A 71,702-nucleotide genomic window follows, 5' to 3' on the forward strand; every position below is an offset into this window, starting at 1 on the left:
GGGCCTGCTGCCAGGTACCCCTGACTGCTGGGGGTGTGGGTGCAGGGGGACATGAGTGGGACATGAGTGGGGGCCTGCTAGCAGGTGCCTGTCACTGCTGGGGGGTGAGGGTACAGGGGGACATGAGTGGGTCATGAGTGGGGACCTGCTGGCAGGTGCCCCTGACTGCTGGGGGGGTAGGGGTGTTGGGGGACATGAGTGGGGGCCTGCTGGCAGGTGCCGCTGACTGCTGGTGGGTGGGGGTGCTGGGGGACATGAGTGGGGGCCTGCTGGCAGGTGCCCCTGACTGCTGGGGGATGGGGGTGAAGGGGGACATGAGTAGGGGCCTGCTGGCAGGTGCCTGTCACTGCTGGGGGGTGGGGGTACAGGGGGACATGAGTGGGACATGTGTGGGGGCCTGCTGGCAGGTGCCCCTGACTGCTGGGGGTGGGGGTGCAGGGGGACATGAGTGGGAGCCATCTGGCAGGTGCCTGTCACTGCTGGGGGGTGAGGGTGCAGGGGGACATGGGTGGGACATGAGTGGGGGCCTGCTGGCAGGTGCCCCTGACTGCTGGGGGGTAGGGGTTCTGGGGTACATGAGTGGGACATGAGTGGGGGCCTGCTGGCAGGTGCCCCTGACTGCTGGGGGGTGGGGGTACAGGGGAACATGAGTGGGGGCCTGCTGGCAGGTGCCTGTCACTGCTGGGGGGTGGGGGTGCAGGGGTACATGAGTGGGAAATGAGTGGGGGTCTGCTGGCAGGAGCCCCTGACTGCTGGGGTTTGGGGGTGCAGGGAAACATGAGTGGGGGGCTGCTGGATGGTGCCTGTCACTGCTGGGGGGTGGGGGTGCAGGGGTACATGAGTGGGAAATGAGTGGGGGTCTGCTGGCAGGTGCCCCTGACTGCTGGGGGTGGGGGTGCAGGGGGACATGAGTGGGGGCCTGCTGGCAGGTGCTTGTCACTGCTGGGCGGTGGGGGTGCAGGGGGACATGAGTGGGACATGAGTGAGGGCCTGCTGGCAGGTGCCCCTGACTGCTGGGGGGTGGGGGTGCAGGGGAACATGAGTGGGGGCCTGCTGGCAGGTGCCTGTCACTGCTGGGGGTGGGGGTGCAGGGGAACATGAGTGGGGGCCTGCTGGCACTGCTGGGCGGTGGGGGTGCAGGGGTACATGAGTGGGAAATGAGTGGGGGTCTGCTGCTAGGTGCCCCTGACTGCTGGGGGGTGGGGGTGCAGGGGGACATGAGTGGGGGCCTGCTGGCAGGTGCCCCTGACTGCTGGGGGGTGCTGGGGGACATGAGTGGGGGCCTACTGGCAGGTGCCCCTGACGGCTGGGGTTTGGGGGTGCAGGGGAACATGAGTGGGGGGCTGCTGGAAGGTACCTGTCACTGCTGGGGGATGGGGGTGCAGGGGTACATGAGTGGGAAATGAGTGGGAGTCTTCTGGCAGGTGCCCCTGACTGCTGGGGGGTGGGTGGGGTGCAGGGGAACATGAGTGGGGGCCTGCTGGCAGGTGCCTGTCACTGCTGGGGGGTGGGGGTGCAGGGGTACATGAGTGGGAAATGAGTGGGGGTCTGCTGGCAGGTGCCCCTGACTGTTAGGGTATGGGGGTGCAAGGGAACATGAGTGGGGGCCTGCTGGCAGGTGCCTGTGACTGCTGGGGGGTGGGGGTACAGGGGTACATGAGTGGAAAATGAGTGGGGGTCTGCTGGCAGGTGCCCCTGACTGCTGGGGGGTCGGGGTGCAGGGGGACATGAGTGGGGGCCTGCTGGCAGGTACCCCTGACTGCTGGGGGGTGGGGGTGCTGGGGGACATGAGTGGGGGGCTGCTGGAAGGTGCCTGTCACTGCCGGGGGTGGGGGTGCAGGGGTACATGAGTGGGAAATGAGTGGGAGTCTTCTGGCAGGTGTCCCTGCCTGCTGGGGTTTGGGGGTGCAGGGGAACATGAGTGGGGGCCTGCTGGCAGGTGCCTGTCACTGCTGGGGGGTGGGGGTGCAGGGGTACATGAGTGGGAAATGAGTGGGGGTCTGCTGGCAGGTACCCCTGACTGCTGGGGGGTGGGGGTGCAGGGGGACATGAGTGGGGGCCTGCTGGCAGGTGCTTGTCACTGCTGGGTGGTGGGGGTGCAGGGGTACATGAGTGGGGCATGAGTGTGGGCCTGCTGGCAGGTGCCCCTGACTGCTGGGGGGTGGGGGTGCAGGGGAACATGAGTGGGTGCCTGCTGGCAGGTGCCTGTCACTGCTGGGGGTGGGGGTGCAGGGGTACATGAGTGGGAAATGAGTGGGGGTCTGCTGGCAGGTGCCCCTGACTGCTGAGGGGTGTGGGTGCAGGGGGACATGAGTGGGGGCCTGCTGTCAGGTGCCCCTGACTATAGGGGGTGGGGGTGCTGGGGAACATGAGTGGGGGGCTGCTGGATGGTGCCTGTCACTGCTGGGGGGTGGGGGTGCAGGGGTACATGAGTGGGAAATGAGTGGGGGTCTGCTGGCAGGTGCCCCTGACTGCTGGGGGTGGGGGTGCAGGGGGACATGAGTGGGGGCCTGCCGGCAGGTGCCCCTGACTGCTGGGGTTTGGGGGTGCAGGGGAACATGAGTGGGGGGCTGCTGGTAGGTGCCTGTCACTGCTGGGGGGTGGGGGTGCAGGTGTAAATGAGTGGGAAGTGAGTGGAAGTCTTCTGGCAGGTGCCCCGACTGCTGGGGGGTGAGTGGGGTACAGGGGAACATGAGTGGGGCCTGCTGGCAGGTGCCTGTCACTGCTGGGGGGTGGGGGTGCAGGGGTACATGAGTGGGAAATGAGTGTGGGTCTGCTGGCAGGTGCCCCTGACTGCTGGGGTGTGGGGGTGGAAGGGAACATGAGTGGGGGCCTGCTGGCAGGTGCCTGTCACTGCTGGGGGGTTGGGGTGCAGGGGGACATGAGTGGGACATGAGTGGGGGCCTTCTGCCACGTACCCCTGACTGCTGGGGGTGGGGGTGCAGGGGGACATGAGTGGGACATGAGTGGGGGCCTGCTAGCAGGTGCCTGTCACTGCTGGGGGTGGGGGTGCAGGGGGACATGAGTGGGTCATGAGTGGGGACCTGCTGGCAGGTGCCCCTGACTGCTGGGGGGTAGGGGTGCTGGGGGACATGAGTGGGGGCCTGCTGGCAGGTGCCCCTGACTGCTGGTGGGTGGGGGTGCTGGGGGACATGAGTGGGGGCCTGCTGGCAGGTGTCCCTGACTGCTGGGGGATGGGGGTGAAGGGGGACATGAGTGGGGGCCTGCTGGCAGGTGCCTGTCACTGCTGGGGGGTGGGGGTACAGGGGGACATGAGTGGGACATGTGTGGGGGCCTGCTGGCAGGTGCCCCTGACTGCTGGGGGTGGGGGTGCAGGGGGACATGAATGGGAGCCTTCTGGCAGGTACCTGTCGCTGCTGGGGGGTGGGGGTGCAGGGGGACATGGGTGGGACATGAGTGGGGGCCTGCTGGCAGGTGCCTGTCACTGCTGGGGGGTTGGGGTGCAGGGGGACATGAGTGGGACATGAGTGGGGGCCTTCTGCCACGTACCCCTGACTGCTGGGGGTGGGGGTGCAGGGGGACATGAGTGGGACATGAGTGGGGGCCTGCTAGCAGGTGCCTGTCACTGCTGGGGGTGGGGGTGCAGGGGGACATGAGTGGGTCATGAGTGGGGACCTGCTGGCAGGTGCCCCTGACTGCTGGGGGGTAGGGGTGCTGGGGGACATGAGTGGGGGCCTGCTGGCAGGTGCCCCTGACTGCTGGTGGGTGGGGGTGCTGGGGGACATGAGTGGGGGCCTGCTGGCAGGTGTCCCTGACTGCTGGGGGATGGGGGTGAAGGGGGACATGAGTGGGGGCCTGCTGGCAGGTGCCTGTCACTGCTGGGGGGTGGGGGTACAGGGGGACATGAGTGGGACATGTGTGGGGGCCTGCTGGCAGGTGCCCCTGACTGCTGGGGGTGGGGGTGAAGGGGGACATGAATGGGAGCCTTCTGGCAGGTACCTGTCGCTGCTGGGGGGTGGGGGTGCAGGGGGACATGGGTGGGACATGAGTGGGGGCCTGCTGGCAGGTGCCCCTGACTGCTGGGGTGTAGGGGTGCAGGGGGACATGAGTGGGACATGAGTGGGGGCCTGCTGGCAGGTGCCCCTGACAACTGGGGGGTGGGGATGCAGGGGGGCATGAGTGGGAGCCTGCTGGCAGGTGTCTGTCACTGCTGGGGGGTGGGGGTGCAGGGGGACATGAGTGGGGGCCTGCTGGCAGGTGCCCCTGACTGCTGGGGGGTCGGGGTGCAGGGGGACATGAGTGGGGGCCTGCTGGCAGGTGCCCCTGACTGCTGGGGTGTAGGGGTGCAGGGGGACATGAGTGGGACATGAGTGGGGGCCTGCTGGCAGGTGCCCCTGACAACTGGGGGGTGGGGATGCAGGGGGGCATGAGTGGGAGCCTGCTGGCAGGTGTCTGTCACTGCTGGGGGGTGGGGGTGCAGGGGGACATGAGTGGGGGCCTGCTGGCAGGTGCCCGTGACTGCTGGGGTGTGGGGGTACAGGGGAACATGAGTGGGGGCCTGCTGGCAGGTGCCTGTCACTGCTGGGGGTGGGGGTGCAGGGGTACATGAGTGGGAAATGAGTGGGGGTCTGCTGGCAGGAGCCCCTGACTGCTGGGGGGTGGGGGTGCAGGCGGACATGAGTTGGGGCCGGCTGGCAGGTGCCCGTGACTGCTGGGGTTTGGGGGTGCAGGGGAACATGAGTGGGGGGCTGCTGGATGGTGCCTGTCACTGTTGGGGGGTGGGGGTGCAGGGGTACATGAGTGGGAAATGAGTGGGGGTCTGCTGGCAGGTGCCCCTGACTGCTGGGGGTGGGGGTGCAGAGGACTTGAGTGGGGGCCTGCTGGCAGGTGCTTGTCACTGCTGAGTGGTGGGGATGCAGGGGGACATGAGTGGGACATGAGTGAGGGCCTGCTGGCAGGTGCCCATGACTGCTGGGGGGTGGGGGTGCAGGGAACATGATTGGGGGCCTGCTGGCAGGTGCCTGTCACTGCTGGGGGTGGGGGTACAGGGGAACATGAGTGGGGGCCTGCTGGCACTGCTGGGCGGTGGGGGTGCAGGGGTACATGAGTGGGAAATGAGTGGGGGTCTGCTGCTAGGTGCCCCTGACTGCTGGGGGGTGGTGGTGCAGGGGGACATGAGTGGGGGCCTGCTGGCAGGTGCCCCTGACTGCTGGGGGGTGGGGGTGCTGGGGGACATGAGTGGGGGCCTGCTGGCAGGTGCCCCTGACGGCTGGGGTTTGGGAGTGCAGGGGAACATGAGTGGGGGGCTGCTGGAAGGTACCTGTCACTGCTGGGGGATGGGGGTGCAGGGGTACATGAGTGGGAAATGAGTGGGAGTCTTCTGGCAGGTGCCCCTGACTGCTGGGGGTGGGTGGGGTGCAGGGGAACATGAGTGGGGGCCTGCTGGCAGGTGCCTTTCACTGCTGGGGGTGGGGGTGCAGGGGTACATGAGTGGGAAATGAGTGGGGGTCTGCTGGCAGGTGCCCCTGACTGCTGGGGTGTAGGGGTGCAAGGGAACATGAGTGGGGGCCTGCTGGCAGGTGCCTGTCACTGCTGGGGGGTGGGGGTACAGGGGTAAATGAGTGGGAAATGAGTGGGGGTCTGCTGGCAGGTGCCCCTGACTGCTGGGGGGTGGGGGTGCAGGGGGACATGAGTGGGGGCCTGCTGGCAGGTGCCCCTGACTGCTGGTGGGTGGGAGTGCTGGGGGACATGAGTGGGGGCCTGCCGGCAGGTGCCCCTGACTGCTGGGGTTTGGGGGTGCAGGGGAACATGAGTGGGAAATGAGTGGGGGTCTGCTGGCAGGTGCCCCTGACTGCTGGGGTTTGGGGGTGCAGGGGAACATGAGTGGGAAATGAGTGGGGGTCTGCTGGCAGGTACCCCTGACTGCTGGGGGGTGGGGGTGCAGGGGGACATGAGTGGGGGCCTGCTGGCAGGTGCTTGTCACTGCTGGGCGGTGGGGGTGCAGGGGTACATGAGTGGGACATGAGTGTGGGCCTGCTGGCAGGTGCCCCTGACTGCTGGGGGGTGGGGGTGCAGGGGAACATGAGTGGGGGCCTGCTGGCAGGTGCCTGTCACTGCTGAGGGTGGGGGTGCAGGGGTACATGAGTGGGAAATGAGTGGGGGTCTGCTGGCAGGTGCCCCTGACTGCTGAGGGGTGTGGGTGCAGGGGGACATGAGTGGGGGCCTACTGTCAGGTGCCCCTGACTATAGGGGGTGGGGGTGCTGGGGAACACGAGTGGGGGGCTGCTGGATGGTGCCTGTCACTGCTGGGGGGTGGGGGTGCAGGGGTACATGAGTGGGAAATGAGTGGGGGTCTGCTGGCAGGTGCCCCTGACTGCTGGGGGTGGGGGTGCAGGGGGACATGAGTGGGGGCCTGCTGGCAGGTGCTTGTCACTGCTGGGCGGTGGGGGTGCAGGGGGACATGAGTGGGACATGAGTGGGGGCCTTCTGGCAGGTGCCCCTGACTGCTGGGGGGTGGGGGTGCAGGGGAACATGAGTGGGGGCCTGCTGGCAGGTGCCTGTCACGGCTGGGGGGTGGGGGTGCAGGGGTACATGAGTGGGACATGAGTGGGGGTCTGCTGGCAGGTGCCCCTGACTGCTGGGGGGTGGGGGTGCAGGGGGACATGAGTGGGGGCCTGCTGGCAGGTGCTTGTCACTGCTGGGCGGTGGGGGTGCAGGGGGACATGAGTGGGACATGAGTGGGGGCCTTCTGGCAGGTGCCCCTGACTGCTGGGGGGTGGGGGTGCAGGGGAACATGAGTGGGGGCCTGCTGGCAGGTGCCTGTCACGGCTGGGGGGTGGGGGTGCAGGGGTACATGAGTGGGACATGAGTGGGGGTCTGCTGGCAGGTGCCCCTGACTGCTGGAGTGTGGGGGTGCAAGGGAACATGAGTGGGGGCCTGCTGGCAGGTGGCTGTCACTGCTGGGGGGTGGGAGTACAGGGGTACATGAGTGGGAAATGAGTGGGGGTCTGCTGGCAGGTGCCCCTGACTGCTGGGGGGTGGGGGTGCAGGGGGACATGAGTGGGGGCCTGCTGGCAGGTGCCCCTGACTGCTGGGGGTGCTGGAGGACATGAGTGGGGGCCTGCCGGCAGGTGCCCCTGCCTGCTGGGGTTTGGGGGTGCAGGGGAACATGAGTGGGGGTCTGCTGGCAGGTACCCCTGACTGCTGGGGGGGTGGGGGTGGAGGGGGACATGAGTGGGGGCCTGCTGGCAGGTGCATGTCACTGCTGGGCGGTGGGGGTGCAGGGGTACATGAGTGGGACATGAGTGTGGGCCTGCTGGCAGGTGCCCCTGACTTCTGGGGGGTGGGGGTGCAGGGGAACATGAGTGGGGGCCTGCTGGCAGGTGCCTGTCACTGCTGGGGGTGGGGGTGCAGGGGTATATGAGTGGGAAATGAGTGGGGGTCTGCTGGCAGGTGCGCCTGACTGCTGAGGGGTGTGGGTGCAGGGGGACATGAGTGGGGGCCTGCTGGCAGGTGCCTGTCACTGCTGGGGGTGGGGGTGCAGGGGAACATGAGTGGGGGCCTGCTGGAACTGCTGGGCGGTGGGGGTGCAGGGGTACATAAGTGGGAAATGAGTGGGGGTCTGCTGCTAGGTGCCCCTGACTGCTGGGGGGTGGGGGTGCAGGGGGACATGAGTGGGGGCCTGCTGGCAGGTGCCCCTGACTGCTGGGGGGTGGGGGTGCTGGGGGACATGAGTGGGGGCCTGCTGGCAGGTGCCACCGACGGCTGGGGTTTGGGGGTGCAGGGGAACATGAGTGGGCGGCTGCTGGAAGGTACCTGTCACTGCTGGGGGATGGGGGTGCAGAGGTACATGAGTGGGAAATGAGTGGGAGTCTTTTGGCAGGTGCCCCTGACTGCTGGGGGGTGGGTGGGGTGCAGGGGAACATGAGTGGGGGCCTGCTGGCAGGTGCCTGTCACTGCTGGGGGGTGGGGGTGCAGGGGTACATGAGTGGGAAATGAGTGGGGGTCTGCTGGCAGGTGCCCCTGACTGCTGGGGTGTGGGGGTGCAAGGGAACATGAGTGGGGGCCTGCTGGCAGGTGCCTGTCACTGCTGGGGGGTGGGGTTGCAGGGGTACATGAGTGGGAAATGAGTGGGGGTCTGCTGGCAGGTGCCCCTGACTGCTGGGGGGTGGGGGTGCAGGGGGACATGAGTGGGGGCCTGCTGGCAGGTGCTTGTCACTGCTGGGTGGTGGAGGTGCAGGGGGACATAAGTGGGGGCCTGCTTGCAGGTGCCTGTCACTGCTGGGGGTGGGGGTGCAGGGGTACATGAGTGGGAAATGAGAGGGGGTCTGCCTGCAGGTGCCCCTGACTGCTGAGGGGTGCGAGTGGAGGGGGACATGAGTGGGGGCCTGCTGTCAGGTGCCCCTGAATATAGGGGGTGGGGGTGCTGGGGGACATGAGTGGGGGCCTGCTGGCAGGTGCCCCTGACTGCTGGGGGTGGGAGTGCATGGGGACATGAGTGGGGGCCTGCTTACAGGTGCCTGTCACTGCTGGGGGGTGGGGGTGCAGGGGGACATGAGTGGGACATGTGTGGGGGCCTGCTGGCAGGTGCCCCTGACTGCTGGGGGTGGGGGTGCAGGGGGACATGAGTGGGGGCCTGCTGGCAGGTGCCTGTCACTGCTGGGGGGTGGGGGTGCAGGGGGACATGAGTGGGACATGAATGGGGGCCTGCTGGCAGGTGCCCCTGACTGCTGGGGGTAGGGGGTGCAGGGGGACATGAGTGGGGGCATGCTGGCAGGTGCCCCTGACTGCTGGGGGGTGGGTGGGGTGCAGGGGAACATGAGTGGGGGCCTGCTGGCAGGTGCCCCTGACTGCTGGGGTGTAGGGGTGCAGGGGGACATGAGTGGGGGCCTGCTGGCAGGTGCCCGTCACTGCTAGGGGGTGGGTGTGTTGGGGGACATAAGTGGGGGCCTGCTGGCAGGTGCCCCTGACTGCTGGGGGATGGGGGTGCTGGGGGACATGAATGGGGGCCTGCTGGCAGGTGCCCCTGACTGCTGGGGGGTGGGGGTGCTGGGGGACATGAGTGGGGGCCTGCAGGCAGGTGCCTGTCACTGCTGGGGGGTGGGGGTGCAGGGGGACATGAGTGGGACATAAGTGGGGGCCTGCTGGCAGGTGCCCCTGACTGCTGGGGGTTGGGGGTGCAGGGTGACATGAGTGGGGGCCTGCTGGCAGGTGCCTGTCACTGCTGGGCGGTGGGGGTGCAGGGGGACATGAGTGGGACATCAGTGAGGGCCTGCTGGCAGGTGCCCCTTACTGTTGGGGGGTGGGGGTGCAGGGGAACATGAGTGGGGGCCTGCTGGCAGGTGCCTGTCACTGCTGGGGAGTGGGGGTGCAGGGGTACATGAGTGGGAAATGAGTGGGGGTCTGCTGGCAGGTGCCCCTGACTGCTGAAGGGTGCGGGTGCAGGGGGACATGAGTGGGGGCCTGCTGGCAGGAGCCCCTGACTATAGGGAGTGGGGGTGCTGGGGGACACAAGTGGGACATGATTGGGAGCCTGCTGGCAGGTGCCTGTCACTGCTGGGGGGTGGGGGTGCAGGGGGACATGAGTGGGGGCCTGCTGGCAGGTGCCCCTGACTGCTGGGGGGTAGGGGTGCAGGGGGACATGAGTGGGGGCATGCTGGCAGGTGCCCCTGACTGCTGAGGGTTAGGGGTTCAGGGGGACACAGGTGGGACATGAGTGGGGGCCTGCTGGCAGGTGCCTGTCACTGCTGGGGGGTGGGGGTGCAGGGGGACATGAGTGGGGGCCTGCTGGCAGGTGCCCCTGACTGCTGGGGAGTGGGGTGCAGGGGGACATGAGTGGGGGCCTACTGGCAGGTGCCCCTGACTGCTGGGGGGTGGGGGTGCTGGGGGACATGAGTGGGGGCCTGCTGGCAGGTGCCCCTGACTGCTGGGGGGTGGGGGTGCTGGGGGACACAAGTGGGACATGATTGGGAGCCTGCTGGCAGGTGCCTGTCACTGCTGGGGGGTGGGGGTGCAGGGGGACATGAGTGGGGGCCTGCTGGCAGGTGCTCCTGACTGCTGGGGAGTGGGGTGCAGGGGGAAATGAGTGGGGGCCTACTGGCAGGTGCCCCTGACTGCTGGGGGGTGGGGGTGCTGGGGGACATGAGTGGGGGCCTGCTGGCAGGTGCCCCTGACTGCTGGGGGGGTGGGGGTGCTGTGGGACATGAGTGGGGGCCTGCTGGCAGGTGCCCCCGACTGCTGGGGTGTGTGGGTGCAGTGGAACATGAGTGGGGGCCTGCTGGCAGGTGCCTGTTACTGCTGGGGGGTGGGGGTGCAGGGATACATGAGTGGGAAATGAGCGGGGGTCTGCTGGCAGGAGCCCCTGACTGCTGGGGGGTGGGGGTGCAGGGGGACATGAGTGGGGGTCTGCTGGCAGGTGCCCCTGACTGCTGGGGTGTGGGGGTGCTGGGGGACATGAGTGGGGGCCTGCTGGCAGGTGCCCCTGACTGCTGGGGTTTTTGGGGTGCAGGGGAACATGAGTGGGGGGCTGCTGGAAGGTGACGGTCACTGCTGGGGGGTGGGGGTGCAGGTGTACATGAGTGGGAAATGAGTGGGGTCTGCTGGCAGGTGCCCCTGACTGCTGGGGGTGGGGGTGCAGGGGGACATGAGTGGGGGCCTGCTGGCAGGTGCTTGTCACTGCTGGGCAGTGGGGGTGCAGGCTGACATGAGTGGGGACCTGCTGGCAGGTGCCCCTGACTGCTGGGGGGTGGGGGTGCAGGGGAACATGAGCGGGGGCCTGCTGGCAGGTGCCTGTCACTGCTGGGGGTGGGGGTGCAGGGGAACATGAGTGGGGGCCTGCTGGCACTGCTGGGCGGTGGGGGTGTAGGGGTACATGAGTGGGAAATGAGTGGGGGTCTGCTGGTAGGTGCCCCTGACTGCTGGGGGGTGGGGGTGCAGGGGGACATGAGTGGGGGCCTGCTGGCAGGTGCCCCTGACTGCTGTGGGGTGGGGGTGCTGGGGGACATGAGTGGGGGCCTGCTGGCAGGTGCCCCTGACTGCTGGGGTTTGGGGGCGCAGGGGAACATGAGTGGGGGGCTGCTGGAAGGTGCCTGTCACTGCTGGGGGATGGGGGTGCAGGGGTACATGAGTGGGAAATGAGTGGGAGTCTTCTGGCAGGTGCCCCTGACTGCAGGGGGTGGATGGGGTGCAGGGGAACATGAGTGGGGGCCTGCTGGCAGGTGCCTGTCACTGCTGGGGGGTGGGGGTGCAGGGGTACATGAGTGGGAAATGAGTGGGGGTCTGCTGGCAGGTACCCCTGACTGCTGGGGTGTGGGGGTGCAAGGGAACATGAGTGGGGGCCTGCTGGCAGGTGCCTGTCACTGCTGGGGGGTGGGGTTGCAGGGGTACATGAGTGGGAAATGAGTGGGGGTCTGCTGGCAGGTGCCCCTGACTGCTGGGGGGTGGGGGTGCAGGGGGACATGAGTGGGGGACTGCTGGCAGGTGCTTGTCACTGCTGGGTGGTGGGGGTGCAGGGGGACATAAGTGGGGGCCTGCTTGCAGGTGCCTGTCACTGCTGGGGGTGGGGGTGCAGGGGTACATGAGTGGGAAATGAGTGGGGGTCTGCTGGCAGGTGCCCCTGACTGCTGAGGGGTGAAGGTGGAGGGGGACATGAGTGGGGGCCTGCTGTCAGGTGCCCCTGACTATAGGGGGTGGGGGTGCTGGGGGACATGAGTGGGGGCCTGCTGGCAGGTGCCCCTGACTGCTGGGGGTGGGAGTGCATGGGGACATGAGTGGGGGCCTGCTTACAGGTGCCTGTCACTGCTGGGGGTGGGGGTGCAGGGGTACATGAGTGGGAAATGAGTGGGGGTCTGCTGGCAGGTGCCCCTGACTGCTGGGGTGTGGGGGTGCAAGGGAACATGAGTGGGAGCCTGCTGGCAGGTGCCTGTCACTGCTGGGGGGTGGGGGTACAGGGGTACATGAGTGGGAAATGAGTGGGGGTCTGCTGGCAGGTGCCCCTGACTGCTGGGGGGTGGGGGTGCAGGGGGACATGAGTGGGGGCCTGCTGGCAGGTGCCCCTGACTGCTGGGGGGTGGGGGTGCTGGGGGACATGAGTGGGGGCCTGCCGGCAGGTGCCCCTGCCTGCTGGGGTTTGGGGGTGAAGGGGAACATGAGTGGGGGTCTGCTGGCAGGTACCCCTGACTGCTGGGGGTGGGGGTGGAGGGGGACATGAGTGGGGGCCTGCTGGCAGGTGCATGTCACTGTTGGGCGGTGGGGGTGCAGGGGTACATGAGTGGGACATGAGTGTGGGCCTGCTGGCAGGTGCCCCTGACTGCTGGGGGGTGGGGGTGCAGGGGAACATGAGTGGGGGCCTGTTGGCAGGTGCCTGTCACTGCTGGGGGTGGGGGTGCAGGGGTACATGAGTGGGAAATGAGTGGGGGTCTGCTGGCAGGTGCCCCTGACTGCTGAGGGGTGTGGGTGCAGGGGGACCTGAGTGGGGGCCTGCTGTCAGGTGCCCCTGACTATAGGGGGTGGGGGTGCTGGGGAACATGAGTGGGGGGCTGCTGGATGGTGCCTGTCACTGCTGGGGGGTGGGGGTGCAGGGGTACATGAGTGGGAAATGAGTGGGGGTCTGCTGGCAGGTGCCCCTGACTGCTGGGGGTGGGGGTGCAGGGGGACCTGAGTGGGGGCCTGCTGTCAGGTGCCCCTGACTATAGGGGGTGGGGGTGCTGGGGAACATGAGTGGGGGGCTGCTGGATGGTGCCTGTCACTGCTGGGGGGTGGGGGTGCAGGGGTACATGAGTGGGAAATGAGTGGGGGTCTGCTGGCAGGTGCCCCTGACTGCTGGGGGTGGGGGTGCAGGGGGACATGAGTGGGGGCCTGCTGGCAGGTGCTTGTCACTGCTGGGCGGTGGGGTTGCAGGGGGACATGAGTGGGGGCCTGCTGGCAGGTACCCCTGACTGCTGGGGGGTGGGGGTGCAGGGGAACATGAGTGGGGGCCTGCTGGCAGGTGCCTGTCACTGCTGGGGGTGGGGGTGCAGGGGAACATGAGTGGGGGCCTGCTGGCACTGCTGGGCGGGGGGGGTGCAGGGGTACATAAGTGGGAAATGAGTGGGGGTCTGCTGCTAGGTGCCCCTGACTGCTGAGGGGTGGGGGTGCAGGGGGACATGAGTGGGTGCCTGCTGGCAGGTGCCCCTGACTGCTGGGGGGTGGGGGTGCTGGGGGACATGAGTGGGGGCCTGCTGGCAGGTGCCACTGACGGCTGGGGTTTGGGGGTGCAGGGGAACATGAGTGGGGGGCTGCTGGAAGGTACCTGTCACTGCTGGGGGATGGGGGTGCAGAGGTACATGAGTGGGAAATGAGTGGGAGTCTTTTGGCAGGTGCCCCTGACTGCTGGGGGGTGGATGGGGTGCAGGGGAACATGAGTGGGGGCCTGCTGGCAGGTGCCTGTCACTGCTGGGGGGGTGGGGGTGCAGGGGTACATGAGTGGGAAATGAGTGGGGGTCTGCTGGCAGGTGCCCCTGACTGCTGGGGTGTGGGGGTGCAAGGGAACATGAGTGGGGGCCTGCTGGCAGGTGCCTGTCACTGCTGGGGGGTGGGGTTGCAGGGGTACATGAGTGGGAAATGAGTAGGGGTCTGCTGGCAGGTGCCCCTGACTGCTGGGGGGTGGGGGTGCAGGGGGACATGAGTGGGGGCCTGCTGGCAGGTGCTTGTCACTGCTGGGTGTTGGAGGTGCAGGGGGACATAAGTGGGGGCCTGCTTGCAGGTGCCTGTCACTGCTGGGGGTGGGGGTGCAGGGGTACATGAGTGGGAAATGAGTGGGGGTCTGCCTGCAGGTGCCCCTGACTGCTGAGGGGTGCGGGTGGAGGGGGACATGAGTGGGGGCCTGCTGTCAGGTGCCCCTGACTATAGGGGGTGGGGGTGCTGGGGGACATGAGTGGGGGCCTGCTGGCAGGTGCCCCTGACTGCTTGGGGTGGGAGTGCATGGGGACATGAGTGGGGGCCTGCTTACAGGTGCCTGTCACTGCTGGGGGGTGGGGGTGCAGGGGGACATGAGTGGGACATGAGTGGGGGCCTGCTGACAGGTGCCCCTGACTGCTGGGGGTGAGGTGCTGGGGGGACATGAGTGGGGCCTGCTGGCAGGTGCCCCTGACTGCTGGGGGGTGGGGGTGCAGGGGAACATGAGTGGGGGCCTGCTGGCAGGTGCCTGTCACTACTGGGGGTGGGGGTGCAGGGGTACATGAGTGGGAAATGAGTGGGGGTCTGCTGGCAGGTGCCCCTGACTGCTGAGGGTTGTGGGTGCAGGGGGACCTGAGTGGGGGCCTGCTGTCAGGTGCCCCTGACTATAGGGGGTGGGGGTGCTGGGGAACATGAGTGGGGGGCTGCTGGATGGTGCCTGTCACTGCTGGGGGGTGGGGGTGCAGGGGTACATGAGTGGGAAATGAGTGGGGGTCTGCTGGCAGGTGCCCCTGACTGCTGGGGGTGGGGGTGCAGGGGGACATGAGTGGGGGCCTGCTGGCAGGTGCTTGTCACTGCTGGGCGGTGGGGTTGCAGGGGGACATGAGTGGGGGCCTGCTGGCAGGCCCCCACTGCTGGGGGGTGGGGGTGCTGGGGGACACGAGTAGGACATGAGTGGGGGCCTGCTGGCAGGTGCCCCTGACTGCTGGGGTGTAGGGGTGCAGGGGGACATGAGTGGTGGCCTGCTGGCAGGTGCCCGTCACTGCTGGGGGGTGGGGGTGTTGGGGGACATAAGTGGGGGCCTGCTGGCAGGTGCCCCTGACTGCTGGGGGTGGGGGTGCTGGGGGACATAAGTGGGGGCCTGCTGGCAGGTGCCCCTGACTGCTGGGGGATGGGGGTGCTGGGGGACATGAATGGGGGCCTGCTGGCAGGTGCCCCTGACTGCTGGGGGGTGGGGGTGCCGGGGGACATGAGTGGGGGCCTGCTGGCAGGTGCCTGTCACTGTTGGGGGGTGGGGGTGCAGGGGGACATGAGTGGGACATAAGTGGGGGCCTGCTGGCAGGTGCCCCTGACTGCTGGGGGGGTGGGGGTGCAGGGGGACATGAGTGGGGGCCTGCTGGCAGGTGCCTGTCACTGCTGGGCGGTGGGGGTGCAGGGGGACATGAGTGGGACATCAGTGAGGGCCTGCTGGCAGGTGCCCCTTACTGTTGGGGGGTGGGGGTGCAGGGGAACATGAGTGGGGGCCTGCTGGCAGGTGCCTGTCACTGCTGGGGAGTGGGGGTGCAGGGGTACGTGAGTGGGAAATGAGTGGGGGTCTGCTGGCAGGTGTCCCTGACTGCTGAAGGGTGCGGGTGCAGGGGGACATGAGTGGGGGCCTGCTGTCAGGAGCCCCTGATTATAGGGAGTGGGGGTGCTGGGGGACACAAGTGGGACATGAGTGGGAGCCTGCTGGCAGGTGTCTGTCACTGCTGGGGGGTGGGGGTGCAGGGGGACATGAGTGGGGGCCTGCTGGCAGGTGCCCCTGACTGCTGGGGGGTAGGGGTGCAGGGGGACATGAGTGGGGGCATGCTGGCAGGTGCCCCTGACTGCTGGGGGTTAGGGGTTCTGGGGGACACAAGTGGGACATGAGTGGGGGCCTGCTGGCAGGTGCCCCTGACTGCTGGGGAGTGGGGTGCAGGGGGACATGAGTGGGGGCCTACTGGCAGGTGCCCCTGACTGCTGGGGCGTGGGGGTGCTGGGGGACATGAGTGGGGGCCTGCTGGCAGGTGCCCCTGACTGCTGGGGGGTGGGGGTGCTGTGGGACATGAGTGGGGGCCTGCTGGCAGGTGCCCCTGACTGCTGGGGTGTGTGGGTACAGTGGAACATGAGTGGGGGCCTGCTGGCAGGTGCCTGTTACTGCTGGGGGGTGGGGGTGCAGGGATACATGAGTGGGAAATGAGTGGGGGTCTGCTGGCAGGAGCCCCTGACTGCTGGGGGGTGGGGGTGCAGGGGGACATGAGTGGGGGTCTGCTGGCAGGTGCCCCTGACTGCTGGGGTGTGGGGGTGCTGGGGGACATGAGTGGGGGCCTGCTGGCAGGTGCCCCTGACTGCTGGGGTTTGGGGGTGCAGGGGAACATGAGTGGGGGGCTGCTGGAAGGTGACGGTCACTGCTGGGGGGTGGGGGTGCAGGTGTACATGAGTGGGAAATGAGTGGGGGTCTGCTGGCAGGTGCCCCTGACTGTTGGGGGTGGGGGTGCAGGGGGACATGAGTGGGGGCCTGCTGGCAGGTGCTTGTCACTGCTGGGCAGTGGGGGTGCAGGCTGACATGAGTGGGGGCCTGCTGGCAGGTGCCCCTGACTGCTGGGGGGTGGGGGTGCAGGGGAACATGAGCGGGGGCCTGCTGGCAGGTGCCTGTCACTGCTGGGGGTGGGGGTGCAGGGGAACATGAGTGGGGGCCTGCTGGCACTGCTGCGCGGTGGGGGTGTAGGGGTACATGAGTGGGAAATGAGTGGGGGTCTGCTGGTAGGTGCCCCTGACTGCTGGGGGGTGGGGGTGCAGGGGGACATGAGTGGGGGCCTGCTGGCAGGTGCCCCTGACTGCTGAGGGGCGGGGGTGCTGGGGGACATGAGTGGGGGCCTGCTGGCAGGTGCCCCTGACTGCTGGGGTTTGGGGGCGCAGGGGAACATGAGTGGGGGGCTGCTGGAAGGTGCCTGTCACTGCTGGGGGATGGGGGTGCAGGGGTACATGAGTGGGAAATTAGTGGGAGTCTTCTGGCAGGTGCCCCTGACTGCAGGGGGTGGTTGGGGTGCAGGGGAACATGAGTGGGGGCCTGCTGGCAGGTGCCTGTCACTGCTGGGGGGTGGGGGTGCAGGGGTACATGAGTGGGAAATGAGTGGGGGTCTGCTGGCAGGTACCCCTGACTGCTGGGGGGTGGGGGTGCTGGGGGACATGAGTGGGGGCCTGCTGGCAGGTGCCACTGACGGCTGGGGTTTGGGGGTGCAGGGGAACATGAGTGGGGGGCTGCTGGAAGGTACCTGTCACTGCTGGGGGATGGGGGTGCAGAGGTACATGAGTGGGAAATGAGTGGGAGTCTTTTGGCAGGTGCCCCTGACTGCTGGGGGGTGGATGGGGTGCAGGGGAACATGAGTGGGGGCCTGCTGGCAGGTGCCTGTCACTGCTGGGGGGGTGGGGGTGCAGGGGTACATGAGTGGGAAATGAGTGGGGGTCTGCTGGCAGGTGCCCCTGACTGCTGGGGTGTGGGGGTGCAAGGGAACATGAGTGGGGGCCTGCTGGCAGGTGCCTGTCACTGCTGGGGGGTGGGGTTGCAGGGGTACATGAGTGGGAAATGAGTAGGGGTCTGCTGGCAGGTGCCCCTGACTGCTGGGGGGTGGGGGTGCAGGGGGACATGAGTGGGGGCCTGCTGGCAGGTGCTTGTCACTGCTGGGTGTTGGAGGTGCAGGGGGACATAAGTGGGGGCCTGCTTGCAGGTGCCTGTCACTGCTGGGGGTGGGGGTGCAGGGGTACATGAGTGGGAAATGAGTGGGGGTCTGCCTGCAGGTGCCCCTGACTGCTGAGGGGTGCGGGTGGAGGGGGACATGAGTGGGGGCCTGCTGTCAGGTGCCCCTGACTATAGGGGGTGGGGGTGCTGGGGGACATGAGTGGGGGCCTGCTGGCAGGTGCCCCTGACTGCTTGGGGTGGGAGTGCATGGGGACATGAGTGGGGGCCTGCTTACAGGTGCCTGTCACTGCTGGGGGGTGGGGGTGCAGGGGGACATGAGTGGGACATGAGTGGGGGCCTGCTGACAGGTGCCCCTGACTGCTGGGGGTGAGGTGCTGGGGGGACATGAGTGGGGGCCTGCTGGCAGGTGCCCCTGACTGCTGGGGGGTGGGGGTGCAGGGGAACATGAGTGGGGGCCTGCTGGCAGGTGCCTGTCACTACTGGGGGTGGGGGTGCAGGGGTACATGAGTGGGAAATGAGTGGGGGTCTGCTGGCAGGTGCCCCTGACTGCTGAGGGTTGTGGGTGCAGGGGGACCTGAGTGGGGGCCTGCTGTCAGGTGCCCCTGACTATAGGGGGTGGGGGTGCTGGGGAACATGAGTGGGGGGCTGCTGGATGGTGCCTGTCACTGCTGGGGGGTGGGGGTGCAGGGGTACATGAGTGGGAAATGAGTGGGGGTCTGCTGGCAGGTGCCCCTGACTGCTGGGGGTGGGGGTGCAGGGGGACATGAGTGGGGGCCTGCTGGCAGGTGCTTGTCACTGCTGGGCGGTGGGGTTGCAGGGGGACATGAGTGGGGGCCTGCTGGCAGGCCCCCACTGCTGGGGGGTGGGGGTGCTGGGGGACACGAGTAGGACATGAGTGGGGGCCTGCTGGCAGGTGCCCCTGACTGCTGGGGTGTAGGGGTGCAGGGGGACATGAGTGGTGGCCTGCTGGCAGGTGCCCGTCACTGCTGGGGGGTGGGGGTGTTGGGGGACATAAGTGGGGGCCTGCTGGCAGGTGCCCCTGACTGCTGGGGGTGGGGGTGCTGGGGGACATAAGTGGGGGCCTGCTGGCAGGTGCCCCTGACTGCTGGGGGATGGGGGTGCTGGGGGACATGAATGGGGGCCTGCTGGCAGGTGCCCCTGACTGCTGGGGGGTGGGGGTGCCGGGGGACATGAGTGGGGGCCTGCTGGCAGGTGCCTGTCACTGTTGGGGGGTGGGGGTGCAGGGGGACATGAGTGGGACATAAGTGGGGGCCTGCTGGCAGGTGCCCCTGACTGCTGGGGGGGTGGGGGTGCAGGGGGACATGAGTGGGGGCCTGCTGGCAGGTGCCTGTCACTGCTGGGCGGTGGGGGTGCAGGGGGACATGAGTGGGACATCAGTGAGGGCCTGCTGGCAGGTGCCCCTTACTGTTGGGGGGTGGGGGTGCAGGGGAACATGAGTGGGGGCCTGCTGGCAGGTGCCTGTCACTGCTGGGGAGTGGGGGTGCAGGGGTACGTGAGTGGGAAATGAGTGGGGGTCTGCTGGCAGGTGTCCCTGACTGCTGAAGGGTGCGGGTGCAGGGGGACATGAGTGGGGGCCTGCTGTCAGGAGCCCCTGATTATAGGGAGTGGGGGTGCTGGGGGACACAAGTGGGACATGAGTGGGAGCCTGCTGGCAGGTGTCTGTCACTGCTGGGGGGTGGGGGTGCAGGGGGACATGAGTGGGGGCCTGCTGGCAGGTGCCCCTGACTGCTGGGGGGTAGGGGTGCAGGGGGACATGAGTGGGGGCATGCTGGCAGGTGCCCCTGACTGCTGGGGGTTAGGGGTTCTGGGGGACACAAGTGGGACATGAGTGGGGGCCTGCTGGCAGGTGCCCCTGACTGCTGGGGAGTGGGGTGCAGGGGGACATGAGTGGGGGCCTACTGGCAGGTGCCCCTGACTGCTGGGGCGTGGGGGTGCTGGGGGACATGAGTGGGGGCCTGCTGGCAGGTGCCCCTGACTGCTGGGGGGTGGGGGTGCTGTGGGACATGAGTGGGGGCCTGCTGGCAGGTGCCCCTGACTGCTGGGGTGTGTGGGTACAGTGGAACATGAGTGGGGGCCTGCTGGCAGGTGCCTGTTACTGCTGGGGGGTGGGGGTGCAGGGATACATGAGTGGGAAATGAGTGGGGGTCTGCTGGCAGGAGCCCCTGACTGCTGGGGGGTGGGGGTGCAGGGGGACATGAGTGGGGGTCTGCTGGCAGGTGCCCCTGACTGCTGGGGTGTGGGGGTGCTGGGGGACATGAGTGGGGGCCTGCTGGCAGGTGCCCCTGACTGCTGGGGTTTGGGGGTGCAGGGGAACATGAGTGGGGGGCTGCTGGAAGGTGACGGTCACTGCTGGGGGGTGGGGGTGCAGGTGTACATGAGTGGGAAATGAGTGGGGGTCTGCTGGCAGGTGCCCCTGACTGTTGGGGGTGGGGGTGCAGGGGGACATGAGTGGGGGCCTGCTGGCAGGTGCTTGTCACTGCTGGGCAGTGGGGGTGCAGGCTGACATGAGTGGGGGCCTGCTGGCAGGTGCCCCTGACTGCTGGGGGGTGGGGGTGCAGGGGAACATGAGCGGGGGCCTGCTGGCAGGTGCCTGTCACTGCTGGGGGTGGGGGTGCAGGGGAACATGAGTGGGGGCCTGCTGGCACTGCTGCGCGGTGGGGGTGTAGGGGTACATGAGTGGGAAATGAGTGGGGGTCTGCTGGTAGGTGCCCCTGACTGCTGGGGGGTGGGGGTGCAGGGGGACATGAGTGGGGGCCTGCTGGCAGGTGCCCCTGACTGCTGAGGGGCGGGGGTGCTGGGGGACATGAGTGGGGGCCTGCTGGCAGGTGCCCCTGACTGCTGGGGTTTGGGGGCGCAGGGGAACATGAGTGGGGGGCTGCTGGAAGGTGCCTGTCACTGCTGGGGGATGGGGGTGCAGGGGTACATGAGTGGGAAATTAGTGGGAGTCTTCTGGCAGGTGCCCCTGACTGCAGGGGGTGGTTGGGGTGCAGGGGAACATGAGTGGGGGCCTGCTGGCAGGTGCCTGTCACTGCTGGGGGGTGGGGGTGCAGGGGTACATGAGTGGGAAATGAGTGGGGGTCTGCTGGCAGGTACCCCTGACTGCTGGGGTGTGGGGGTGCAAGGGAACATGAGTGGGGGCCTGCTGGCAGGTGCCTGTCACTGCTGGGGGGTGGGATTGCAGGGGTACATGAGTGGGAAATGAGTGGGGGTCTGCTGGCACGTGCCCCTGACTGCTGGGGGGTGGGGGTGCAGGGGGACATGAGTGGGGCCTGCTGGCAGGTGCTTGTCACTGCTGGGTGGTGGGGGTGCAGGGGGACATAAGTGGGGGCCTGCTTGCAGGTGCCTGTCACTGCTGGGGGTGGGGGTGCAGGGGTACATGAGTGGGAAATGAGTGGGGGTCTGCTGGCAGGTGCCCCTGACTGCTGAGGGGTGCGGGTGGAGGGGGACATGAGTGGGGGCCTGCTGTCAGGTGCCCCTGACTATAGGGGGTGGGGGTGCTGGGGGACATGAGTGGGGGCCTGCTGGCAGGTGCCCCTGACTGCTGGGGGTGGAAGTGCATGGGGACATGAGTGGGGGCCTGCTTACAGGTGCCTGTCACTGCTGGGGGGTGGGGGTGCAGGGGGACATAAGTGGGACATGAGTGGGGGCCTGTTGGCAGGTGCCCCTGACTGCTGGGGGTGGGGGTGCTGGGGGGACATGAGTGGGGGCCTGCTGGCAGGTGCCCCTGACTGCTGGGGGGGTGCAGGGGGACATGAGTGGGGCCTGCTGGCAGGTGCCTGTCACTGCTGGGGGGTGGGGGTGCAGGGGGACATGAGTGGGACATGAATGGGGGCCTGCTGGCAGGTGCCCCTGACTGCTGGGGGTAGGTGGTGCAGGGGGACATGAGTGGGGGCCTGCTGGCAGGTGCCTGTCACTGCTGGGGGGTGGGGGTGCAGGGGTACATGAGTGGGAAATGAGTGGGTGTCTGCTGGCAGGTGCCCCTGACTGCTGGGGGGTGGTTGGGGTACAGGGGAACATGAGTGGGGGCCTGCTGGCAGGTGCCTGTCACTGCTGGGGGGTGGGGGTGCAGGGGTACATGAGTGGGAAATGAGTGGGGGTCTGCTGGCAGGTGCCCCTGACTGCTGGGGTGTGGGGGTGCAAGGGAACATGAGTGGGGGCCTGCTGGCAGGCCCCCACTGCTGGGGGGTGGGGGTGCTGGGGGACACGAGTAGGACACGAGTGGGGCCTGCTGGCAGGTGCCCCTGATTGCTGGGGTGTAGGGGTGCAGGGGGACATGAGTGGGGGCCTGCTGGCAGGTGCCTGTCACTACTGGGGGTGCAAGGGGACATGAGTGGGGGCCTTCTGGTATGTGCCAGTCACTGCTGGGGGGTGGGGGTGTTGGGGGACATAAGTGGGGGCCTGCTGGCAGGTGCCCCTGACTGCTGGGGGATGGGGGTGCTGGGGGACATGAATGGGGGCCTGCTGGCAGGTGCCCCTGACTGCTGGGGGGTGGGGGTGCTGGGGGACATGAGTGGGGGCCTGCTGGCAGGTGCCTGTCACTGCTGGGGGGTGGGGGTGCAGGGGGACATGAGTGGGACATAAGTGGGGGCCTGCTGGCAGGTGTCCCTGACTGCTGGGGGTTGGGGGTTCTGTGGGACACAAGTGGGTCATGAGTGGGGGCCTGCTGGCAGGTGCCCCTCACTGCTGGGGGGTGGGGTTGCAGGGGGACATGAGTGGGGGCCTGCTGGCAGGTGCCTGTCACTGCTGGGCGGTGGAGGAGCAGGGGGACATGAGTGGGACATGAGTGGGGGCCTGCTGGCAGGTGCCCCTGACTGCTGGTGGACGGGGGTGCAGGGGAACATGAGAGGGGGCCTGCTGGCAGGTGCCTGTCACTGCTGGGGAGTGGGGGTGCAGGGGTACATGAGTGGGAAATGAGTGGGGGTCTGCTGGCAGGTGCCCCTGACTGCTGAGGGGTGCGGGTGCAGGGGGACAAGAGTGGGGGCCTGCTGTCAAGTGCCCCTGACTATAGGGGGTGGGGGTGCTGGGGGACATGAGTGGGACATGAGTCGGGACCTGCTGGCAGGTGCCCCTGACTGCTGGAGGATGGGAGTGCAGGGGAAAATGGGTGGGGACCTGCTGACCGGTGACTGTCACTGCTGGGGGGTGTGGATGCCGGGGGACATGAGTGGGACATGAGTGGGGGCCTGCTGGCAGGTGCCCCTGACTGCTGGGGGGTGGGGGTGCAGGGGGACATGAGTGGGGGCCTGCTGGCAGGTGCCTGTCACTGCTGGGGAGTGGGGGTGCAGGGGGACATGAGTGGAGGCCTGCTGGCAGGTGCCCCTGACTGCTGGGGCGTGGGGGTGCAGGGGGACATGAGTGGGGGCCTGCTGGCAGGTGCCTGCCACTGCTGGGGGGTGGGGGTGCAGGGGGACATGAGTGGGACATGAGTGGGGGCCTGCTGGCAGGTGCCCCTAACTGCTCTGGGGTGGGGGGTGCAGGGGGACATGAGTGGGGGCCTGCTGGCATGTCCCCTGACTGCTGGGGGGTGGGGGTGCTGGGGGACACGAGTGGGCCATGAGTGGGGGCCTGCTGGCAGGTGCCCCTGACTGCTGGGGGGTGGGTGTGCAGGTGGACATGAGTGGAGGCCTGCTGGCAGGTGCCCCTGACTGCTGGGGGGTAGGGGTGCAGGGGGACATGAGTGGGGGCCTGCATGGCAGGTGCTTGTCACTGCTGGGTGTTGGAGGTGCAGGGGGACATAAGTGGGGGCCTGCTTGCAGGTGCCTGTCACTGCTGGGGGTGGGGGTGCAGGGGTACATGAGTGGGAAATGAGTGGGGGTCTGCCTGCAGGTGCCCCTGACTGCTGAGGGGTGCGGGTGGAGGGGGACATGAGTGGGGGCCTGCTGTCAGGTGCCCCTGACTATAGGGGGTGGGGGTGCTGGGGGACATGAGTGGGGGCCTGCTGGCAGGTGCCCCTGACTGCTGGGGGTGGGAGTGCATGGGGACATGAGTGGGGGCCTGCTTACAGGTGCCTGTCACTGCTGGGGGGTGGGGGTGCAGGGGGACATGAGTGGGACATGAGTGGGGGCCTGCTGGCAGGTGCCCCTTACTGCTGGGGGTGGGGGTGCTGGGGGGACATGAGTGGGGGCCTGCTGGCAGGTGCCCCTGACTGCTGGGGGATGGGGGTGCAGGGGGACATGAGTGGGGGCCTGCTGGCAGGTGCCTGTCACTGCTGGGGGGTGGGGGTGCAGGGGGACATGAGTGGGACATGAATGGGGGCCTGCTGGCAGGTGCCTCTGACTGCTGGGGGGTGGGGGTGCAGGGGGACATGAGTGGGGGCCTGCTGGCAGGTGCCCCTGACTGCTGAGGGGTGGGGGTGCTGGGGGACATGAGTGGGGGCCTGCTAGCAGGTGCCACTGACGGCTGGGGTTTGGGGGTGCAGGGGAACATGAGTGGGGGGCTGCTGGAAGGTACCTGTCACTGCTGGGGGATGGGGGTGCAGAGGTACATGAGTGGGAAATGAGTGGGAGTCTTTTGGCAGGTGCCCCTGACTGCTGGGGGGTGGGTGGGGTGCAGGGGAACATGAGTGGGGGCCTGCTGGCAGGTGCCTGTCACTGCTGGGGGGGTGGGGGTGCAGGGGTACATGAGTGGGAAATGAGTGTGGGTCTGCTGGCAGGTGCCCCTGACTGCTGGGGTGTGGGGGTGCAAGGGAACATGAGTGGGGGCCTGCTGGCAGGTGCCTGTCACTGCTGGGGGGTGGGGTTGCAGGGGTACATGAGTGGGAAATGAGTGGGGGTCTGCTGGCAGGTGCCCCTGACTGCTGGGGGGTGGGGGTGCAGGGGGACATGAGTGGGGGCCTGCTGGCAGGTGCTTGTCACTGCTGGGTGTTGGAGGTGCAGGGGGACATAAGTGGGGGCCTGCTTGCAGGTGCCTGTCACTGCTGGGGGTGGGGGTGCAGGGGTACATGAGTGGGAAATGAGTGGGGGTCTGCCTGCAGGTGCCCCTGACTGCTGAGGGGTGCGGGTGGAGGGGGACATGAGTGGGGGCCTGCTGTCAGGTGCCCCTGACTATAGGGGGTGGGGGTGCTGGGGGACATGAGTGGGGGCCTGCTGGCAGGTGCCCCTGACTGCTGGGGGTGGGAGTGCATGGGGACATGAGTGGGGGCCTGCTTACAGGTGCCTGTCACTGCTGGGGGGTGGGGGTGCAGGGGGACATGAGTGGGACATGAGTGGGGGCCTGCTGGCAGGTGCCCCTGACTGCTGGGGGTGGGGGTGCTGGGGGGACATGAGTGGGGGCCTGCTGGCAGGTGCCCCTGACTGCTGGGGGGTGGGGGTGCAGGGGGACATGAGTGGGGGCCTGCTGGCAGGTGCCTGTCACTGCTGGGGGGTGGGGGTGCAGGGGGACATGAGTGGGACATGAATGGGGGCCTGCTGGCAGGTGCCCCTGACTGCTGGGGGTAGGGGTGCAGGGGGACATGAGTGGGGGCATGCTGGCAGGTGCCCCTGACTGCTGGGGGTTGGGTGGGGTGCAGGGGAACATGAGTGGGGGCCTGCTGGCAGGTGCCTGTCACTGCTGGGGGTGGGGGTGCAGGGGTACATGAGTGGGAAATGAGTGGGGGTCTGCTGGCAGGTGCCCCTGACTGCTGGGGTGTGGGGGTGCAAGGGAACATGAGTGGGGGCCTGCTGGCAGGCCCCCACTGCTGGGGGGTGGGGGTGCTGGGGGACACGAGTAGGACATGAGTGGGGGCCTGCTGGCAGGTGCCCCTGACTGCTGGGGTGTAGGGGTGCAGGGGGACATGAGTGGGGGCCTGCTGGCAGGTGCCCGTCACTGCTGGGGGGTGGGGGTGTTGGGGGACATAAGTGGGGGCCTGCTGGCAGGTGCCCCTGACTGCTGGGGGGTGGGGGTGCTGGGGGACATAAGTGGGGGCCTGCTGGCAGGTGCCCCTGACTGCTGGGGGATGGGGGTGCTGGGGGACATGAATGGGGGCCTGCTGGCAGGTGCCCCTGACTGCTGGGGGATGGGGGTGCTGGGGGACATGAGTGGGGGCCTGCTGGCAGGTGCCTGTCACTGCTGGGGGGTGGGGGTGCAGGGGGACATGAGTGGGACATAAGTGGGGGCCTGCTGGCAGGTGCCCCTGACTGCTGGGGGGTGGGGGTGCAGGGGGACATGAGTGGGGGCCTGCTGGCAGGTGCCTGTCACTGCTGGGCGGTGGGGGTGCAGGGGGACATGAGTGGGACATCAGTGAGGGCCTGCTGGCAGGTGCCCCTTACTGTTGGGGGGTGGGGGTGCAGGGGAACATGAGTGGGGGCCTGCTGGCAGGTGCCTGTCACTGCTGGGGAGTGGGGGTGCAGGGGTACATGAGTGGGAAATGAGTGGGGGTCTGCTGGCAGGTGCCCCTGACTGCTGAAGGGTGCGGGTGCAGGGGGACATGAGTGGGGGCCTGCTGGCAGGTGCCCGTCACTGCTGGGGGGTGGGGGTGTTGGGGGACATAAGTGGGGGCCTGCTGGCAGGTGCCCCTGACTGCTGGGGGTGGGGGTGCTGGGGGACATAAGTGGGGGCCTGCTGGCAGGTGCCCCTGACTGCTGGGGGATGGGGGTGCTGGGGGACATGAATGGGGGCCTGCTGGCAGGTGCCCCTGACTGCTGGGGGTTGGGGGTGCTGGGGGACATGAGTGGGGGCCTGCTGGCAGGTGCCTGTCACTGCTGGGGGGTGGGGGTGCAGGGGGACATGAGTGGGACATAAGTGGGGGCCTGCTGGCAGGTGCCCCTGACTGCTGGGGGGTGGGGGTGCAGGGGGACATGAGTGGGGGCCTGCTGGCAGGTGCCTGTCACTGCTGGGCGGTGGGGGTGCAGGGGGACATGAGTGGGACATCAGTGAGGGCCTGCTGGCAGGTGCCCCTTACTGTTGGGGGGTGGGGGTGCAGGGGAACATGAGTGGGGGCCTGCTGGCAGGTACCTGTCACTGCTGGGGAGTGGGGGTGCAGGGGTACATGAGTGGGAAATGAGTGGGGGTCTGCTGGCAGGTGCCCCTGACTGCTGAAGGGTGCGGGTGCAGGGGGACATGAGTGGGGGCCTGCTGTCAGGAGCCCCTGACTATAGGGAGTGGGGGTGCTGGGGGACACAAGTGGGACATGAGTGGGAGCCTGCTGGCAGGTGCCTGTCACTGCTGGGGGGTGGGGGTGCAGGGGGACATGAGTGGGGGCCTGCTGGCAGGTGCCCCTGACTGCTGGGGGGTAGGGGTGCAGGGGGACATGAGTGGGGGCATGCTGGCAGGTGCCCCTGACTGCTGGGGGTTAGGGGTTCTGGGGGACACAAGTGGGACATGAGTGGGGGCCTGCTGGCAGGTGCCCCTGACTGCTGGGGAGTGGGGTGCAGGGGGACATGAGTGGGGGCCTACTGGCAGGTGCCCCTGACTGCTGGGGGGTGGGGGTGCTGGGGGACATGAGTGGGGGCCTGCTGGCAGGTGCCCCTGACTGCTGGGGGGTGGGGGTGCTGTGGGACATGAGTGGGGGCCTGCTGGCAGGTGCCCCTGACTGCTGGGGTGTGTGGGTGCAGTGGAACATGAGTGGGGGCCTGCTGGCAGGTGCCTGTTACTGCTGGGGGGTGGGGGTGCAGGGATACATGAGTGGGAAATGAGTGGGGGTCTGCTGGCAGGAGCCCCTGACTGCTGGGGGGTGGGGGTGCAGGGGGACATGAGTGGGGGTCTGCTGGCAGGTGCCCCTGACTGCTGGGGTGTGGGGGTGCTGGGGGACATGAGTGGGGGCCTGCTGGCAGGTGCCCCTGACTGCTGGGGTTTGGGGGTGCAGGGGAACATGAGTGGGGGGCTGCTGGAAGGTGACGGTCACTGCTGGGGGGTGGGGGTGCAGGTGTACATGAGTGGGAAATGAGTGGGGGTCTGCTGGCAGGTGCCCCTGACTGCTGGGGGTGGGGGTGCAGGGGGACATGAGTGGGGGCCTGCTGGCAGGTGCTTGCCACTGCTGGGCAGTGGGGGTGCAGGCTGACATGAGTGGGGGCCTGCTGGCAGGTGCCCCTGACTGCTGGGGGGTGGGGGTGCAGGGGAACATGAGCGGGGGCCTGCTGGCAGGTGCCTGTCACTGCTGGGGGTGGGGGTGCAGGGGAACATGAGTGGGGGCCTGCTGGCACTGCTGGGCGGTGGGGGTGTAGGGGTACATGAGTGGGAAATGAGTGGGGGTCTGCTGGTAGGTGCCCCTGACTGCTGGGGGGTGGGGGCGCAGGGGGACATGAGTGGGGGCCTGCTGGCAGGTGCCCCTGACTGCTGTGGGGTGGGGGTGCTGGGGGACATGAGTGGGGGCCTGCTGGCAGGTACCCCTGACTGCTGGGGCTTGGGGGCGCAGGGGAACATGAGTGGGGGCTGCTGGAAGGTGCCTGTTACTGCTGGGGGATGGGGGTGCAGGGGTACATGAGTGGGAAATGAGTGGGAGTCTTCTGGCAGGTGCCCCTGACTGCAGGGGGTGACTGGGGTGCAGGGGAACATGAGTGGGGGCCTGCTGGCAGGTGCCTGTCACTGCTGGGGGGTGGGGGTGCAGGGGTACATGAGTGGGAAATGAGTGGGGGTCTGCTGGCAGGTACCCCTGACTGCTGGGGTGTGGGGGTGCAAGGGAACATGAGTGGGGGCCTGCTGGCAGGTGCCTGTCACTGCTGGGGGGTGGGGTTGCAGGGGTACATGAGTGGGAAATGAGTGGGGGTCTGCTGGCACATGCCCCTGACTGCTGGGAGGTGGGGTGCAGGGGGACATGAGGGGGGGCCTGCTGGCAGGTGCTTGTCACTGCTGGGTGGTGGGGGTGCAGGGGGACATAAGTGGGGGCCTGCTTGCAGGTGCCTGTCACTGCTGGGGGTGGGGGTGCAGGGGTACATGAGTGGGAAATGAGTGGGGGTCTGTTGGCAGGTGCCCCTGACTGCTTAGGGTGCGGGTGGAGGGGGACATGAGTGGGGGCCTGCTGTCAGGTGCCCCTGACTATAGGGGGTGGGGGTGCTGGGGGACATGAGTGGGGGCATGCTGGCAGGTGCCCCTGACTGCTGGGGGTGGGAGTGCATGGGGACATGAGTGGGGGCCTGCTTACAGGTGTCTGTCACTGCTGGGGGGTGGGGTGCAGGGGGACATGAGTGGGACATGAGTGGGGGCCTGTTGGCAGGTGCCCCTGACTGCTGGGGGTGGGGGTGCTGGGGGGACATGAGTGGGGGCCTGCTGGCAGGTGCCCCTGACTGCTGGGGGGGGTGCAGGGGGACATGAGTGGGGGCCTGCTGGCAGGTGCCTGTCACTGCTGGGGGGTGGGGGTGCAGGGGTACATGAGTGGGAAATGAGTGGGCGTCTGCTGGCAGGTGCCCCTGACTGCTGGGGGGTGGTTGGGGTACTGGGGAACATGCGTGGGGGCCTGCTGGCAGGTGCCTGTCACTGCTGGGGGGTGGGGGTGCAGGGGTACATGAGTGGGAAATGAGTGGGGGTCTGCTGGCAGGTGCCCCTGACTGCTGGGGTGTGGGGGTGCAAGGGAACATGAGTGGGGGCCTGCTGGCAGGCCCCCACTGCTGGGGGGTGGGGGTGCTGGGGGACACGAGTAGGACACGAGTGGGGGCCTGCTGGCAGGTGCCCCTGACTGCTGGGGTATAGGGGTGCAGGGGGACATGAGTGGGGGCCTGCTGGCAGGTGCCTGTCACTGCTGGGGGGTGGGGGTGCAGGGGGACATGAGTGGGGGCCTTCTGGTATGTGCCCGTCACTGCTGGGGGTGGGGGTGTTGGGGGACATAAGTGGGGGCCTGCTGGCAGGTGCCCCTGACTGCTGGGGGGTGGTTGGGGTACAGGGGAACATGAGTGGGGGCCTGCTGACAGGTGCCTGTCACTGCTGGGGGGTGGGGGTGCAGGGGTACATGAGTGGGAAATGAGTGGGGGTCTGCTGGCAGGTGCCCCTGACTGCTGGGGTGTGGGGGTGCAAGGGAACATGAGTGGGGGCCTACTGGCAGGCCCCCACTGCTGGGGGGTGGGGGTGCTGGGGGACACGAGTAGGACACGAGTGGGGGCCTGCTGGCAGGTGCCCCTGACTGCTGGGGTGTAGGGGTGCAGGGGGACATGAGTGGGGGCCTGCTGGCAGGTGCCTGTCACTGCTGGGGGGTGGGGGTGCAGGGGGACATGAGTGGGGGCCTTCTGGTATGTGCCCGTCACTGCTGGGGGGTGGGGGTGTTGGGGGACATAAGTGGGGGCCTGCTGGCAGGTGCCCCTGACTGCTGGGGGATGGGGGTGCTGGGGGACATGAATGGGGGCCTGCTGGCAGGTGCCCCTGACTGCTGGGGGGTGGGGGTGCTGGGGGACATGAGTGGGGGCCTGCTGGCAGGTGCCTGTCACTGCTGGGGGGTGTGGGTGCAGGGGGACATGAGTGGGACATAAGTGGGGGCCTGCTGGCAGGTGCCCCTGACTGCTGGGGGTTGGGGGTTCTGTGGGACACAAGTGGGTCATGAGTGGGGGCCTGCTGGCAGGTGCCCCTCACTGCTGGGGGGTGGGGTTGCAGGGGGACATGAGTGGGGGCCTGCTGGCAGGTGCCTGTCACTGCTGGGCGGTGGAGGAGCAGGGGGACATGAGTGGGACATGAGTGGGGGCCTCCTGGCAGGTGCCCCTGACTGCTGTGGGATGGGGTGCAGGGGAACATGAGTGGGGGCCTGCTGGCAGGAGCCTGTCACTGCTGGGGAGTGGGGGTGCAGGGGTACATGAGTGGGAAATGAGTGGGGGTCTGCTGGCAGGTGCCCCTGACTGCTGAGGGGTGCGGGTGCAGGGGGACAAGAGTGGGGGCCTGCTGTCAGGTGCCCCTGACTATAGGGGGTGGGGGTGCTGGGGGACATGAGTGGGACATGAGTCGGGACCTGCTGGCAGGTGCCCCTGACTGCTGGAGGATGGGAGTGCAGGGGAACATGGGTGGGGACCTGCTGACCGGTGACTGTCACTGCTGGGGGGTGTGGATGCAGGGGGACATGAGTGGGAAATGAGTGGGGGCCTGCTGGCAGGTGCCCCTGACTGCTGGGGGGTGGGGGTGCAGGGGGACATGAGTGGGGGCCTGCTGGCAGGTGCCTGTCACTGCTGGGGGGTGGGGGTGCAGGGGGACATGAGTGGAGGCCTGCTGGCAGGTGCCCCTGACTGCTGGGGCGTGGGGGTGCAGGGGGACATGAGTGGGGGCCTGCTGGCAGGTGCCTGCCACTGCTGGGGGGTGGGGGTGCAGGGGGACATGAGTGGGGGCCTGCTGGCAGGTGCCCCTAACTGCTCTGGGGTGGGGGGTGCAGGGGGACATGAGTGGGGGCCTGCTGGCATGTCCCCTGACTGCTGGGGGGTGGGGGTGCTGGGGGACACGAGTGGGCCATGAGTGGGGGCCTGCTGGCAGGTGCCCCTGACTGCTGGGGGGTGGGGGTGCAGGGGGACATGAGTGGGGGCCTGCTGGCAGGTGCCCGTCACTGCTGGGGGTGGGGTGCTGGGGGACATAAGTGGGGGCCTGCTGGCAGGTGCCCCTGACTGCTGGGGGATGGGGGTGCTGGGGGACATGAATGGGGGCCTGCTGGCAGGTGCCCCTGACTGCTGGGGGTGGGGGTGCTGGGGGACATGAGTGGGGGCCTGCTGGCAGGTGCCTGTCACTGCTGGGCGGTGGGGGTGCAGGTGGACATGAGTGGGACATGAGTGGGGGCCTGCTGGCAGGTGCCCCTGACTGCTGGGGGGTGGGGGTGCATGGGAACAGGAGTGGGGGCCTGCTGGCAGGTGCCTGTCACTGCTGGGTGGTGGGAGTGCAGGGGGACATGAGTGGGACATGAGTGGATGCCTGCTGGCAGGTGCCCCTGACTGCTGGGGTTGGGGGTTCTGTGGAACACGAGTGGGACATGAGTGGGGGCCTGCTGGCAGGTGCCCCTCACTGCTGGGTGGTGGGGGTGCAGGGGGACATGGGTGGGGGCCTGCTGGCAGGTACCTGTCACTGCTGGGCGGTGGGGGTGCAGGTGGACATGAGTGGGACATGAGTGGGGGCCTGCTGGCAGGTGCCCCTGACTGCTGGGGGGTGGGGGTGCAGGGGAACAGGAGTGGGGGCCTGCTGGCAGGTGCCTGTCACTGCTGGGTGGTGGGAGTGCAGGGGGACATGAGTGGGACATGAGTGGGGGCCTGCTGGCAGGTGGCCCTGACTGCTGGGGGGTGGGGGTGCAGGGGAACATGAGTGGGGGCCTGCTGGCAGGTGCCTGTCACTGCTGGGGAGTGGGGGTGCAGGGGTACATGAGTGGGAAATGAGTGGGGTCTGCTGGCAGGTGCCCCTGACTGCTGAGGGGTGCGGATGCAGGGGGACAAGAGTGGGGGCCTGCTGTCAGGTGCCCCTGACTATAGGGGGTGGGGGTGCTGGGGGACATGAGTGGGACATGAGTTGGGGCCTGCTGGCAGGTACCCCTGACTGCTGGAGGATGGGAGTGCAGGGGGACATGAGTGGGGACCTGCTGACAGATGCCTGTCACTGCTGGGGGGTGGGGATGCAGGGGGACATGAATGGGACATGAGTGGGGGCCTGTTGGCAGGTGCCCCTGACTGCTGGGGGTGGGGGTGCAGGGGGACATGAGTGGGAGCCTGCTGGCAGGTGCCTGTCACTGCTGGGGGGTGGGGGTGCAGGGGGACATGAGTGGGACATGAGTGGAGGCCTGCTGGCAGGTGCCCCTGACTGCTGGGGGGTGGGGGTGCAGGGGGACATGAGTTCGGGCCTGCTGGCAGGTGCCTGCCACTGCTGGGGGGTGGGGGTGCAGGGGGACTTGAGTGGGACATGAGTGGGGGCCTGCTGGCAGGTGTCCCTGACTGCTCTTGGGTGGGGGGTGCAGGGGGACATGATTGGGGGCCTGCTGGCAGGTCCCCTGACTGCTGGGGGGTGGGGGTGCAGGGGGACATGAGTGGGGGCCTGCTGGCAGGTGCCTGTCACTGCTGGGGTGTGGGGGGTCCTGCTGGCAGGTGCCCCTGACTGCTGGGGGGTCAGGGTGCTGGGGGACATAAGTGGGGGCCTGCTGGCAGGTTTCCCTGACTGCTGGGGGATGGGGGTGCTGGGGGACATGAATGGCGGCCTGCTGGCAGGTGCCCCAGACTGCTGGGGGTGGGGGTGCTGGTGGACATGAGTGGGGGCCTGCTGGCATGTGCCTGTCACTGCTGGGGGGTGGGGGTGCAGGGGGACATGAGTGGGACATAAGTGGGGCCTTCTGGCAGGTGCCCCTGACTGCTGGGGGGTGGGGGGTGCAGGGGGACATGAGTGGGGGCCTGCTGTCAGGTGCCCCTGACTGCTGGGGGGTGGGAGTGCTGGGGGACATGAGTGGGGCCTGCTGGTAGGTGCCCCTGACTGCTGGGGGTGGGGGTGCAGGGGGACATGAGTGGGGGCCTGCTGGCAGGTGCCTGCCACTGCAGGGGGGTGGGGGTGCAGGGGGACATTAGTGGGACATGAGTGGGGGCCTGCTGGCAGGTGCTCCTGACTGCTGGGGGTGGGGGTACAGGGGGACATGAGTGGGGGCCTGCTGGCAGGTGCCTGTCACTGCTGGGGGGTGGGGGTGCAGGGGGACATGAGTGGGACATGAGTGGGGTCCTGCTGGCAGGTGCCCCTGACTGCTGGGGGGTGGGGGTCCTGGGGGACAAAGTGGGGGCCTGCTGGCAGGTGCACCTGACTGCTGGGGGATGGGGGTGCTGGGGGACATGAATGGGGGCCTGGTGGCAGGTGCCCCTGACTGCTGGGGGGTGGGGGTGCTGGGGGACATGAGTGGGGGCCTGCTGGCAGGTGCCTGTCACTGCTGGGGGTGGGGGCTCAGGGGGACATGAGTGGGACATAAGTGGGGGCCTGCTGGCAGGTGGCCCTGACTGCTGGGGGGTGGGGGTGCAGGGGGACATGAGTGGGGGGCCTGCTGTCAGGTGCCCCTGACTGCTGGGGGTGGGGGTGCTGGGGGACATGAGTGGGACATGAGTGGGGGCCTGCTGGTAGGTGCCCCTGACTGTTGGGGGGTGGGGATGCAGGGGGACATGAGTGGGGGCCTGCTGGCAGGTGCCTGTCACTGCAGGGGGGTGCAGGGGGACATGAGTGGGGGCCTGCTGGCAGGTTCACCTGACTGCTGGGGGGTAGGGGTGCTGGGAGACATGAGTGGGGGCCTGCTGGCAGGTGCCCCTGACAGCTGGGGGTGGCGGTGCAGGGGGACATGAGTGGGGGCCTTGCTGGCAGGTGCCTGTCACTGCTGGGGAATGGAGGTGCAGGGGGACATGAGTGGGACATGAGAGGGGGCCCTGCTGGTAGGTTCCCCTGACTGCTGGGGGTTGGGGGTGCAGGGGGACATTAGTTGGTGATCACTAGTGGAAGGTGACATGTGTGCTGGCTGGGGGGCATGCCCAGGGATACAGGGTAGTCCCCTGTGTTGTGGGCTGCCTGCAGGGGGCTGTGGATGGGTGGAAGGCACACCTGGGAGGACCCCACACTGCCAATTCACGTTTGGGACTCCCTGCGCACCCCACTGGATACACGTACCCCGCTCTGACAGCGAAATCGCGTGTGAAACTTCCCGCGTACCCCCGAATACACGTACCCCACTCGCACAGGGCCAATCGCGTGTGAAACTTTCCACGCACCCCCGAAATACATGTACCCCGCTCCAATCGTATGTGAGACTTCCAGCGCACCCCAGTTATACACGTACCCCACTCGCACAGGGCCTTTCGCGTGTGAAACTTCCCGTGCACCCCCCAAAATACACGTACCCCACTCCATCGAGTGTGAGACTTCCCGCGCACGCCAGTTATACACTCACCCCACTCGCACAGGGCCAATCGCGTGTGAAACTTCCTGCGCACATACAATTAGGAAATGGGGTAGGCACTGCTTGTTTCTACTTATTCACTTTTCTGCAGTCAATTTGTGGGGACTCACCCTTGAGCCTAGGCACTAGGTTCTGAAACAATATCCATACAATAGGGCTGAACAACTTCCAACCCTGGGTGAGCTCGCTCTCACTCCCCTCAACGGGTTTCAATTCATTCTCATTAGTAATTTGTATTTCTTCATTAAGTAATCCACCATTTTTGTTATAATATTTCCAATATTTCAATTGTTTATTTATTCCTAACCAATCAGTGTTTCAAAATTATTGCCAATGTATTTCTGCCATCCGTCCATCATCAGGGCTATCAACACTATTTGTTATCAATCAATGATATTTACAACACCATGACCCATTCCCAATGATTCACCCAAACGTGAAATCGTAAAGTAAATGCATGCACATACCAGATTAAAGTTGTGTTCCATCATGGCGTTCACATCAATGTAACAAGTCAAAAAAATATATACAAAACATCCATTATAGATCATTGTTAAACCTTATTTCACAATATAATATCATAATTTACCTAACGCTTTTCTACCTGTTTGGCTTTTCGTCCCCAGAGTATATATTCACCTCTGTTGCCGGGAATCCTTATCTAGCGCGTATCCTCTGAAACAAATATTTATATATATGTGTATATAACTACTTCCATATCTGTGGTCCCCCTCCTTCAGTATTCCCACTTAACCTCCTCTTCCGTTGTGCTTACCCCTACTCTCCTACTCTCCGTACGCGACTGCTATTCAAAAAAAGCTGCCGCCACTTTTACTAACATTTATCAACACTACTCATTCCCACGCATGCGTGCCGCTGCGTGCAATGCCGTGATTGCGTTTCACTAATCTCCTCCGCGCATGCGCGAATGTGTCTTTTCAACACTGTCTATTATTTCACTGAGCTCACTGTTAGGCAGTGGTTAGCTGCCTTACGTCCCACAGGGAAATTAACCCCTGCGGGATATACTGTGAACTCCAACATTAGACACATTATTGCAATTGGCTCCATTATTAAGTAGTGTTAAACTACCTTAAGTTCCACAGCACATAAATTCCAGCATTTTTATCAGTCATGATTTTTCTTTACATTTAACAAATCTTTCTTATGTAGCACACATATTTTTCATCATAGAAAACACATAAAATTCAACTCCTCATTAATGCCCCCTGGTCTCAGGGAGTCAAGCCGGTCGATCCAAAACGATTCCTGTTGATTCAATCTTCTTCCCAAATCCTCATGTGCGTTGTTCTGTCTAATGACTTCCAAGACTTGAATCCTCATCTGGCTGATGTTATGCTTCATTGTGTTCCAATGTCTGGCTACTGCCGAATTCGGATTGTTATTCCGAATACACGATCTATGTTCGTTCCATCGCAACTTACCAGGTCTCTTAGATTGTCCAACATAGTATATACCACACGGACATTTAATACTGTATACTATGTTCAAAGTATCACATGTTGCATATCCCTTAAGTTTTATTTTTCACCTGTACGAGGGTGATCAACTGTATCCCCTTTTGTTATTCCTAACCAATCAGTGTTCAAAATTATTGCCAATGCATTTCGGACATCCGTCCATCATCAGGGCTATCAACACTATTTTTTACCTATCTCAATAACATTGATCACGTATACAATTTCACAAAAGAAACTTCAAGAACACGAATTCACTTCCTAGATGTAGAAATACGTATTCACAACAATAAATTTTTGACCGGCATCTACAGAAAAGAAAACAGATCGAAATAATTTACTTCATCGACTAAGTTTTCACCAACCGAGTCTAATTAGGAATTTGCCCTTCAGTCAAATGATGAGAGTAAAAAGGATTGTCAATGACCCAAGAACATGTGTGGTAGAAATTGAGAACATGGGGAGGAGGTTTGAAGCAAGAGGGTATAAACCAGCGGAGATAGAATCTGGTAAAGAACGAGTGATGGAATCTACAGTAAGTGGTACAAGGAGAGAAAAGAAGGAACCAAATATTGTATATGTGTCATGTTACTCAGTACAAAGCAACAAGATAAAGAGTGTAATTAAGAAGAACTGGAGTACACTGACTAATGACATGCGAGTTGAACATTTGTTCAGGGAATTACCAACCTTTGCGTACAAGAGGAGTGCAAACTTGAGAGATAGATTGGTTAAAACAAGACCTGAAAAGAGAGCATTGGACACATTGAGAAAAGGAACATATCCCTGCTTACATTGCAGTAATTGTAATTTTATAACAAAAGGGGATACAGTTGATCACCCTCGTACAGGTGAAAAAATAAAACTTAAGGGATATGCAACATGTGATACTTTGAACATAGTATACAGTATTAAATGTCCGTGTGGTATATACTATGTTGGACAATCTAAGAGACCTGGTAAGTTGCGATGGAACGAACATAGATCGTGTATTCGGAATAACAATCCGAATTCGGCAGTAGCCAGACATTGGAACACAATGAAGCATAACATCAGCCAGATGAGGATTCAAGTCTTGGAAGTCATTAGACAGAACAACGCACATGAGGATTTGGGAAGAAGATTGAATCAACAGGAATCGTTTTGGATCGACCGGCTTGACTCCCTGAGACCAGGGGGCATTAATGAGGAGTTGAATTTTATGTGTTTTCTATGATGAAAAATATGTGTGCTACATAAGAAAGATTTGTTAAATGTAAAGAAAAATCATGACTGATAAAAATGCTGGAATTTATGTGCTGTGGAACTTAAGGTAGTTTAACACTACTTAATAATGGAGCCAATTGCAATAATGTGTCTAATGTTGGAGTTCACAGTATATCCCGCAGGGGTTAATTTCCCTGTGGGACGTAAGGCAGCTAACCACTGCCTAACAGTGAGCTCAGTGAAATAATAGACAGTGTTGAAAAGACACATTCGCGCATGCGCGGAGGAGATTAGTGAAACGCATCACGGCATTGCACGCAGCGGCACGCATGCGCGGGAATGAGTAGTGTTGATAAATGTTAGTAAAAGTGGCGGCAGCTTTTTTTGAATAGCAGTCGCGTACGGAGAGTAGGAGAGTAGAGGTAAGCACAACGGAAGAGGAGGTTAAGTGGGAATACTGAAGGAGGGGGACCACAGATATGGAAGTAGTTATATACACATATATATAAATATTTGTTTCAGAGGATACGCGCTAGATAAGGATACCGGCAACAGAGGTGAATATATACTCTGGGGACGAAAAGCCAAACAGGTAGAAAAGCGTTAAGTAAATTATGATATTATATTGTGAAATAAGGTTTAACAATGATCTATAATGGATGTTTTTGTATATATTTTTTTGACTTGTTACATTGATGTGAACGCCATGATGGAACACAACTTTAATCTGGTATGTGCATGCATTTACTTTACGATTTCACGTTTGGGTGAATCATTGGGAATGGGTCATGGTGTTGTAAATATCATTGATTGATAACAAATAGTGTTGATAGCCCTGATGATGGACGGATGTCCGAAATGCATTGGCAATAATTTTGAAACACTGATTGGTTAGGAATAAATAAACAATTGAAATATTGGAAATATTATAACAAAAATGGTGGATTACTTAATGAAGAAATACAAATTACTAATGAGAATGAATTGAAACCCGTTGAGGGGAGTGAGAGCGAGCTCACCCAGGGTTGGAAGTTGTTCAGCCCTATTGTATGGATAAAACTTCCTGCGCACCCCACGAATACACGTACCCCACTCGCACAGGGACAATCGTGTGTGAGACTTCCTGCGCACCCCAGTTATACACGTACCCCACTCGCACAGGGCCCTTCACGTGTGAACCTTCCCGTGCACCCCCGAAATACACGTACCCTGGGCCAATCACGTGTGAGATTTCCCACGCACCCCAGTTATACACGTACCCCACTCGCACAGGGCCCTTCGCGTGTGAAACTTCCCACGCACCCCCGAAATACACGTACCCCGGGCCAATCGCTTTTCAGACTTCCCGCGCACCCCAGTTATACACGTACCCCACTCGCACAGTGCCCTTCGCGTGTGAAACTTCCCGCGCACCCCCGAAATACACATACCCCGCTCCAATCACATGTGAGACTTCCCGCGCACCCCAGTTATACACGTAGCCCACTCGCAAAGGGCCCTTCGCATGTGAAACTTCCCGTGCACCCCCGAAATACACGTACCCCGCTCCAATCAAGTGTGAGACTTCCCGCGCACCCCAGTTATACACGTACTCCACTCGCACAGGGCCAATCGCGTGTGAAACTTCCTGCGCACCCCAGGAATACACGTACCCCACTCGCACAGGGCCAATCGCATGTGAAACTTCCCGCGAACCCACGAAATACACGTACCCCACTCGCACAGGGCCAATCGCGTGTGAGACTTCCTGCGCACCCCAGTTATACACGTACCCCACTCGCACAGGGCCCTCCGCGTGTGAAACTTCCCGCGCACCCCCGAAATACACGTACCCTGGGCCAATCGTGTGTGAGACTTCCCGCACACCCCAGTTATACACGTACCCCACTCGCACAGGGCCCTTCGCATGTGAAACTTCCCGCGCACCCCCAAAATACACGTACCCCACTCCAATCACATGTGAGACTTCCCATGCACCCCAGTTATACACGTACCCCACTCACACAGGATCCTTCGCGTGTGAAACTTCCCACGCACCCCTGAAATACACGTACCCCGCTCCAATCGCGTATGAGACTTCCCACGCACCCCAGTTATACACGTACCCCAGTCGCATAGGGCAAATCGCATGTGAAACTTCCCACGCACCCCAGGAATACATGTACACCACTCGCACATGGCCAATCAAGTGTGAAACTTCCTGCGCACTCCTGAAATACACGTACCCCGCTCCAATCGCGTGTGAGACTTCCCGCGCACCCCAGTTATACACATACCCCACTCGCACAGGGCAAATCACGTGTGAAACTTCCCGCGCACCCCAGGAATACACATACCCCACTCACATAGGGCCAATCGCGTGTGAAACTTCCCACGCACCCCAGGAATACACGTACCCCACTCGCACAGGGCCAATCGCGTGTGAAACTTCCTGCGCACCCCAGGAATACATGTACCCAACTCGCACAGGGCCAATCGCGTGTGAAACTTCCCGCGCACCCCAGTTATACACGTACCCCACTCGCACAGGGCCCTTCGCATGTGAAACTTCCTGCGCACCCCCGAAATACACATACCCTGCTCCAATCGTGTGTGAGACTTCCCGTGAACCCCAGTTATACACGTACCCCACTCGCACAGGGCCAATCGCGTGTTAGACTTCCCGCGCACCCCAGTTATACATGTACCGCACTACCCCACTCCAATCGCGTGTGAGACTTCCCGCGCATCCCAGTTATACACATACCCCACTCGCACAGGGCAAATCACATGTGAAACTTCCCACGCACCCCAGGAATACACATACCCCACTCGCACAGGGCCAATCGCGTGTGAAACTTCCTGCGCACCCCAGGAATACACCTTCCCCGCTTGCTGTGTGCTGTGTGGCGGCCCTGTATACTGGTCCAGGGTTATTGCAGCCCTTTGCGCTGGATTGGGGATTTTGATGGCTTTTCCTTGCGCGAGGGGCATTCTTGTGGGCATAACTGGCGCTGCTGCAGGGTCGCTGCACCACTCTTCGCCATGGCTGGTTTTGGTAGCTGAAATCCATGAATACGCTGTGCGCGGAAATGGATTTTAGCGCACGATGCTGGCACAGACAATCGCACGCGCACACTGTGCGCCAGCCACGTGCGCCACTTGTGCGCTAAATTCTATGAATTAACCCCCTAATGTTCGTGTTACTCTATTGCTACTTGATACAGAAAAACCGGCAGCTATCAATGACAGTTTTATGGGCACACTGGTTCTCCCATGGAGTTAAGGTGAATACTTAGCATACCTATGCACATCTTCCTAACTTTGTTTCATTACGTTTCCTTGTCTATGCTGAGCAGGTTTCCTGTAAGGTTTGAGCAAGTAATTCGCAAATTCCCCAAGAAATTGAAAATGTCCAATGAAAGCTGTTGTAGAATTAATGTTATTAGTTTTGCAAACTCCTATTACATGATAAATAAATAGAATGTTTTTCTAGTGCAAATTGCCCCATTAAGTACAGACGCACAATGGGCACAAATTCAGTCTACAATTAATATTTGAAGTATGGGTTTGTTGTGCCTACTCTCTTCATTAGTATTTTACTGTTTTTATTTTTGTAAAATAATGGGATTAAAAACATTGTCAATGAAAAGAATCTAGATATATTTGAAGTGGCAGTAGTGGCGTTTGTGTTCTAAAATAGCTCTTCTGTAACCATGTAGGGTGCAATCCCACACATTGATGCTGTTATCATATTTCAAACACTTATTGGCTATAGGTAGGATAGCAAGAGGTTGGGTGTAGGTGGCTTGAACAGGGGAATCAATAGAAGTGGAAGAGAGGGACGCAGACTTGCTTTTCTACAGCAGGTACCTGTGCACAGTTTGTAGGTCATGGGTTTGTATATTTTGATGTAAATTAGCCTTTGTATAGGGTTCCTCTATATTGTCGTACTGGTACTGGATGAGGTGCTTAATCAAATTAGAGGTTGCACAAGTTTGGGATGCTTTATTGTAAGCTTCCTTCTAATAGCATACAATAGGAAACACACTGAACTTTTTGAATGTCCTTCTTACTCTAATGTTACTTGACACAGAAATACTGCCAGCTGTCAGTAACAGTTTTCTGAGCACACTGATTCTTCCATGGAGGTAACGTGAATATTTGGCATACCCAAGCACATCTTCGTAACTTTCTTTCATTGCTGTATCCTCTGTGTGCTTAGCAGGTGTCCTGTAAGGTTTGAAAATGTGTATTGCAAATCCCTCAAGAAAGTGACAATGCCCAATGCAACTAAGACATATTCCTGGTATTTATTTTATTTATATGCTGAAATATGTCAGCAGGGTATGCAGTCGAAGATTTTTAAAGTGAATTATATACAAATCAAACAAAACAGAACAAATTGGTGTTTATTAAATGGGGAATGTACAAAGTCTGGAAGAACGAATAAAAATTAAAAACATTTTGTTAGGGTTTTCTCAGATGAACGATTTGCCAAATATTTTACCCTTGGCTGCTGCTGCCTTCAATGTTGCTAGCTTGCTCAAAATAGGATCAACTTACACTATGATGGCCCTTTTCCTTTCCATTGTAATTGTACTGTTAGTATTATGCAGTAGGCATATGGCTTTCAGAGTGCATTTTGTCAGAACCGTAGGGTCTATGCTCGACCCTTTTCTCTTTTACTTTATTAGCCAGGTGGAGTATCTTTTAAATTGGTCCCAACACAGCCAGTAATTGATATTTGTATGATTCCCAAGATGCATCCACCTGTTTCTTGATGAGTTTGGTATACTTGACCATGCAGGTGAGCATTCTTTTGTCTTTTTTCGGGTGTTTCAGCAGATGTGGTCTGGGACACTTATTTCGTAGTTTGTTTCTGGCTATTTTGGCCACTGATGTTCTTCAACCTTCTCATCAGGTACGCCGCTATTTTTATTGGTAGCTCATATTCTGATGAATGAGATTGTCAGGGTCAAAATCGTCTCCATTTTCCTTCTGATTTTACTCTGGTCTTTCTTTCATTGAGAGCTTGTTTGTCTTTATCTTCACTGGAAGATGACAGCATTTCCGCCTCATCTGCACTGGCCTGCTCTTGCCAGCTGTTGTTTTCCTCAACGGAGCTGGGTGAGGATATTCTTCTTTCTTCTACCCTCAATCTCAGTGCTTTTCTGTTGCCACTTTTCTGCTTCTGTGGTGTACTCAGAGGTGTTTGGCCATCATGCTCCCTCTGGCTTTTTTTCTTCCCCCTTTTTCTCTTCAATTCTCGCCTGTACTCATGATCTTGTACATGTCTTAGGAGAACTTTAACCAATTCTGCATGAGGGTAGATGCTGTGAGCTATGTCTCAAACTAGCACCTAACTCCTTCTGTATTGTCTGCCCCATACTGACCGGGGAACTAATCGTGTCTTTATATGGATGCAAGACACAGCAGCAGTTTGCAACTGAAAAAGATGTCCGCCATGGAATGTGATACAATGTCCGTTTACCCTTTTGATGGCCACCATTTAAAACAGGAGGACGTCATGTGCAAATTCTGTGGTGAGGTTTTGTGGAGGGGACCATCAAACAAGCTGTCGCAAAATTTCTCTCTTCAACAAATTTGTATGAAGTCTGTACCAGTCGTGACCACTCCTTGCAGGCAATGTAACTATGTACCTGTCTATGAATTTATGCTCTGTAACCTAGTGTTGTGATACGTCTGAGTTCTGGGCGCTGACAACAAATAAAATAAATACAAAAATAAATAAATAAATACAGTTCGGGAAACTCAATGTTGATTCAACATTGTGTCTGCGTACATTGGGCTGAAGTGCATGAATTGTATAGGAAGGCTCATGTGAAACCTAAGGTGAAAGTGCATGGAGTAAGATCAGCACAGCAGTGTTTATCATCATCAAGATTAGTGTTTTGGGATATTTGTCAGTACAACCTCTCCTGTTGGCGACCTAGATGGGTTTAAATTTAGCCTTTCAGCCGTGTCGCATCCTATGCGGCATTTGTTGGAGGAACCAATCCCCTACCTCCTTGGTTACTAATATGAATAGATAATCTGCCACTCAAGAATTGCGCCACAATTGTTAATTCAAAAATTTCAAAAAAACCTCCTTAATTCCTTATTTGCCCTTTAATTCTTGTTAACACGTGTTTCGGCTACTCAAGAGCCTTTCTCAAAACAAAACAGGGATTGATAGGGTGATCATCATCAAGTTTCATTATGATTACTAGTTATTTTCCACCGACTAACACCCAACCTCAGTCCATCCTGCCGGCACTCGATCTTTCAAACTTTGTGGTCATGTGCAAAACCTGTCACAGCATGATCGAGGTGGGAGGTGGCACCATCAACGCTTTAGGCAATGCTCTTTCAGAACTTATGGCCAATAATCAACGCCAAGAATATTTTTAAGTGAGGATTTATTTACCCCGTTCTTTTAAAAAAAAATACAAAAAATTACAAAATATAAAATCCAAAAACAATGTTCTTTTTTAACCTTTTGTTATATGTATTAATTGTAGTATCTTTCCCTTACCAGTTTAGCAAGCACAAACCATAACTGTACACCGCATATTAACACCTAAGTAAAACTCTGCATACAGACTCACCAGGCTATTATTCGAAAACAAGCTCTTAGTAAATAATTAGAACACTGTATTTATTTCTCTGTTATTACCATTCATTATATAAACATTTCTTATAAGCAAAAATCACTAGTTTATTTATTTTCACAGAAGTGACAAACAAACTTCAGTGGTTGGAAGAAAACTTCCCAAAAGAAGAAAGGAGTGATGATAACATATCTAATGGTATACACTACATCTTTTAATATAAATAAGTAATCTACGTTGTACAGACCTCACTGAAATAAACATTTTGTTTTTTCTTAAAGTACATCACTTTCACAAAGAAACAACACCCCAATTTAATTATGCAGAATCCCAAGAATCACAAAGAGAAGCCACATCTCCAACACTACATAATGAAATCATGATGTTGTCTGTAAAATTGGATCAAATCAATCATGATTTTAAGGAACTTTTAAATTATGCCCAACATCATGTGATTAAATGTATTCGTTATCACTGTCCTTCCTGCACTTGTCCCCCTGTCTCCAGCAATCATCCCCATCAAATTCCCAAAATTTAAATGAAAAACGCTTTGATGAAACCTTGCTCGCTTCATCTCCTGATCATTATTGTACAGAAACTCCTCTCTCCCATTTATGTTTTCCATCCCGATAGCCCATCCCTTTCTTAAATTAATGTATTGTATATGCTATAAATATCTTGTATATTGTTCTGTCATTTTTAAATAAATCACAATTAATAGTCTGTAGACACCACACCTGTCCTGGTTGTCCGCACACAAAATTGGGCTGCCCCTGGAAAGAGTACGGTATACATACATGTCTGTTTTTTGCATGATGCACTTTTAATTAGTCTGCGGATAGAGTGCCTGTTGGATGGACAGTTACGCGCATGCGTCCTGCGGCTCCCACCCACCTCAGCATCACGGACATCCTCGGAAGTCATCATGTGACCATGCCCATGTAGCGTGATGGCCTGACCACGAACACTGTCTGTGCTCCACGGAAAGTTTAAAACTGCATTTACTGCCAATCTAGGGTGTTTCAATTTGAAAGATTACCCTTCCAGAGGTGATAGATCCATTCTTAAGTGATCTGGTTTAAGTGATCCGGCAACTTTTGACAACTTTGCAAGGCACCTTTTCAACGTGTTTGTCCGTAAACAGTTGTGAGGTCCTCAGAAGGGACCCGCACATTACTTTTCCTCATTCTCAATCTAGCAGACCAGGAGAGAGCACATGCTTTGCAGACCTTGTTTTTTGCATCAATGGCATCTGTCATGGCCATCCCTTTCCCCCCAGCCACCACCACCACCACCATCCCCATATGGTGGGCTTGGAAAGAGGAACGGGTGCGAGGATGTAGAAGAGGATGAGGATGAAGAGGAAGACGAAGATGAGGTAAACGAAGTGCCTCTCTCCAGTGCCCCGTAATGGTACCTTTTTGAGGGAGAAGCAGGTTGTCGGCCTCTACTCCTCAACTGCTCCTGTCTCAAACTGTAATGAATTTCCAGTAATGTAGCCCAAACTTTTCCTCCACAGTGAACAACAATGATGTCTGGATGTTTAAAGTGAACCATATTCTCACAAAATGAGAGGAAGTCTGCCCACTTCATTTCTCGTACTCCATAACATGAAACTTGAAATTCATTGAATCCAAGATTTTCAGACAATTGAGAGTGCTCAGAAACGACCTTCAGCTAATGGATCCAAGAGTCTTGCAGGATATATACACTCTGCTTTCTCAAAGACATAGACTTAGCCATCTTCAGTGCACTCACCAAAACAAACTCTAGCTATCCTCTCTTCCTGTGCACCAAACCTAGGAAACCTGATTGGCTTATCCCCCAATGTCTGCAGCATCCACGCCTGTCCTCAGTCTTTGCAGTCCCCTTTCCATGCCAGGCAACCTTAAAAGACCTGGATGGTATGTGCAGTGTCCGCAGACTACCACAGTGTTCGCAGATGCCTTAGCACAGAGAATCCCTTATATCCTTTCCACTTTTAAGTTTCTAAAAACCCCCTCATTGTCTGCTTTCCAAACAGTCACACATTGATCCATCAATCACATCCAGAAACTCTACAATTAACCCTGTCATCTCAGTTCACCACTTCAGATGTACACTTGAACTCTTAGAGTGCATATCTCCTGTTAATCACAGCCACCTGCATCAAAAACTACTGTGAAACTCTCCAATATTTCTATTTTCAGATCCAACAACATCTGCACCTAACAATACATAGTAGAAGTATTTTCTTCAACTGTTTTACAAATATATATGTGGAGTGTTTCTGCTACTTGCCATGTAATAAGCATCTCAGTAAGCATATTCTCTTTTTAACGACTCTAGCAAATGCCATGCATTGCAGCATTCATGACCTGCTCACATGATATAATGCTGTGCATTTAAAAAATATTTCTTTTCAGGAGACCAACATCACCCATTCCAATCTGTATGTGCTTATCAAGTTGTCCGTTTTTTCTGGGAATTCTGTGACTTGTAATTCCACTACTCCCATTATAAAACTGAAACCCAGAATGCAAAGAAAAAAACAGGACTGGACTGGAAGATTCGAAAGTGTGACATTTATAACCAATGAAAAATATAAAATTCTGTGCGTGTATAAATGTTTCTATTTAGGAGCATTTTGAATAAAGCTAACAAATGCATATGTACATATACCAGCCCTGGGTGTAACTTTTTTTGTAAAAGAAAGAAAAAGCAGATTTTTAAGTGGCACTTGGTGTGTGGAACTTGGATATATTGGCAGTATATGCATACTTGCTAACATAACCCATTCAAATCTGTAGCTGGTTATCCAGGCCTGATTTTTTCTCTGCAATCTGGGACTTGTACTCCCAGTTTTATGATGGGAAAAGTAGAACTACAAAACCCAGAAATCAAACAAAAAAACTAGGACTAAATAAGCACCTATAGATTAGAATGGATCATGTTGCCAAGTATGCATGCTCCCAACATATTAAACCTCCACACACCAAGTGGCAGTCAAAATGTTCTACAAATCTTTTTTGGCACACTTTCCAACCTCACTCATTACATCCCTTACACTGCCACCATTCTATATACAACACTTCACCTTGCATATAAAGTACTCTTCTTTCCCAACCTCTACAATAAGAGACCAAACACTGCTCCAACAACAATCTACCATTACATTTCTACTAGACCAGTTTCCCTATTCTTGAAAACACTGCAACATAATACAAATGCATTACGCCACAAACAGAGCACTTTTATTGAAGTCAGCATCACAACAAATAACTTTGATATGCACCTTTTTCTTACTCATGTTTGCCTTGTTCCTTCTAATGTGTGCAACAGAACTACTAATACTCCAATGTTCTCAACAACATACTTAACACACTTTAGTACACCACCCATGACACAACTTCCTTAAATCTTCTTCCCAACAAATCCTCCTACTTTCATAAATAACAGCCGTGCTTAGTAAAAGTACTTCACTATCACTATTACCACAGATCCTCACTAACTTTATCTTACAATTACAGGAAAGAAGAATGTTGCAGAAGACTTCTACCAACAAAAGAATACCCTTCACATCCTACAAAGTATGTACATTAATGTACCATGTATATGTCTCTAATTGTAACAATATATGTTCACTATATATTGGCCTACAGTATCCTTTTCCAATCAACATTTATTTCACTCTTACTGATTATATTGCCCCACTCACACTCTTTCTATTCCCAGCTAAACACCACCATTACAACACCCACTGTTTTCCTGAAAACATCATAATGCCCCTACTGATTCAATCATACCACCACTCCCGTTCTCACTAACCCAATGCCATCACACCTATAAAGGCTCTTATTCTTACAACCTTCTGAACCACACCTATTATGCAACTTCACAATCAAACAACACTGTATTAATCTCTACAATCACACCCACAAACCCATCCACAATACGTGCATATACATTCCACAACTTTGTCTTTTCCCAACAGACACAACAAAATGCCTACTAAAACTCTGTAGAAGACAGAAAACATAGAGCACATATGAATAAAAGCAAGCCATAGAACCACCCACCTCTAAAACAATTTATAGAAAACATTAAAACATAAGAGCTAGTAACCTCACTGAACATAAAGTCCCATCTTGAAAGAACTAAACGTAAAAAAATTAACATAGAAAGGCAGACCTACTAATGAAACGAACACTATCAGGGTAATTCATAGAATGTTGCACAAAAGTGGCGCACGCGGCTGGTGCACAGTGTGTGTGCGAATGTCTGCGCAAGCCGCGTGCGCTAAAATCGATATCCGCGCACAGCGTATTCATGGATTTTAGCCTCCAAAACCAGCCGTGCCGCAGAGTGGAGCAGCGAGCCTGCAGCAGCGCCAGTTACGTCCCCAAGAACGCCCTGGCGCAAGGAAAAGCCATCAAAATTCCCAATTCAGCGCAAAGGGCTGCGCTAACCCTGGACCAGTATACAGGGCTGGCAAACAGCAAATGCAGAGCGGGGAACGTGTATTACTGGGGTGCGCGGGAAGTTCCACACGCGATTTCAGCAGGGTACGTGTATGTCTGGGGTGCGGGGAAGTTCAACACGCGATTACAGCAGGGTACATGTTTACAGGGGTGCGCAGGAAGTTCCACACGCGATTTCAGCAGGGTATGTATATTACAGGGGTGCGCGGGAAGTTCCACACGCGATTTCAGCAGTGCACGTGTATTTCTGGGGTGCGGGGAAGTTTAACACGCGATTTCAGCAGGGTACATGTATTACAGGGGTGCGCGGGAAGTTTCACACGTGATTCCAGCAGGGTATGTATATTACAGTGGTGCGCGGGAAGTTCCACACGCGATTACAGCAGGGTATGTGTATTACAGGGGTGCGCGGGAAGTTCCACAGGCGATGTATTACAGGGGTGCGTGGGTAGTCCCACATGCGATTTCAGCAGGATACGTGTATTTCTGGGCTGCGGGGGAGTTTTACACGCGATTTCAGCAGGGTACATGTATTACAGGGGTGCGCGGGAAGTTCCACACGCGATTTCAGCAGGGTATGTGCATTTCTGGGGTGCGGGGAAGTTTTACAGGCAATTTCAGCAGGGTACGTGTATTACAGGGGTGCGCGGGAAGTTCCACATGTGATTTCAGCAGGGTATGTGTATTACGGGGGTGCGGGGAAGTTTTACACACGATTCCAGCAGAGTACGTGTATTACAGGGGTGCGTGGGAAGTACCACAAGCGATTTCAGCAGGGTACGTGTATTACTGGGGTGCACAGGAAGTTCCACATGCGATTTCAGCAGGGTACGTGTATTACTGGGGTGCGGGCAAGTTTCTCAGGCGATAGGCCCTGTGCGAGTGGGGTATGTGTATTTCGGGGGTGCAGGGGAGTTCTACACGTGAATTGGCAGTGTGGGTCCTCCCAGGTGTTCCCTCTACACCCTCCACGCCCCCTGCAGGCAGACCACACCACAGGGGACTACCCTGCACCCCTGGTCATGTCCCACAGGCAGCCCATGCACCATGGGCATGCCCACCAGCCAAGCCACATGTCACCTTGCACTAGTGATCACCAACTTATTACCCCCTTGAACCCCCACCCCACAGCAGTGCAGGGCACCTGCCAGCAGGCCCACACTCATGTCCCCCAGCACCCCCACCCCCCAAACAGTGCAGGGCACCTGCCAGCAGGCCCCCACTCATGTCCCCTTGCCCCCCCACCCCCCAAGCAGTGCAGGGCACCTGCCAGCAGGCCCCCACTCATGTCCCACTCATGTCCCCTTGCACCCCCACCCCCCAGCAGTGCAGGGCACCTGTCAGCAGGCCCCCACTCATGTCCCCTTGCAGCCCCACCCCCCAGCAGTGCAGGGCACCTGCCAGCAGGCCCCCACTCATGTCCCACTCATGTCCCCCTGCACCCCCACCCCCCAGCAGTGCAGGGCACCTGCCAGCAGGCCCCCACTCATGTCCCCTTGCACCCCCAGAAGTCATGGGCCACCTGCCAGCAGGCCCCCACTCATGACCCCTTGCACACCCAACCCCAGCAGTGCGGGGCACCTGCCAGCAGGCCCCTACTCATGTTCCCTTGCACCCCCACCCCCCAGCACTGAATGGCACCTGCCAGCAGGCCCCCACTCATGTTCCCTTGCACCCCCACCCCCCAGCAGTGCAGGGCACCTTTCAGCAGGCCCTCACTCATGTCCCAATGTCCCACTCATATCCCCTTGCACCCCCACCCCCCAGCACTGAGGCACACCTGCCAACAGGCCCCCACACATGTCCCCTGCACCCCCACCCCCCAGCAGTGCGGGGCACCTGCCAGCAGGCCCCGACACATGTCCCCCAGCCAACACGTCATCACAATCTAGATCCTTGGCCCTTATGGCCAGCCTCCACATGCCAAAGACCCACCCAAGTATTGCTTCCACCCACATAGAAATGCAAATTACATGATACAATCCCAATGGCAAGTATGTAAATGAACACATGTCAGTCACACACACACAATGGGTGCAAGTGAATGTCAAAACCCATATCATGACATGCATGAAACCAATGCGATGATACCACAAATGGAAGTATAAAAAAATATATATTAAAGATAACATGAAGGTAAATCAAATTAAACACACAACAATGGGAATAACAAAATAAATGGTCCATGTCCGATAAATCATGAAAATCAAGAAAACACAAGCAAAAGAAATCCAAAAATAAATGTTGTCCAAAGTCACAGTTCAAAAAATCAAATCCAAGGGAAAATAAAAAGTAAAAACCATTGCTCCATGGTGAACACAAAACAAATATCAAAAAAGATGAATCCAATGTAAAACTATGTACAATAGAAGAATCCAGGGTCCATGAGCCCAATTTAAGAAATTAAACCTACCAAAAACTACTACCTAATAAAAAAACTATATACAAAAATGTGGTCCATTGTCCAAGCGGTCCAAAATAAAGAAAAAAACAAAGGAAACCTAATACTAACTAACTAACTATTTACAAGGGCAGCGGACAAGTCCAACGGCTCACATGATGATGTTCCGGGCCAGGGCATCATCGAACTCCTGCTCGATGTCCCGGAGGCGATCTTCTTCCATGGCCCCCAGGGTTGGCAGCGACGATGACATCTGGAACTCCAGGTCCATGCGAATGGCCTCGAGGCACTCGGCCCGCCTCAGGGCCCTACGCATGGAATTCTCCGCCCTGACCATCGTGAGCCGTGCCTCTTCCGCCCGCTGCCGCTCCGCATCTATCGCATGGCCCAACCGCTGCCACATGGAAGACACTTCCCGTCCAGGGTCCTCCTGCCCTCCGGCCGATGCCTGCCCCTCTGATGTTGATGGCCCCGAGCCTTCATGGCTCTCACCTACAGCCTGCTCCTGCTGCTGATGTCCATGTGCCCTGTCCGATGGTGCCTGCACATCCTCCATCTGCTGGTCTCCAGTTGTGGTGTCCACCCCTGCTCGACCGCCAACTTCCGACTGTGGCAGGGATGGGATCTCCACCAAGCTGGCTGTGTTGGTCAGGCCAGGTCCACAGGGGGCCCTGGTGGAATCTGGGCCGGAAGACGATGTGGAGAATGACCGGCGCACAGCCTCCACAGAGGAGGAGAGGTCCGCCAGAGTGCGCGACACATGTAGGAACCCACCGACCTGGGCCCCTCCCAGCAGTGCCACGTCACAACGCTGCTCTTCGTGATGGCTGCGTTCTCCGCCCAGGAAGAACGCACGTCATCACGAATGACATGCATGCGCAATGCGACACCCACCAGGACGGATCCCATACGGTCGCGGGACCCCTTGCCCGCAGGTAGTGGAGAGGTAGTGGAGAGGCAGGTGATATGGCACGCTCCCTAACTGCGGACGGGCCTGGGACGGGGCCTTTCTGCTGGTGCATGATGGTGCAGTCACAGGGTCAAGGTCAGCGACATGCACAGGCCCCTCTGCAGTGAACTGTGCTGCCTCCTGACCCTGGCCCTGGACTGCACCACTTGCACCAGTGGTACTACCCCCACCAGGCCCCATGTGTGGCTCAGTAGCCCTCTGTGGAGACCACCAACCTGGATGTCTCCACACCGTTTTCCGCTATTGGAAGCCCCTGTGGGGGCTCACCCGGCCCTTCCACCACAGCCGTTGTGGCAGACGCAGCACCAGCCCCCTCGCTCCCAGTTGATGGTAATTCCTGGGAGGGTGGCTGGGCCTTGCATCGCCACCCAGTGGAGGCATCCCCGCCGCTTGGCTCCACAGCGCCATCTCCACCCTCTTCTTCACTTGACGCTGCGTAGAGGGAGACATAGAACACAAGCATCAGGGTAGAGTACAAAATACCCTAGACAGGAAGCAATAACACATGAGTGGCACTGTCAAATGTCACTTCCATCCTGTCATTCCACAACACATGGGTGAATGTACACAACACACATGCAGAAACAGTCCTGGCACCTGCAATCAACATCCATGTAGACGGGCCCCTGTAAACCAAGATGTTGCCTTCAAAGTCACATGCATCCATGGCATTTCAAAGTCACACACACACTTCTCAGGCACACACACACATATGCACCATACATGTACATGACATCAGCACCCATTCCTCACCCCCTCCATGTCCAGGAACAGAGACAGCCATGCTTTCATGTGTGCATTCCACATAGAGCTCCCCATGTTGCATTAAAACACATGCACCAACCATGTGGTTCACACATAACTGGTCTCACATGCATGACCATGATGTCCCTGCACACACACATCCATACATGGCCTATGTCACACATACAGGCAAGCATCAGACTACCAGCACACTGCAACATGCCCTGTCTCACACAGCAATGCTTGGCCACTTACCGCTCAACTCCAGATGGGTCTGCCTCCGAAGGATCTGGGCGTGGAGCGCTGGGCCTACGCGTTCCAGGATCCTCATCTGGATGGTACTCATGCGTGCCCGGCCCCCCTCCGCGAGGCGCCGGGCCTTGTAGAGGGTCCTGGATCTGAAGTCCTCCCAGCGCTTCTTGACGTGCTTGATGTCGCGGGTTACAATGGCAAGAATGTAAATGAACACATGTCCGTCACACACACACAATGGTTGCAAGTGAATGTGAAAACCCATATCATGACATGCATGAAACCAATGAGATAATACCACACATGGAAGTATGAAGAAAATAATGTATTAAAAGCAACATGAATGGAATTATAATCAAACAAACAATAATGGAAATAAAAAAAGAGAAGCTGCATGTCCGTAAAATAATGAAAAACAAGAAATCATAATCCAAAGGAAAGGTGTCCAAATTCACAGTCCAACAAAGCGAATCCAAGGGAAAAACAAAAGTGAAAACCATTGCTCCATGGGGAAATCAAAAAATAAAAAGATGAATCCAATAGTGAACTATATACAGATGAACAATCCAGGGTCCATGATCCCAACTGAAGAAATGAAAAACTATAAACAGAAACGTGGTGCATTGTCCAAGCGCAACCAAAATAAAGAAAAAACCAAACGAAACCTAACACTATCTAACTATTTACGAGGGCAGCGGACAAGTCCAACGGCTTACATGTTGATGTCCCGGGCCAGGGCATCATCGAACTCCTGCTCGATGTCCCGGAGGCGGTCCTCTTCCATGGCCCTGAGGGTTCGCAGGGACGATGACATCTGGAACTCCAGGTCCCTGCGAATGGCCTCGAGGCACTAGGCCTGCCTCAGGGCCCTACGCATGGAGTTCTCCGCCCTGACCATTGTTAGGGAGAATTCTCTGTTTAGGCTGAATTTCCTAACCTAGTGAGTCCCCCAGCAGCTTTGCTGGATTTTTGGGGTTTATTTTTTTCTCCTGCCAAGAGTGAGACTCTTTTACCCTCACTCTTGGGCATGATTTGAGTGTGTTTCTTTGAATCTAGATGTGTTTAATGGGCTATGGGGTCTTTTACTCCATAGGGCTTCATGTGTTTTTGTGATGTGTGTTACACAGCACCCTCAGTGCAGTGACACAGGGGTGTCATAGTGACCCCCCAGTATAGACTCCATACCCTGGAACTGACTACTGTCTCCCAGGGTATGTAAAGTCACCATTGACTTTACTAGTCTTAAATTCTGCACAGAACCAGCACAAACCATCATATTGTGGACGTACTGGCTGGGGCAATTCAATTGCCCCGGGGTCTGTTAGTCGAGGGGGCACGTCTCCGTCCCCCCTGATCGAGTTTTGGCTGGTGGCAGTGGATACTACTTTTTATATTCAACCGCGAATATTTTCCTATGGGATTTCCCGTTGTTTTAGGCTACTATCTTTATTTAATTATTTACGGTAGCCTCGAACATACCGCCGGTTTATTTAATTCATATTAATTCTTGATTCTAAAATGGAGTTTGTGTTCTCTTCTGTGACTCCAACCCAAGTCGAGCCCTTTGTTCCACTTTTTGGCGGGCTTCTCCACAGAAGCCCTCCAAAGTGGTGCCACTCTGTCTGGGGTACTTAGAAGGGGTGGAGGGGAATTTAGGCACCCTGGACTGAGTTGCCTAGGCAACTCAAGATGCACTCCATCCTGATTGGCCCAAGTGGTGAGCCGGCCGGCTCACCACTTAGCATGTTTGAGTGACAGCTAGGCTGAGTGAATGGGGCTTTACTGCATAAAAGCAGGGCTTTGGGGACTGGAACTTCAGAAGTCGCCACAGGACCTAAGAATCCGACGAGAGAGAAGCTGAGCTGACCTGCCACGACACCACCACCGGTGGAGCCCTGCTGGACTGCCTCACCACTTTTCCCAACGACAGAGGAGATCTCCCGCCGGAGAGTCTTCTTCCTTTGACTGGTGGGGATAACCAGTTTCACCATCTTTTCGCTTTCCTGACATACCTCGTGACCGCCTTGCCAATGCCAAGCACCCCGGCAACCGGGATACCACGTTTTACCACGACTGCGAAACCAAGGTACCACCTTTAACCGGAAAACTCAGCAGCTGGTTTCTTCCCTGGTAGTGCAACGGCCTTCATCTTTCCTCCAAGTCGAGATCTTCTCTTCCCCTGGATGATGACGCAACTTTCACCCACTACCAGGAACAACTGCCACCGCTGGAGGATCCTTTCCACTTAAGGTACAGTGTCCCACCTGGCTTCCCTTGCTACCGACTGTACGGGGTAGATTTAGCCCCCTGCTTTCGAACCTGGGTTAGTCTGTTACACCCTGGCTAAACTTTCTTAAAGCCTCTCTAAACCCTTTTTGAACCCTCTGCAAGACTTTCTAAGCATAGTGTAACTGTGTGATCTTGGGCGCATTTGTGCTCTGCTCTCTCTAAGAGTGGGCCCAGCCTTTGGACTTTGGCTCACCAGTGACTTTTTGCTCTTCTGCCTTGCTAATAGTGTTCCTGAATCTTAGAGTGGTGTACCTTTCCATATTCTGTCTTTTTCCCTCCCTTTCTCACAAACTTATTGGAGTGCAATCTAGTTAAGCGCTCACCTTGTATGAAAATTAGTGGTGTTTTACTGTGACTTATCTGATAAGGAAAAAGGGGTGTATATATTCCAATAGTAACTGTGTTTAGAATATTTTATAATAAGAGTGCTGGAGTGTTTCAAACTGTGTGTTTTTAAATAAATACTTAAATACTTTGATTCCAAAGCTCTGGTCAGTGTTTGCTTGTATTACTGTATCTGAGTGCCTATTGTGTATACTTTGCATACTGCCTAACTCTTCTTGAGGGAAGTCTGACTGCTCAGCCACAGCTTCCAGGTAAATCTGGGTGGTGCGGACTGCTACCAAGTGGGTTTACTGCCAACACCTGTAGTCTTAAATCTTTTGCAGTGGTCCCTAAGGGAACTGCACAGGTTTCTGCCTAACACTGCTGTACAGCGGTGGGATTTGTATTGAGTATACACTTTAGAGTGCTTTAGGATACCTTAGTACAACTAACCACAAAGCTTAGCACTGAAAAAGTAATCTTTCTAACATGTCAACTATGGAAACTTATAGTCAAGAGTCCCTTGCTACAAAAACTGCTGATTGTTTAAGAGTAGTATGTAAGCATAATAACCTCCTGACTAAAGGCAAGAAAATGGAATTAATAGAAAGGTTGTTAGCTAACCAAAGTCTGGATGATGGGTCTGAGGAACCTAATAATGAAATAAAGTGGGCACCACACTTTTAGTAAGTCTGTATGCTAATATTAAGCACTCAAAAAAAATTGAGTCAAAAATAGGACCAAAAGCTCAAATGGATGCTTACAGGAGCTGGCTGCAATAAGTCTGGAGACACCCTGACTCATGAATGCAAGAACCAAAAAAGGCTAGATAAGAAATCTAGTCAAACAGCCGCTCTCCGTACATACCCTGTACGGGTGATATAGTTTAAACTTAGATTGAAATGTAAGTTCTTTTCTTCTTATGCATAAGTTCAATAAAGAAACACTTGATCGAAATTAGTAGTGAGAGTAATATGTTTATCAAAAACATATATTTCGAACAATGAAAAAAAGGGAGAAAATCACTAATTCTGTCTTAGTGAGGATACAGCTGCCACTTGTCATATTTTAAATAGACTTTGTGTACCAATGCATTTCGGAGCAAATAGCTCCTTCATCAGGGTGAGTCTAATCTAATAACATAGAATTGGAATATATAACGCATGACATATGAAATAACGTAAAAAATGGCGCAATATGCAATCATAAATCACAATAGAAAAAGAAGGTAATAAATTAGAAATCACATACCAAAAAGTAGATGAGGGTTCAGGTCAAAGTAGAACATGTAATGAAATGAAGTAGACAAAACCAAGAGTCAATAGGTGCAAGTAACGGGGGAATATAACCATGTGAATGGAGGGAAAACAATGTAAATGGACTCACGAGAAGTGTTTGGCCTCGTAGAAACAAAAATCTACAATCACAAGCAGATATGTGATCTGTTGTCGGTAACAGCAGCGTGCAGAATGCAGCCAAATCGATGAAGCTGTAAGAAGCAAAAGTATGTTTTAAGCGGAGTCAATGAGGCGCTGTGGCGCTGTGATTAGAAAGAGTCGTCTCCAATGATTACCTGGAAGACAATCAGGGTCTATGCCGGCCAGAAAAACGCCGTTCTGCATCGCTGTAAGCAAGCGTTGCTAATGGTAACGCTGCTATAAATACCCACGTGATCGCATCGCATCAAAAGAGCGGCGCGATGCGTCACATACTTTTAGGAGACTGCATATGAGATATGTAGGCATATTAGGAGCTAAAAATCCAATTATCAACACTCGAGTGAGATAAAAAGAAAAAATGAATAAAAGAAAAACGAATATACAAAAATAATAAACATAGAAAAAATACTATAGAGAAGTAAACAACAGGGAAAGTAATAGAAACATATAACTACACAGGCACCAAATGTGGTAGCCCATGTGAAGGTAAGGGATAGTGAACTAGCATCACAGCCGTGGTAGGTGGCACTAGAGGTGTCACCTTGGGTCCCAGACGGGTGTCCGGGAAAGGCTGCAAAGATGCATGCGCACAATGCGTGCAATTAATGTGTCAATTAAGGAAATTAGCAAGTGTTAACATAACGACTCTGAAGATCTGGAGCACTGCGTAAGTATTATCAATGCCTAAGGATACTGGCTTAACTATCAAACCATTATGTATAACATACAAAATCATCAATAACTAATACAAAGAACATTATGTAATGTCACATGAAATCAACATAGATGCATCACATTCAAAGATAACAATGATAATTGATTTCTTCATTTAGGCCATTGGGATACAGACTCCCCAATCTGTCAATCCAATATGTCTCTCTTTGGTTAAGCCGAAGGATCAAATCCTCATGTGGATTGACTTTGCTTAGCACTTCAAGAATCAAAAATCTGATTTGAGTCAAATTGTGGCGTTTCTCGTTCCAATGGCGAGCCACTGCCGAGTTGGGATTAAAGTTACGTATACAAGAGCGGTGTTCGTTCCAACGTACTTTAGCTGCTCTCATGGATTGGCCAACATAATATTTCCCACAGGGACACTTTATTCCATAAATGATATTCTCACTATCACAAGTGCCAAATGTCCTCAGCAGAATCTTATTGCCTGTGCTGGGATGGTATATGGTGTTGCCTTTGATGACCAGGTTGCAATTAGTACAATGGAGACAAGGATATGTCCCTGTGCGTTGAGTACTGGGTTCTTTCAAGGGAGGTCGTGTGCGTACTAATTCATCGCGTAAATTCTTGCTTCTTTGATAAGCAAATACCGGTAATTGTTCAAACAGTTTCTGTACTCTAACATCATTCTTAAGAATATTCCAATGTTTCTTAATGGAATTCTTTATCTTGTTACTCTGAATGGAGAATCTTGAAACATATACCGGTGTTTGTAGCTCCCTCTTGGGTTTAGTGGTACCGGTAAGGAGTGTATCGCGCTCAACAGTTTGTACTCTTTGAGACGCTGAGTTCAGTTCTTCCTCTGTGTAGCCACGGGCTAGGAATTTGTCTTTCATAGCTAGCTGTTGAGTTAAGCATTCTGCAGGATCTCTCACTATTTTTTTCACTCGTAAAAGTTGGCTGTATGGTAAATTCTTCAGAAGGCTTGGTTGATGAAAACTTAGACGATGTAAAAGATTATTGCGATCGGTGGTTTTGCGAAATAAAGTGGTGTTGTATCCAGTATCTTTCTTGGCAATACTAACATCAAGAAATGTGATTTGTTCTCTAGATATCTCGCTCGTAAATTGAATGCGTGGATCGATACTGTTAAGATATTCAAAAAAGACCATAAACATGTCGTGAGTGCCCGTCCAAATTCCAAATATATCGTCGATATAGCGTAACCATAGGTGAATGTTCTGATTCCACTCTTGTTTTTTAAGTACATGCTCGGATTCAAATTTGTGCATGAAGCAGTTAGCATATGATGGTGCCATTGTGGCACCCATCGATGTCCCTGAAGTTTGTAAAAAGAACTTATTGCGATATTGAAAATATGAATTCTCCGCAATGAATTGAAGAAGAGTCAAAATAAATTCTTTCTGTGCACGGATTGGTGGCGATTCTAGTAAGAGCCATTCAACGGATTCAATGCCTAGATCATGCGGAATGGATGTGTACAAACTCTTAACATCGATTGTGAACATGAAGTGCTCTTGATTGAATATTATGTCATTAAGCTTCTGTGGAAAATGCGAAGTATCTCTGATGTAAGTGGAGGTTTTTTGTATCAGAGGTTGGAGAAAAAAGTCGATATAAACTCCGAGTGGTTGGTTAATGCTGTCCATACCAGCGACAATAGGTCTTCCTGGAGGTCTGACTTGATCTTTGTGAATTTTAGGTAATGTGTAAAAGTTCGGAATCCTAGGGTGAGTATTAATAAGAAATTTGCGAGTATGTTCATTTATCCAGTCAAGTTCGAACGCTTTATCCAGCAGGGTTTCCAAGTTTTGTTTAATGGACACAGTGGGGTCATGGTCCAAGGGTGCATAGACAGTGCGATCTTGTAATTGTCTCATACACTCAGCATCATAATCTGTGGTATTCATGATTACCAATGCTCCTCCTTTATCCGCTGGGCGGATAGTTATCTCTTTGTCACAATATAGGTCCCGAATTGATTTCATTTCGTGTGGTTTCATGTTCTTGTATGGTGGGATTTTGTAACTAATACGTTCCAGATCCTTGGTAACCATTTTCTGAAAGATATCAATCGATGGAACTGAGATTGGTGGTATAAAGCTACTCTTAGTTCGAAACTCTTGAAAATTTGGGATATCGGTGGTGCTCTCATAAGGTTCAAGTTCCTCGAAGAATACCTTGAGTTTCAATTTTCTAATGAACTTGTAGAGTTCGATCTTGGAATTAAACAAGGTTGTACTATATGTAGGCACAAAGCTTAACCCTTTCTGAAGTGTATTAACTTCAGTTTTGCTCAATGCTTTCTGAGATATGTTGATGACTAGGTTTTCCTCAGTTGTAGTCGTGTTTGTGGCTTGTTTCTGAGGTTTCCTCCTCCCCCTACGGGTTCTTTTGGGCGCGCTCCTAAAAAAGCCGAGCTTGCGGGTGTTTGGATTGAAGGACTGACTGGGCGATTGTCACCCGATGGTCGTTCCGTGTGTACGTCGGTGTCCCTTTGTGTTTCTGAATCAGAGCTAGATGTGGTGTCTGTTGGATATTTATATGGTTTCTTTGAGACTACTGGTCCGTATTTTTCCATCCATGTATATACTTCTTCGTTAATATAGTCGTAGGTATCTCGTTTAAATTTTTTCACCTTTTTCTGTTCTAACTCAGTTTTATAATCTTCAAGTTTTGTGTTAATTTCTGTTAAGATAATATCATATTCTTCTTTCCCCAGTGACGTCGCAAGCTCTTTCTCTATTTCTTGGATCTCGGAGTTCAGAGAAATTAGATTTTTAGATAGTTCCTGGAAGGTTAAAAGAATCAAGTCTAGAGAACACTTGTTCAGAATAGCCTCCCACTTGCGTACAAATTCTTTGCTTTCTTTGCAAAGGGTAGGACGGAGTTGGATGCGTAAGCCTCTTGGGATACGTTGATTTTTAAAGTAGCGACCTAGTGTGATCGCATGAAGTTTTCGGTTGATTTCCTTGCGAATTAGATATTCTAGTTGTTTGATGCGTTTCGCCGGATCCTTAGTAGTAGTGGCATGACTCTTCTTCAATTCATTGCGGAGAATTCATATTTTCAATATCGCAATAAGTTCTTTTTACAAACTTCAGGGACATCGATGGGTGCCACAATGGCACCATCATATGCTAACTGCTTCATGCACAAATTTGAATCCGAGCATGTACTTAAAAAACAAGAGTGGAATCAGAACATTCACATATGGTTACGCTATATCGACGATATATTTGGAATTTGGACGGGCACTCACGACATGTTTATGGTCTTTTTTGAATATCTTAACAGTATCGATCCACGCATTCAATTTACGAGCGAGATATCTAGAGAACAAATCACATTTCTTGATGTTAGTATTGCCAAGAAAGATACTGGATACAACACCACTTTATTTCGCAAAACCACCGATCGCAATAATCTTTTACATCGTCTAAGTTTTCATCAACCAAGCCTTCTGAAGAATTTACCATACAGCCAACTTTTACGAGTGAAAAAAATAGTGAGCGATCCTGCAGAATGCTTAACTCAACAGCTAGCTATGAAAGACAAATTCCTAGCCCGTGGCTACACAGAGGAAGAACTGAACTCAGCGTCTCAAAGAGTACAAACTGTTGAGCGCGATACACTCCTTACCGGTACCACTAAACCCAAGAGGGAGCTACAAACACCGGTATATGTTTCAAGATTCTCCATTCAGAGTAACAAGATAAAGAATTCCATTAAGAAACATTGGAATATTCTTAAGAATGATGTTAGAGTACAGAAACTGTTTGAACAATTACCGGTATTTGCTTATCAAAGAAGCAAGAATTTACGGGATGAATTAGTACGCACACAACCTCCCTTGAAAGAACCCAGTACTCAACGCACAGGGACATATCCTTGTCTCCATTGTACTAATTGCAACCTGGTCATCAAAGGCAACACCATATACCATCCCAGCACAGGCAATAAGATTCTGCTGAGGACATTTGGCACTTGTGATAGTGAGAATATCATTTATGGAATAAAGTGTCCCTGTGGGAAATATTATGTTGGCCAATCCATGAGAGCAGCTAAAGTACGTTGGAAAGAACACCGCTCTTGTATACGTAACTTTAATCCCAACTCGGCAGTGGCTCGCCATTGGAACGAGAAACGCCACAATTTGACTCAAATCAGATTTTTGATTCTTGAAGTGCTAAGCAAAGTCAATCCACATGAGGATTTGAGCCTTCGGCTTAACCAAAGAGGGACATATTGGATTGACAGATTGGGGAGTCTGTATCCCAATGGCCTAAATGAAGAAATCAATTATCATTGTTATCTTTGAATGTGATGCATCTATGTTGATTTCATGTGACATTACATAATGTTCTTTGTATTAGTTATTGATGATTTTGTATGTTATACATAATGGTTTGATAGTTAAGCCAGTATCCTTAGGCATTGATAATACTTACGCAGTGCTCCAGATCTTCAGAGTCGTTATGTTAACACTTGCTAATTTCCTTAATTGACACATTAATTGCACGCATTGTGCGCATGCATCTTTGCAGCCTTTCCCGGACACCCGTCTGGGACCCAAGGTGACACCTCTAGTGCCACCTACCACGGCTGTGATGCTAGTTCACTATCCCTTACCTTCACATGGGCTACCACATTTGGTGCCTGTGTAGTTATATGTTTCTATTACTTTCCCTGTTGTTTACTTCTCTATAGTATTTTTTCTATGTTTATTATTTTTGTATATTCGTTTTTCTTTTATTCATTTTTTCTTTTTATCTCACTCGAGTGTTGATAATTGGATTTTTAGCTCCTAATATGCCTACATATCTCATATGCAGTCTCCTAAAAGTATGTGCCGCATCGCGCCGCTCTTTTGATGCGATGCGATCACGTGGGTATTTATAGCAGCGTTACCATTAGCAACGCTTGCTTACAGCGATGCAGAACGGCGTTTTTCTGGCCGGCATAGACCCTGATTGTCTTCCAGGTAATCATTGGAGACGACTCTTTCTAATCACAGCGCCACAGCGCCTCATTGACTCCGCTTAAAACATACTTTTGCTTCTTACAGCTTTATCGATTTGGCTGCATTCTGCACGCTGCTGTTACCGACAACAGATCACATATCTGCTTGTGATTGTAGATTTTTGTTTCTACGAGGCCAAACACTTCTCGTGAGTCCATTTACATTGTTTTCCCTCCATTCACATGGTTATATTCCCCCGTTACTTGCACCTATTGACTCTTGGTTTTGTCTACTTCATTTCATTACATGTTCTACTTTGACCTGAACCCTCATCTACTTTTTGGTATGTGATTTCTAATTTATTACCTTCTTTTTCTATTGTGATTTATGATTGCATATTGCGCCATTTTTTACGTTATTTCATATGTCATGCGTTATATATTCCAATTCTATGTTATTAGATTAGACTCACCCTGATGAAGGAGCTATTTGCTCCGAAATGCATTGGTACACAAAGTCTATTTAAAATATGACAAGTGGCAGCTGTATCCTCACTAAGACAGAATTAGTGATTTTCTCCCTTTTTTTCATTGTTCGAAATATATGTTTTTGATAAACATATTACTCTCACTACTACTTTCGATCAAGTGTTTCTTTATTGAACTTATGCATAAGAAGAAAAGAACTTACATTTCAATCTAAGTTTAAACTATATCACCCGTACAGGGTATGTACGGAGAGCGGCTGTTTGACTAGATTTCTTATCTAGCCTTTTTTGGGTCTGAGGAACCTACCATGCCAGAAAATGTAGATAACAGTATAGAAATTGATATTGATCAAAATGTTGATAATCCTGAGGAAGAGTCAGAAGAGGAGGGTGAGGCTGCTGTGACTGTCCCCCCTAGGCCTCTGTCTGCTCTACCTGCTGTACCTACTGGGCCTTTGCCAAGTCCCACACTAAGTCCTCAATATCTAGAATTAGAGAAAATGAAACTTGAACTAGAGTTCAAGAGACTGAATACTCTGGCTGAACAGAGACATCAGGAAATGAATCAAGAACTAAGGCTAAGGGAAATGGAGCTCAAGCATGAGCTAGAAATGAAGAAATTATCTGTCGAAAATGCTTCTCTCTTTGGCTCCTCTAGAAGTTCCAGTCCTAAAAGACCCCGGATGCCTAAAGAATTGGTTGGTATGTATGAGCCTAAATTGGATGTGTTGAATTGGTTGTCTCTGTTTGAATATAATCATGGGCTCCAGAACATCACAGGAAATGACTTACTCACCTGGTTGTTCTCTAGGCTTCCCCCTGTTGCAACTGATGTGGTAATGGAGTTGGGGGGGGGAGGATAGGGAAGAGTATGAATGTGTGAAACTAGCTCTGATAGCTAGGTTTGGGAAGACCCCTTCCCAGTATCTTAAGAGATTTAGAACCCACAAAAATCATGATGGTACCCCTTGGGCTACCTGGGTGAGTGAAGGGTTGAAAAAATTAGAGGGATGGATTAAGGGTTACAAAGTGAACACTTATGAAGGTATGAATAATCTTTTTTTGTTGGAGTCAATTTATGATGCCTGCTCTCCTGAGCTCAGACAGCACTTGGCTGATTCAAAGGAATTAGATTCCCGAAAGCTAGCTAAGGCTGCTGATTTGTGGGTTGCCAACAGGGCCACTCACAAGGATTCTGGGGTAACTCAAAAAAGGATGAGGGGAAACAGCCTAAAAAGGACTCCAAAGAGAATTCTAATACTGCAAATTCCAAAGAGGGCACCAAACAAAACCAGAAGGGTAAGCCACCAGGGAAACCACAGCAGAATAGTGTCTCCTCTGGTGCCAAACCAGAGGCAGGTCAGAACAAGCCTCCATTCCAGAAGGCATTTGGTAAATGCTTTGTTTGTGGCTCTAGTGACCATGTGAAAGGAGATCCCAGATGCAAGGGTAAACCTTCAGGGATTCAACTTGCCTCCTTAGCCTTCGCTCCAGAAGAGGAAGTCCCAATGGCAAGTGGAAACTTTCTACTGCTGGCTGATGAACCCATTGGAGTCTCAGCCAGTGTTTCTTTAGTCTCTCTGGGGTTGTGGGAACAACAGAATTTAGATGTGTATAATTCTATCCCAGATAATATTAAAGAGTATTATAAAGACAGTGTCCAGATAAATGATCAGGAGACTCCTGCCATTAGAGACACGGGGGCCAGCATAACTGTGGTGGATGAATAATTTTTCAAGGCAGAGGATGTTGCTAAGGCACCCAAATGCCTCAACAAGTTAGCTGGAGGGCCTGTGCAGATGTGTCCCAAGTTACCAGTTCTCATCCAGTGTAATGACATGGCTGTAAAAATACCTGTCAGTGTACAATGTGAAGTGCCAGGTAGGGTTCTGTTGGGTAATGACCTAAAAGCTCTTGGAGTTGTGTCACATACCCCCAGACCACTTAGTAAAAGGTTACAGGAGCTCACAAAACCTGCAAGAGAGAAAACCCTGCGAGGGTTATCTCAGGAGATGATGACAGAGATCACTCCTTTACCACTGGAGCAACTCACTGCAGTAACTACCAGATCAGGAGCAAAGGGGCAACCCAAGACTCCTAGGAAAAAGTCAGCAGCAAGCACTCCAGTGCTTCAAACAGTTACACCTGTAACTCCACCTCCAGCTGAGACTGAGAGGGAGGTACAACCCTGTATGGTTGAACTAGACTCTGAAGAAGAGCTAGTGGGAGGCCAAGAACTTATTGGAGATCTGGACCCTGAGGACCATCCTGAGCTGCAGTCTTTACTGGCAGAAAGTGGACCCAGAGGGGCAGCTTTCCGTAAGGGACAAAGAGAATGTCCAACTCTGGAGGGTCTCCGCCAACAGGCAGCTGCTCAGGCTGATGGGCAAGAGCCTGGGAAGTATAGGTTGCACTGGGAAGATGGCCTCTTCTACAGTGAACCAACTGAGTCTGAACCTGGAGACTACAAACGCCTTGTAGTACCTCAAGAAAACAGACAACAGTTCTTGCACTTAGCCCACGAGATTCCTTTGGCTGGTCACTTGAGTTTCAAGAAGACCAAGGAAAGGCTCTCACTCTACTTCTATTGGCCAAAAATGGGGGCCGAAGTAGATAAGTTTTTGCAAGAGCTGCCATACCTGCCAAACGTCTGGATGTGGCACCATTAGTGCCTCTCCCAGTTGTGGGAGTCCCATTTGAGAGGGTAGGGATTGACATTGTTGGTCCCCTTGATCCCCCTGCCTCCTCAGGTAACAGGTTTATCCTTGTTGTAGCAGACCATGCTACTAGATAAACTGAGGCAATTCCGATGAGAACTGTTACAGCTCCGGCTGTGGCTAAGGCCCTCCTTGGTATTTTTACCAGGGTTGGGTTTCCTAAGGAACTAATATCTGACAGGGGGTCAAACTTTATGTCCCACTACATGAAAGCCATGTGGAAAACCTGTGGAGTTACTTACAAGTTCTCAACCGCCTACCACCCCCATTCCAATAGACTGGTAGAAAGATTTAACAGAACCATGAAGAGCATGATAGGTGCTTTAGAGGAACCTCTGAAAAGAAAGTGGGATTTTCTACTGCCATGCCTTCTCTTTGCTTATCGAGAAGTCCCTCAAGAGGGTGTAGGTTATTCTCCCTTTGAACTTCTCTATGGCCATCCGGTGAGAGATCCATTGGCCCTGATTAAGGAGTGGTTGGAAGGCTCTCCTCCCCTCAAGCCAGTCAGAGTGACTGACTATGTGATAGGTCTCCGAAGGAGAATGTCACACATGATGGCAGAAGCTAGTGATAACCTGAAAGCTGGACAAGCTTTGGTCAAGCATTGGCATGATCAAAAGGCTAACATGGTTGAGTTCACTCAAGACCAGCTAGTTCTTGTTATGCTCCCAACAAGGCAGAGGGCCTTGCAAGACAAATGGATGGGACCCTTCAAAGTTGTGGGAAAACTTGGAGAGGTCAACTATCTGGTGGATCTGGGCAGACCCAGGGAAGCTCCTAGAGTCTTCCACACCAACCGACTGAAAGCGTACATCTCCAGACCTGAAGTAGGAGCCTTGCTTCTAGCTTCTGCAGCAGAGGAAGAAGAGAGTGAGTCTCTCCCTGATCTCCTCAGAGGTGTACCCTTAGATGAAAAAATTGAAGGAGTCAATCTCTCTTCAGATCTGACACCTGAGCAACAAGAGGAGTGCAAATCTATGTTAAATCAGTTTGCCTCCCTGTTCTCACTCTCAGCAGGCTTGACCCCTTGGGGACAGCACGAGATACTCACTGGTGACTGTCTGCCAGTCAAAAGCAGAGGATACCAAATGTCAGAAAATGTGAGAACCCATATCAAGGGGGAGGTCAAGAAGATGCTTGATCTCGGGGTAATAGAACCCTCTACTAGTCCATGGTCTAGCCCAGTTGTGTTAGTACCAAAGGCAGGGTCCAAAGACTTGAGATTCTGTGTGGACTATAGAGCTCTTAATGCAGTCACCAAGACTGATGCCCACCCTTTACCCAGGACAGATGAGTTGGTGGATAAACTTGGTGCAGCCAAGTACCTCAGCACATTTGACCTTACGTCAGGCTATTGGCAAATAGCCTTGACAGACCATGCCAAGGAGAAAACTGCATTTTCCACCCCAGTTGGCATGTACTAGTTTAAGGTCATGCCTTTTGGATTAAAAAATGCACCTGCTACATTCCAAAGGATGGTGAACCAAGTTCTAGCTGGGATGGAGGACTTCCGCATGGCATACTTGGATGAAATTGCAGTCTTCAGCCACTCCTGGGAGGATCATGTGACCCACCTAGGACATGTTTTGCAGGCTCTTGGACAGGCCAATTTGACTATCAAGGCAAGTAAATGCCAGATAGGTCAAAGTAAGGTGGTCTACCTTGGGCATGAGGTAGAAGGTGGAGAAATAAGGCCTTTGCTCAGCAAGATTGAAGCTGTGCAAAATTGGACAACACCTACTACTCAAATCCAAGTGAGAGCCTTCCTAGGCCTCACTGGGTACTACAGGAATTTCATTGAGAACTATGGGACCATAGCTTCTCCACTGAATGTAATCTCCTCTCCAAAATTCCCTAAAAAGGTCAAATGGAATGAGGAGTGCAATCAGGCCTTTGAAAAACTGAAGAAAGCTCTTTGCCAACCTCCAGTATTGAGAGCTCCTGACTACCACCAAACTTTCATTGTACAAACTGATGCTTCCAATGTAGGTATAGGTGCAGTTCTAAGCCAACTGGATGAGAAGGGTAGGGAGCACCCCATTTGCTTCATCAGCTGTAAGCTGAAGAATCCTGAGACAAGGTGGGCAAAAATAGAAAGAGAATGCTTTGCTATTGTGTGGGCACTGAAGAAGTTTAGGCCATACTTGTATGATTCTACTTTTGTCATTCAGACTGACCACCAACCCTTGAGATGTTTAATGCAAATGAAGGTGTGGAAAATCCAAAACTATTGAGATGGTCAATCTGCCTGGAAGGGTTTGATTTCACCATTGAGCACAGGTCAGGGTGTCACCATCAAAATGCTGATGGACTCTCTAGGATGTATGTCATCGACTAGAGGTATGAGGTTCATCCAGGAGTGGATTAAATCCTCCTGTCCCTTAGTCTAAGGGGGGGGGCGAGTGTTAGGGAGAATTCTCTGTTTAGGCTGAATTTCCTAAACTAGTGAGTCCCCCAGCGGCTTTGCTGGATTTCTGGGGTTTATTTTTTTCTCCTGCCAAGAGTGAGACTCTTTTACCCTCACTCTTGGGCATGATTTGAGTGTGTTTCTTTGAATCTAGATGTGTTTAATGGGCTATGGGGTCTTTTACTCCATAGGGCTTCATGTGTTTTTGTGATGTGTGTTACACAGCACCCTCAGTGCAGTGACACAGGGGTGTCATAGTGACCCCCCAGTATAGACTCCATACCCTGGGACTGACTACTGTCTCCCAGGGCATGTAAAGTCACCATTGACTTTATTAGTCTTAAATTCTGAACAGAACCAGTGCAAACCATCATATTGTGGACGTACTGGCTAGGGCAATTCAATTGCCCCGGGGTCTGTTAGTTAAGGGGGCACATCTCCATCCCCCCTGATCGAGTTTTGGCTAGTGGCAGTGGATACTACTTTTTATATTCAACCGCAAATATTTTCCTATGGGATTTCCCATTGTTTTAGGCTACTATCTTTATTTAATTATTTACGGTAGCCTCGAACATACCACCGGTTTATTTAATTAATATTAATTCTCCGGTTGGTATTTTTTGCCAAAACTTGATTCTAAAATGGCGTTTGTGTTCTCTTCTGTGACTCCAACCCAAGTCGAGCCCTTTGTTCCACTTTTTGGCAGGCTTCTCCACAGAAGCCCTCCAAAGTGGTGCCACTCTGTCTGGGGTACTTAGGAGGGGTAGAGGAGAATTTGGGCACCCTGGACTGAGTTGCCTAGGCAACTCAAGTCGCACTCCATCCTGATTGGCCCAAGTGGTGAGCCGGCCGGCTCACCACTTAGCATGTTTGAGTGACAGCTAGGCTGAGTGAATGGGGGTTTACTGCATGAAAGCAGGGCTTTGGGGACTGGAACTTCAGAAGTCGCCACAGGACCTAAGAATCCGACGAGGGAGAAGCTGAGCCGACCTGCCACGACACCACCACCGGTGGAGCCCTGCTGGACTGCCTCACCACTTTTCCCAACGACAGAGGAGATCTCCCGCCGGAAAGTCTTCTTCCTTTGACTGGTGGGGATAACCAGTTTCACCGTCTTTTCGCTTTCCCGACGTACCTCGTGGCCGCCTTGCCTGTGCCAAGCACCCCGGCAACCAGGATACCACGTTTTACCACGACCGCGAAACCAAGGTACCACCTTTAACTGGAAAACTCTGCGGCTGGTTTCTTCCCTGGTAGTGCAACGACCTTCATCTTTCCTCCAAGTCGAGATCTTCTCTTCCCCTGGACGACGACGCAACTTGCACCCACTACCAGGAACAACTGCCACCACTGGAGGATCCTTCCCACTTAAGGTACCGTGTCCCGCCTGGCTTCCCTTGCTACCGACTGTACGGGGTAGATTTAGCCCCCGGCTTTCGAACCTGGGTTAGTCTGGGACACCCTGGCTAAACTTTCTTAAAGCCTCTCTAAACCCTTTTTGAACCCTCTGCAAGACTTTCTAAGCATAGTGTAACTGTGTGATCTTGGGCGCATTTGTGCTCTGCTCTCTCTAAGAGTGGGCCCAGCCTTTGGATTTTGGCTCACCAGTGACTTTTTGCTCTTCTGCCTTGCTAATAGTGTTCCTGAATCTTAGAGTGGTGTACCTTTCCATATTCTGTCTTTTTCCCTCCCTTTCTCACAAACTTATTGGAGTGCAATCTAGTTAAGCGCTCACCTCTGTATGAAAATAAGTGGTGTTTTACTGTGACTTATCTGATAAGGAAAAAGGGGTGTATATATTACAATAGTAACTGTGCGCTTAACTAGATTGCACTCCAATAAGTTTGTGAGAAAGGGAGGGAAAAAGACAGAATATGGAAAGGTACACCACTCTAAGATTCAGGAACACTATTAGCAAGGCAGAAGAGCAAAAAGTCACTGGTGAGCCAAAATCCAAAGGCTGGGCCCACTCTTAGAGAGAGCAGAGCACAAATGCGCCCAAGATCACACAGTTACACTATGCTTAGAAAGTCTTGCAGAGGGTTCAAAAAGGGTTTAGAGAGGCTTTAAGAAAGTTTAGCCAGGGTGTCCCAGACTAACCCAGGTTCGAAAGCCGGGGGCTAAATCTACCCCGTACAGTCGGTAGCAAGGGAAGCCAGGCGGGACACGGTACCTTAAGTGGGAAGGATCCTCCAGTGGTGGCAGTTGTTCCTGGTAGTGGGTGCAAGTTGCGTCTTCGTCCAGGGGAAGAGAAGATCTCGACTTGGAGGAAAGATGAAGGTCGTTGCACTACCAGGGAAGAAACCAGCCGCAGAGTTTTCCAGTTAAAGGTGGTACCTTGGTTTCGCGGTCGTGGTAAAACGTGGTATCCTGGTTGCCGGGGTGGGATCTCAGGCACGACCGGGCACCAGTGGGGGACGGGGTGTGGTGGTGGGTGAGAACCCACTCTTGCTGCAGACCGTTCTCTCCAGGGGTGTCTGTGGGTGCACCTCCCCAGGCCTCTATTCAGGTGTTAATTCGGATGATGAGACCTATGTGGCTTCGCAGGTAGGTGTTTCTTGAAGGGATTCTGTTCTGTACGACCCACCTGCACCAGGGGTACAGCCCACTATGGGGATGTCAGTGTTGGTAGCTCCGCCTTTAGTGGTTACGGATGCAGGGCCACACTCCGCAACATCTGATCCTGTTCCTGGGCCAGCAGATCAGAGGGGGAATGCAGTCCTGCAGCCTCAGGCAGTGCCGACACAGCAAGGCACAGTTCGCCTTGCCCCAGACAGGTGTGGTGCCCGCCGACACGATGGCCGTACGCCACCAGGCAATACCGCATGGGAGCAATCCATATACGGTATGGCAAACCAACAGGCAGCATCATCTGAGATGATGGCTCAAGCAATGGAGAGGGTGGCCACTTCCATTGTCCCCCCAGAAAGGCAGATGCAGCAACTACAGCAGGCAACAGACTCCATTTGCCAATCACTCAGGGTTGGACATGTTGGCGTCCAACAGGGACAGACGGGCGGCCCTGGACACTCTGCCGGAAGCCATTTCTTTAGAGTCCCAGGGCCAGAGGGAAGCCCTCAGGGTAGAAGTCCATCACCTCAGGCAGACTCTTGTGGACCTTGAGGCTTCCACTGTCATGAGGACAGAACAGCTGCTGGAGCGGGTCACACGTACGCTCTCAGCAGAGATGCAGGCAACTCGGGAGGAGGTCCGGGCATCACGTCAGGTGGTGCATGGGGATCTCCACACCATATTCCTCCAGAACGAGACCTTCCACACCCGCATGCTTGCTGCCGTGGAGGACCAGACTAGGGCTTTGCGTGGGCTGCCTCCCATAGCACCACCACCTCCTGTGGCGGCAGCAGCACAGAGTGATGAGAGCAACCACATCGATTCTGAATCTCTCACGATAGCGTAGCCGTGCAGGCCATGAGCCCATGGAGGTGTTTTTTTTTCGCAACATCCACTCAGGTGGCTGTTGGTGTGCACCCTGTCCTCGGACCTCCTGGGTGGCCTCCCCCACCCCCCCGACTCCCACATGGCCATTTTTGATTTTTGATTTTTGATTTTTGATTTTTGATTTTTTGTTACAGTGTGTTGCCTTGTGTGGCTGCCGTGGGCATCCACTGTATTCCGGCTGGGCACATGCAGGCTTGTCCTGAGTTTGGGTTAGATGCTTGGGTTCGTGAGACACACACCCCTCCTGCTTCCCGTTTCCATGGGCTTGCAAAGGGTGTGCCCAAGTGACAGTGACTTACACAGTGACGTCGGACTCCCATGACATGTGTGGTCAGTCTGTAGTCAATACTGTGTATACATTCCTAGTGCATATTGTTGTAGTATTGTACACTGCATGGTGTGCTGATGTGTGCTTGTGCATCCATGTTTCCCTTCTGATTTGCAGGTTCATTCCTCATGTCTTCACAAGGCCGTCTACTTTGGAGATGGAGTTCATGTTGTAAGCAGTGCACTTCCAGATTTGCGTGGCACCAACACTGTACAGTTGGAAGTGGTCGATGTGCTAGCATCACCAGGTTGTAAGACTACGTATCCTTTAACTTAGTACTGTCATGTGAATGCTATGTTTGGGGTTGGGTAGCTGCATTGTAGTGTGGTAAGTATTTGGTCATGTGTGTTGTCAGTTCTACATTAATG

Source organism: Ambystoma mexicanum, chromosome 5p, assembly GCF_040938575.1.
Source record: "Ambystoma mexicanum isolate Mex_15411 chromosome 5p, UKY_AmexF1_1, whole genome shotgun sequence".
Taxonomy (NCBI): domain Eukaryota; kingdom Metazoa; phylum Chordata; class Amphibia; order Caudata; family Ambystomatidae; genus Ambystoma; species Ambystoma mexicanum.